The sequence below is a fragment of the Triticum aestivum genome, chromosome 7B (assembly GCF_018294505.1).
Source record: "Triticum aestivum cultivar Chinese Spring chromosome 7B, IWGSC CS RefSeq v2.1, whole genome shotgun sequence".
Classification (NCBI taxonomy): Eukaryota; Viridiplantae; Streptophyta; class Magnoliopsida; order Poales; family Poaceae; genus Triticum; species Triticum aestivum.
In genome coordinates this window covers 248,885,801-248,957,889 of record NC_057813.1, presented here as the reverse complement: position 1 = coordinate 248,957,889, position 72,089 = coordinate 248,885,801, and the positions used below count along the sequence as shown (strand labels likewise).

The window sequence follows — 72,089 nt, the reverse complement described above, 5'->3', positions numbered from 1 at the left end:
AGCAATCAACATGTGTTCAAAAAACAAAAAAAATCAAATATTACAAAACAAAGAACCTGATATTAACTAGATGGATGGGTCACTACAAAGGTTAAAAATAAACCTTTCCAGTTACCCATCCAACTAGTTAATATCGAGTCCACTACCCATCCGGTCACCCATCTCATGACTACTCCAGCTTCAACACAGTTAACTTGGGAGTTCTGTTAGATGGGCTATCGGTAGGGAAGCTGGTCCTTGCTGTTGTAGATCCCTCTTTGCAGCCTTTATTGCGCAACACAATGGAAATCGTTCAACTAAACAAGATGTGTGTCATACGTGGCAAACAGGTCCGTGATCAGAAATGTGTGCGAAGACCAATAATAATGCAGACGATTGCTGCTAATAAGCCGTGTGATTTGCTCTGTCTACAGAAGAATAACGTGTATATATATAACTAAAATAAACATCCAATTACATAAGTGACTATACAGATCATTCGCACACACCTCAATAAACAATTGCATGCATTCTAAAGTAGGAGAAATTCCATTGCAAAAAATAGTAGGAGAGATGATTGTCTAGTCATCTACTTATTGGGACGCTCCCGCCACTGCTCTATGGCTCGATCCCTCGTCTGGGGCATGAATAAGACACTTCCTCATGTCAACGATCTGCCTGTACTTCTCGTAGCTTGTGTACGCGTCCTTGGCTGCGTACTTGACGTGTTGTTCATCCAGTCTCTCATGTCAAACACTGTGTCAGGCTTTCTTGTCCTTCTTGCTCTCATCCTTCATCTTCATGCAGTAGGGGTCGATGATGGCCGAGGCGAGGTCAACCAGGGAGTTATGTTTGTTGTTGTTGCTACCCCAGACCGTGTAGTGGTCCTGGATGTTGACAAGATTCCGGGATTTCAAGCCCGAAACCTTGAGCGCTTTTAGATTGTTGGTGGTGTCCACTATAGCAAAATTGTAGTCAGAGCTATTGATAAACCTGGAGAAACGCTCGCAATGCCTTGTGGCTAGATGGTAGTGGTAGACAAGGACGTCATGTTGCATGCATAACTGGTCCATGGAAACCTTCTGATCGTGCCCGGCACGACCGATGGTGTACTCGAGGTCGAAGCAGACCACTTGGTACTTGTCATTGGCAAGGAACTGCTCCATAGTTTGGATGGAGCTCTCCACCGACACCAGATCATTCATGTACACCACCAAGAGAGCCTTCCGCCTCACCCGGGTGTCCACTACGTGATGCATGGTGACCTGCCCGCCGTTGTCGTCGTCGGCCGCAAGGAGCGCCATTGGAGCCACGGGGATCGCCATTGGAACCACTGGATGTCCTCTGTATATGTGTTGCCGTGGGTGTGCTTATTGTGTCGTGTGACACGAGAGATGAAGGTAAATGGTCGCAGGAATAAATGGAGGCTGAGTGGCCTGGATTCTTGGTGCGTCCGCATGGCAGTTTTTGCAACGGGTAACTACATTGTCGCATCATGCCCGGCGCAACCGCATGCACACGAACATGCATGATCATGCGCCACTGGCAGCACGCGTGGAGGGACGAGGGCAGAGCACTACGAGGGATGCGAGAGCAGAGCGCACCGCGGCCGCCTCAACCGCAAGCAACCACACGCATAGAGCAGTTAAACACGCGGGAAATGGTCGCCTACAAACCGGCCGACACTTGCGTCACTGTGTAGAGAGTGGTCGTGTGCTACTACCTCCATATTGTTCTATAGTCCCCTTTATATTTTGTGCCATACATTGCCCAAAAATTTAACCAACAAAATGTTAATGCATGTTATAAAAATTATATAATTGGAAACTATGTTCAAATACGAATCCAACTATATAATCTTTGGCGACATGTATTCGTATTTTATTTGTTAAATCTACTTATAAACCAGGATGGGGGTATAATAGGTAATTAAATCGCAAACATTTTTTTATTAACTCTATGTGTACGTGGCCTTTCGTCCTCCTCTCGTATGTCTTGTCAAACTGCTGCCGCAGTAGGCTTATAGTGCAAGCTTGCGCATCGCGTGGGGGCATTCTTTTGGCCAAACGGTGGTGCCAATGAATCATCGGTGAGCCCATTCCGGCTCAACCTCGCAGGTTCCCACGCAAGCTTCCTGCTCGACTCGATGAAATCCCCCAAAATACCGATGCTTACTGGCCTGCTATATAAACCCTCACGGTCGGCGAGTCCTGTGTCGCATTTTCCCCTCCCTCCCTGTAGCTTATCTCATATGCTTCTCCCACAATCGCCAATGGCACCGGTCCGTCATGGTCCCTCAGCCACTTCGCCATCATCAGACAACAGCTCCAGCTGGGAGGCTACACCGTGGCGGCGGCGCAGTCCCCCGCATAGTGTAGTGCGTGTGGCGTCCCTGTTGGGTGTGTGCGGAACACCCACCACATGCTCCATCGCCACTACCTGTCGGCAGCTGTTGCCGGCCGCTTTTGTCGCCACACCACCGTCGAAAGCCAGGGCCAATCGCCAATAGCATCGGCCCGAAGGCTTGATACGTGCTACGTCTTGAGCTTGTGTTGGTTTTCCTTGAAGAGGAAAGGGTGACGCAGCAATAGTAGCATAAGTATTTCCCTCGGTTTTTGAGAACCAAGGTATCAATCCAGTAGGGGGCTCCTCAAAAGTCCCACGCACCTACACAAACAAACAAGAACTCGCAACCAACGCAATAAAGGGGTTGTCGATCCCTTCAAGGCCACTTGCGAAAGTGAGATCTGATAGAGATAATATGATAAGATAAATATATTTTTGGTATTTTATGATATAGATTGGAAAAGTAAAGATGCAAATAAAAGTAGATTGCAAGCTTATATGATTAAAGATAGACCTGGGGCCATAGGTTTCACTAGTGGCTTCTCTCAAGATAGCATAAGAATTACGGTGGGTGAACAAATTACTGTCGAGCAATTGATAGAAAAGCGAATAATTATGAGATTATCTAGGCATGATCATGTATATAGGCATCACGTCCGTGACAAGTAGACCGACTCCTGACTACATCTACTACTATTACTCCACACATGACCGCTATCCAGCATGCATCTAGAGTATTAAGTTCACAAAGAACAGAGTAAGGCATTAAGAAAGATGACATGATGTTGAGGGATAAACTCATGCAATATGATATAAACCCCATCTTTTTATCCTCGATGGCAACAATAAAATACATGCCTTGCTGCCCCTGTTGACGCTAGGAAAGGACACCGCAAGATTGAACCCAAAGCTAAGCACTTCTCCCATTGCAAGAAAGATCAATCTAGTAGGCCAAACCCAACTGATAATTCGAAGCGACTTGCAAAGATAACTTAATCACACATAAAAGAATTCAGAGGAGATTCAAATATTTCTCATAGATAAACTTGATCATAAACCCACAATTCATCGGATCTCAACAAACACACCGCAAAAAGAGTTACATCGAATAGATCTCCAAGAAGATCATGGAGAACTTTGTATTGAGATTCAAAGAGAGAGAAGAAGCCATCTAGCTAATAACTATGGACCCAAAGGTCTGTGGTAAACTACTCACAACTCATCGGAGAGGCCTTGGAGATGATGTAGAGGCCCTCCGAGATCGATTCCCCCTCCGACGGAGCGCCGGCGAAGGCTCCAAGATGGGATCTCATGGATACAGGAGGTTACGGCAGTGGAATTAGGTTTTCGTGGTCGCCTCTGATGTTTTCGGGGTACATGGGTATATGTAGGAGGAAGAAGTAGGTCGGTGGACGCTTGAGGGGCCCACGAGGGTGGGGGGCGCGCCCACCTGTAGGGGGCGCACCAGGCACCCTCGTGGCCACCTCCCTTGTTTCTTGACTTCCACTCCAAGTCCTCTGGATCACGTTTGTTCTAAAAAGATCGCTCCGATGGTTTCATTCCGTTTGGACTCCGTTTGATATTCCTTTTCTTCGAAACACTGAAATAGGAAAAAAATAGCAATTCAGGTTGGGCCTCCGGTTAGTAGGTTAGTCCCAAAAATGATATAAAAGTGTAAAGTAAACCCCATAAACATCCAAAACGGGTAATATAATAGCATGGAACAATCAAAAATTATAGATACGTTGGAGACGTATCAAGCATCCCCAAGCTTAATTCCTGGTCGTCCCCGAGTAAGTAAATGATAAAAACAGAATTTTTGATGTGGAATGCTACCTAGCATAATTCTCAATGTAATTTTCTTTATTGTGGCATGAATGTTCAAATCCAAATGATTCAAAATAAAAGTTCATATTGACATAAGAAATAGTAATACTTCAAGCATACTAATCAAAGCAATCATGTCTTCTCAAAATAACATGGCTAAAGAAAGTTCATCCCTACAAAATCATATAGTTAGGTCATGCTTCATTTTCGTCACACAAAAATGCTCCCATCTTGCACACCCCGATGACAAGCCAAGCAATTGTTTTGTACTTAAATAATCTCAAACTTTTTCACCTTTCACGCAATACATGAGCGTGAGCCATGGATATAGCACTATGGGTGGAATAGAATATGATGATAGAGATTGTGTGGAGAAGACAAAAAAGGAGAAAGTATCACATTGATGAGGATAATCAACGGGCTATGGAGATGCCCATCAATTCACGTCAACATGAGGAGTAGGGATTGCCATGCAACGGATGCACTAGAGCTATAAATGTATGAAAGCTCAACAAAAGAAACTATTGGGTGTGCATCCAACTTGCTTGCTCACGAAGACCTAGGGCATTTGAGGAAGCCCGTCGTAGGAATATACAAGCCAAGTTCTATAACTAAAAATTCCCACTAGTATATGAAAGTGACAACATATGAGACTCTCTATATGAAGAACATGGTGCTACTTTGAAGCACAAGTGTGGAAAAGGATAGTAACATTGCCCCCTTTTTATTTTTTATTTTTTTGGGCCTTCCCTTTTTTTGGCCTTTTATTTGCCCTTTTTTTTATTTGGCCTTTCTCTTTTTTTTATTTGGGGACAATGCTCAAATAATGATGATCATCACACTTCTATTTATTTACAACTCATGAATTACAACTCAATACTAGAACAAGATATGACTCTACATGAATGCCTCCGGCGGTGTACCGGGATGCGCAATGAATCAAGAGTGACACGTATGAAAAATTATGCATGGTGGCTTTGCCACAAATACGATGTCAACTACATGATCATGCAAGGCAATATGACAATAATGATGTGTGTCATGATGATGAACGGAACGGTGGAAAGATGCATGGCAATATATCTCGGAATGGCTATGGAAATGACATAATAGGTAGGTATGGTGGCTGTTTTGAGGAAGATATAAGGAGGTTTATGTGTGATAGAGCATATCGTATCACGGGGTTTCGATGCACCGGTGAAGTTTGCACCAACTCTCAAGGTGAGAAAGGGCAATGCACGATACCGAAGAGGCTAGCAATGATTGAAGGGTGAGAGTGCGTATAATCCATGGACTCAACATTAGTCAAAAAGAACTCATATACTTATTGCAAAAATCTACAAGTCATCAAAAACCAAGCACTACGCGCATGCTCCTAGGGGGATAGATTGGTAGGAAAAGACCATCGCTCGTCCCCGACCGCCACTCATAAGGATGCACAATCTAAGAACACCTCATGTTTCAAATTTGTTACACAACTTTTACCATACGTGCATGCTATGGGACTTGCCAACTTCAACACAAGCATTATTTCAATTCATAATCACCCAACTAGCATGACTCTAATATCACTACCTCCATATCTCAAAACAATTATCAAGTATCAAATTGATCATAGCATCTAATTCACTTCCTATGATAGTTTTTATTATACCCAACTTGGATTCCCATCATTCTAGGACCAATTTTATAACCATAGCAAATACCATGCTGTTCTAAGAGACTCTCAAAATAATATAAGTGAATCATGAGAGATTAACAATTTCTACAAAATTAAGCCACCGCCGTGCTCTAAAAGATATAAGTGAAGCACTAGAGCAAAAACTATCTAGCTCAAAAGATATAAGTGAAGCACATAGAGTATTCTAATAAATTCCAATCAAGTGGGTTTCTCCCAAAAGGTGTGTACAGCAAGGATGATTGTGGTAAACTAAAAAGAAAAGACTAATATCATACAAGACGCTCCAAGAAAAACACATATCATGTGGCAAATAAAAATATAGCTCCAAGTAAAGTTATGGATAGACGAAGACGAAAGAGGGGATGCCTTCCGGGGCATCCCCAAGCTTAGGCTTTTGGCTATCCTTGAATATCTTGGGGTGCCATGGGCATACCCAAGCTTAGGCTCTTGCCACTCCTTATTCCATAGTCCATCAAATCTTTACACAAAACTTGAAAACTTCACAACACAAAACTCAACAGGAAATCTCATAAGCTTCGTTAGTGCAAGAAAGAAAAACCACCACATAAGGTACTGTAATGAACTCATTCTTTATTTATATTGGTGTTAAACCTACTGTATTTCAACTTCTCTATGTTTCATACCCTACATACTAGCCATAGATGCATCAAAATAAGCAAATAACACACGAAAAACAGAATTTGTTAAAAACAGAACAGTCTGTAGCAATCTGTAACTCTCGAATACTTCTGGAACTCTAAAAATTCTACCAAACTAGGAAGTCCTGGGCAATTTGTCTATTGATCTACAGCAAAAAGAATCAACGCAGAATCACGTTTCTGTGAATTAATAAAATTATTTTCGTGCATGCAAAGTTTCTGTTTTTCAGCAGAATCAAATTAACTATCACCATAGGTTATCCTATAGGTTCTACTTGGCACAAACACTAATTAAAACATCGAAAAACATCTAAACATAAGGCAGATGCAAAATTTATTACTAAACAGAAGCAAAAACAAAAAACAAAAGTAAAATTGGGTTGCCTCCCAACTAGCGCTATTGTTTAACGCCCCTAGCGAGGCATAAAAGCGAGGATAGATCTAAGTAGTGCCATCTTTGGCATTCGGAAAGGGAAGAGAGAATTTCCTTTCTATGGAATTCATTCTTCTATTTTGGGAAAGCACATTGCCATTAATGGATGAAGTAAGATTAAGCACGTTATGGAAATTTGCATCTAAGCTAGCCTTCATCTCTTTGGTAATTTCATTTTGATAAAAGCATAAGAGAGTGGTAGATTCAACCTTATAATTCATAGGGTGCCCAAATATAGTTTTCATTTTTTCATAGGTATCTATAGCATCCCCCTTAAGAAAACCTTCTTCAAAATAGAATCTAGAACTTGCTTGAAAGAAGCAGGTAAGCTAACATAGAAACTTTTTAGGTAAACTTCAATAACCTATCCCAAGCATCTTTTAAAGATTCATCAAGTAAATAGCGAAAAATTCCGGAGTCATCTTCATCAAAATTATTCAAGCTCTCATCATTCTTTATGAGCTTAGAGAGGATAGAGGGACTATCCAAGGTACTAAAACCCTGGAAAGGGCCTTACTTCTTTTTGATTCGGCCATGGCAACGGGAAGGCAAGCGGTAGAGAGAGAGGAGATTGGGAAAGAGAGGGCGAATAAAACGGCAAAGGTGAAGTGGGGGAGGAAAACGAGAGGCAAATGGCAAACAATGTAAGTGCGAGGGAGATGAGTTTGTGATGGGTACTTGGTATGTCTTGATGTGAGTGAAGACCTCCCCGGCAACGGCGCAAAAAATCCTTCTTGCTACGTCTTGAGCTTGCGTTGGTTTTCCTTGAAGAGGAAAGGGTGATGCAGCAATAGTAGCGTAAGTATTTCCCTCAGTTTTTGAGAACCAAGGTATCAATCCAGTAGGAGGCTCCTCAAAAGTCCCACGCACCTACACAAACAAACAAGAACTCAGAACCAACGCAATAAAGGGATTGTCAATCCCTTCAAGGCCACTTGCGAAAGTGAGATCTGATAGAGATAATATGATAAGATAAATATATTTTTGGTATTTTATGATATAGATTGGAAAAGTAAAGATGCAAATAAAAGTAGATTGAAAGATTATATGATAAAAGATAGACCCGGGGGCCATAGGTTTCAGTAGTGTCTTCTCTCAAGATAGCATAAGTATTACGGTGGGTGAACAAATTACTGTCGAGCAATTGATAGAAAAGCGAATAATTATGAGATTATCTAGGCATGATCATGTATATAGGCATCATGTCTGTGACAAGTAGACCGACTCCTGACTGCATCTACTACTATTACTCCACACATCGACCGCTATCCAGCATGCATCTAGAGTATTAAGCTCATAAAGAACAGAGTAACGCATTAAGAAAGATGACATGATGTAGAGGGATAAACTCATGCAATATGATATAAACCCCATCTTCTTATCCTCGATGGCAACAATACAGTATGTGCCTTGCTGCCCTGCTGTCACTGGGAAAGGACACCGCAATATTGAACCCAAAGCTAAGCACTTCTCTCATTGCAAGAAAGATCAATCTAGTAGGCCAAACCAAACTGATAATTCAAAGAGACTTGCAGAGATAACTTAATCACACATAAAAGAATTCAGAGGAGATTCAAATATTTCTCATAGATAAACTTGATCATAAATCGATCATGGAGGGCTTCTACATCAACACCATAGCCTCTCCGATGAGTTGTGAGTAGTTTACCAGAGACCTTCGGGTCCATAGTTATTAGCTAGATGGCTTCTTCTCTCTCTTTGAATCTCAATACAATGTTCTCCTCGATCTTCTTCGAGATCTATTCGATGTAACTCTTTTTGCGGTGTGTCTCTCGAGATCCGATGAATTGTGGGTTTATGATCAAGTTTATCTATGAGAAATATTTAAATCTCCTCTGAATTCTCTTATGTATGATTGGTTATCTTTGCAAGTCTCTTCGAATTTTCAGTTTGGTTTGGCCTACTAGATTGATCTTTCTTGCAATGGGAGAAGTGCTTAGCTTTGGGTTCAATCTTGTGGTGTCCTTTCCCAGTGACAGCAGGGGCAGCAAGGCACGTATTGTATTGTTGCCACCGAGGATAAAAAGATGGCGTTTATATCATATTGCTTGAGTTTATCCCTCTACATCATGTCATCTTGCCTAATGCGTTACTCTGTTCTTATGAACTTAATACTCTAGATGCATGCTGGATAGCGGTCGATGTGTGGAGTAATAGTAGTAGATGCAGAATCGTTTCGGTCTACTTATCGCGGACGTGATGCCTATATACATGATCATGCCTAGATATTCTCATAACTATGCACTTTTCTATCAATTGCTCGATAGTAATTTGTTCACCCACCGTAATACTTATGCTATCTTGAGAGAAGCCACTAGTGAAACCTATGGCCCCCGGGTCTATCTTTTATCATATAAGTTTCCGATCTACTTTATTTTGCAATCTTTACTTTCCATTCTATATCATAAAAATACCAAAAATATTTATCTTATCTTATTATCTCTATCAGATCTCACTTTCGCAAGTTACCGTGAAGGGATTGACAACCCCTTTATTGCGTTGGTTGTGAGGTTCTTGTTTGTTTGTGTAGGTACGAGGGACTTGTGTGGAGCCTCCTACTGGATTGATACCTTGGTTCTCAAAAACTGAGGAAAATACTTACGCTACTTTGCTGCATCACCCTTTCCTCTTCAAGGGAAAACCAACGGGGTGCTCAAGAGGTAGCAAGAAGGATTTCTGGCGCCGTTGCCGGGGAGGTCTTCGTTCAAGTCAAGACATACCAAGTACCCATCACAAACTCATATCCCTCACATTACATTATTTGCCATTTGCCTCTCGTTTTCCTCTCCCCCACTTCACCCTTGCCGTTTTATTCGCCCTCTCTTTCCTGTTTGCCTCTCTTTTTTGCTCGCCTCTTGTGTGCTTGTGTGTTGGATTGCTTGTCACGATGGCTCGAGATAATACTAAATTGTGTGACTTTTCCAATACCAACAATAATGATTTCCTTAGCACTCCGATTGCTCCTCTTAATGATGCTGAATCTTGTGAAATCAATGTTGCTTTGTTGAATCTTGTCATAAAAGATCAATTCTTCGGCCTTCCTAGTGAAGATGTCGCTATTCATCTAAACAACTTTGTTGATTTGTGTGATATGCAAAAGAAGAAAGACATGGATAATGATATTGTTAAATTGAAGTTATTTCCGTTTTCACTTAGAGATCGTGCTAAAACTTTTTTTGTCTTTGCCTAAAAATAGTATTGTTTCATGGAATAGGTGCAAAGATGCTTTTATCTCTAAGTATTTTCCTCCCGCTAAGATTATCTCTCTTAGAAACAATATTATGAATTTTAAGCAATTAGATCATGAGCAGGTTGCCCAATCTTGGGAGAGAATGAAATTAATGATTCGTAGTTGCCCTACACATGGTTTGAATTTATGGATGATCATACAAAAAATTTATGCCGGATTGAATTTTGCTTCTAGAAATCTTTTAGATTCGGCCGCGGGAGGCACTTTTATGCAGATCACTTTAGGAGAAGCTACTAAACTCCTAGATAATATTATGGTTAATTATTCTCAATGGCACACCGAAAGATCTACTAGTAAAAAAGTTCAATGGATAGAAGAGATTAATATTTTTAGTGGAAAGATGGATGAACTTATGAAATTGTTTGCTACTAAGAGTGCTCCCATTGGTCCTAATGATATGCCTTTGTCTACTTTTATTGAGAATAATAATGATTCTATGGATGTGAATTTTGTTGGTAGGAATAATTTTGGTAACAATGCTTATGGAGGTAACTTTAATCCTAGGTCGTTTCCTAGTAATTCCTCTAATAATTATGGTAATTCCTACAACAATTCTTATGGAAATTTTAATAAGATGTCCTCTGATTTTGAGAATAGTGTTAAAGAATTTATGATCTCTCAAAAGAATTTCAATGCTTTGCTTGAAGAAAAATTTCTTAAAGTTGATGAATTGGCTAGGAACGTGGATAGAATTTCTCTTGATGTTGATTCTTTGAAACTTAGATCTATTCCACCTAAGCATGATATCAATGAGTCTCTCAAAGCCATGATAATTTCCATTGATGAGTGCAAATAAAGAACCGCTAGGATGCGTGCTAAGAAAGATTGCTTTGTAAGAGCGTGTTCTTCTAGTTTCCATGATAATAATGACGAAGATCTAAAAGTGATTGATGTGTCTCCTATTAAATCTTTGTTTTGCAATAGGAATCTTGATAATGATGGGACTAGAGATGAGTCAACTTTTGTTAAAAGGCGTCCCAATGATTCGGAGTTTTTAGATCTTGATGCTAAAATTGGTAAAAGTGGGATTGGAGAGATCAAAACTTTGCATAGCAATGAACCCACTATTTTGGATTTCAAGGAATTTAATTATGATAATTGTTCTTTAATATATTGTATTTCCTTGTTGCAATCCGTGTTGAATTCTCCTCATGCTTATAGTCAAAATAAAGCTTTTATCAAACATATCGTTGATGCTTTGATGCAATCTTATGAAGAAAAACTTGAATTGGAAGTTTCTATCCCTAGAAAACTTTATGATGAGTGGGAACCTACTATTAAAATTAAAATTAAAGACCATGAATGCTATGCTTTGTGTGATTTGTGTGCTAGTGTTTCTACGATTCCAAAAACTTTATGGGATGTGCTAGGTTTCCGTGAATTTGATTATTGCTCTTTAAACTTGCACCTTGCGGATTCCACTATTAAGAAACCTATGGGAAGGATTAATGATGTTCTTATTGTTGAAAATAGTAATTATGTGCCTGTAGATTTTATTGTTCTTGATATAGATTGCAATTTTTCATGTCCTGTTATTCTTGGTAGACCTTTCCTTAGAACGATTGGTGCAATTATTGATATGAAGGAAGGGAATATTAGATTCCAATTTCAATTAAGGAAAGGCATGGAACACTTTCCTAGAAATAAATCAAATTACCTTATGAATCTATTATGCGAGCCACTTATGAATTGCATACCAAAGATGGCAATACTTACATCTATTCTCGCTTTTATGCCTAGCTAGGGGCGTTAAACGATAGCGCTTGTTGGGAGGCAACCCAATTTTATTTTTATTCCTTGATTTTTGCTCCTGCTTAGTAATAACTAATTAATATAGCCTCTGTTTAGATGTGGTTTTATGTTTTAATTAGTGTTTGTTCCAAGTAGAACCTATAGGATCATCTTGGGTGAAAGTTAATTTGATCTTGCTGAAAAACAGAAACTTTTGCACGCATGAGACTAATTTTAATAAATCACAGAAACGTGACTTTTAGTTTATTATTTTTGAACTAGATCAACAGACAAATTTCCTAGTACTTCCTATTTTGGTAGGATTTTTAGAGTTCCAGAAGTATTCTAAAGTTACAGATTGCTACAGATTGTTCTGTTTTTGACAGATTCTGTTTTTCGTGTGTTGTTTGCTTATTTTGATGAATCTATGGCTAGTATAGGGGGGTATGAACCATAGATAAGTTGGAATACAGTAGGTTTAACACTAATATAAATAAATAATGAGTTAATTACAGTATCTTGAAGTGGTGCTTTGCTTTCTTGCACTAACAGAGCTCATGAGATTTCCTATTGAGTTTTGTGTTGTGAAGTTTTCAAGTTTTGGGTAAAGATCTGATGGGCTATGGAATAAGGGCTGGCAAGAGCCTAAGCTTGGGTATACCCATGGCACCCCAAGATAATTCAAGGACAACCAAAATCCTAAGCTTGGGGATGCCCCGGAAGGCATCCCCTCTTTCGTCTTCGTCTATCGGTAACTTTACTTGGAGCTATATTTTTATTCGCTACATGATATGTGTTTTGCTTGGAGCGTCTTGTATGATATGAGTCCTTGCTTTTAAGTTTACCACAATCATCCTTTCTGTACACACCTCTTGGGAGAGACACACATGATTTGGAATTTATTAGAATACTCTATGTGCTTCACTTATATCTTTTGAGCTAGACAATTTTTGCTCTAGTGCTTCACTTTTATCTTTTTGGAGCACGGTGGTGGCTTAATTTTGTAGAAATTATTGATCCGTCATGCTTCACTTATATTATTTTGAGAGTCTTTTATAACAGCATGGTATTTTCTATGGTTATAAAATTGGTCCTAGAATGATGGGCATCCAAGTTGGGTATAATAAAAACTATCATAGAAAGTGCATTAAACACTATGATCAACTTGATGCTTGATAATTGTTTTGAGATATAAAGGTGGTAATGTTAGAGTCATGCTCGTTGGGTAATTATGAAATTGAGAAATACTTGTGTAAAAGTTGGCAAGTCCCGTAGCATGCACGTATGGTAAAAGTTGTGTAACAAATTTGTTGCATGGGGTGCTCTTTTGATTGCCTTCCTTATGTGTAGAGGTCGGGATCACGTGATGGTTAACTCCTACCAACCCTTCCCCTAGGAGCATGCATAGTAGTACTTTGCTTTGAGGGCTAGTAAACTTTTGCAATAAGTATATGAGTTCTTTATGACTAATGTGAGTCCATGGATTATACGCACTCTCACCCTTCCACCATTGCTAGCCTCTATTATGCCGTGCAACTTTCGCCAGTGTCATACACCCACCATTTACCTTCCTCAAAACAGCCACCATACCTACCTATTATGGCATTTCCATAGCCATTCTGAGATATATTACCATGCAACTTTCCACCGTTCCATTTAATATGACACGCTCCAAAATTGTCATATTGCTTTTGCATTATCATGTAGTTGACATCATATTTGTGGCAAAGACACCTTCATAATACTTTCATACAAGTCACTCTTGATTCATTGCATATCCCGGTACACCGCCGGAGGTATTCACATAGAGTCATATTTTGTTCTAAGTATTGAGTTGTAATTCTTGAGTTGTAAATCAATAAAAGTGTGATGATCTTCATTGGAGCATTGTCTCAAGTGAGGAAAGGATGATGAAGACTATGATTCCCCCACAAGACGGGATGAGACTTCAGACTTTATAAAAATAAAAGAGGCCAAAGAAGCCCAAATAAAAAAAGAGGCCAAAGAAGCCAACCAAAAAAATGAGAGAAAAGAGAGAAGGGACAATGTTACTATCCTTTTTCCACACTTGTGCCTCAAAGTAGCACCGTGATCTTCATGATAGAGAAGTCTCCTGTGTTGTCACTTTCATATACTAGTGGGAATTTTTCATTATAGAACTTGGCTTGTATATTCCAATGATGGGCTTCCTCAAAATGCCCTAGGTCTTCGTTAGCAAGCAAGTTGGATGCACACCCACTTATTTTCTTTTGTTGAGCTTTCATACATTTATAGCTCTAGTGCATCCATTGCATGGCAATCCCTACTCACTCACATTGATATCTATTAATGGGCATCTCCATAGCCCGTTGATACTCCTAGTTAATGTGAGACTATCTTCTCCCTTTTTGTCCTCTTCACAACCGCCACTCTATTCCACATATAATGTTATATCCGTGCCTTGCGCTCATGTATTGCATGAGAGTTGAAAAGGCTGAAGCGCGTTAAAAAGTATGAACCAATTGCTTGGCTGAAACTGGGGTTGTGCATGATGGGAGTATTTTGTGTGATGAAAATGAAGCATGGCCTAACTATATGATTTTGTAGGGATAAGCTTTCTTTGGCTATGCTATTTTGGTAAGACATGATTACTTGTTAGTATGATTGAAGTATTACTGTTTTTATGTCAATATGAAATTTTATTTTGAATCATTTGGATCTGAACATTCATACCACCATAAAGAAAACTATATTGAGAATTATGCTAGGTAGCATTCCACATCAAAAAAATTGTTTTTATCATTTACCTACTCGAGGATGAGCAGGAATTAAGCTTGGGGATGCTTGATACGTCTCCAACGTATCTATAATTTTTTATTGTTCCATGCTATTATATTACCCGTTTTGGATGTTTATGGGCTTTGCTTTACACTTTTATATCATTTTGGGACTAACCTACTAACCGGAAGCCCAGCCCGAATTGCTGTTTTTTGCCTATTTCAGTGTTTTGAAGAAAAGGAATATCAAACGGAGTCCAAACGGAATGAAACCTTCAGAAGCGATCTTTTTGGAACTAACGCAATCCAGGAGACTTGAAGTGGACGTCAAGAAGAAGCCGAGGTGGCCACGAGGGTGCCAGGCGCGCCCTAGGGGGTGGGCGCGCCCCCACCCTCATGGGCCCCTCGTGGCTCCCCTAACCTACTTTTTTCGCCTATATATATCACCATACCCCGAAAACATCTAGGAGCACCATGAAAACCTATTTCCACCGCCGCAACCTTCTGTATCCGTGAGATCCCATCTTGGAGCCTTCGCCAGCGCTCTGCCGGAGGGGGAATCAATCACGGAGGGCTCCTACATCAACACCATAGCCTCTCTGATAAGTTTTGAGTAGTTTACCACAGACCTTCGGGTCCATAGTTATTAGCTAGATGGCTTCTTCTCTCTCTTTGAATCTCAATACAATGTTCTCCTCGATCTTCTTGGAGATCTATTAAATGTAAATCTTTTTGCGGTGTGTTTGTCGAGATCCGATGAATTGTGGGTTTACGATCAAATTTATCTATGAAAAATATTTGAATCTCCTCTAAGTTCTTTTATGTATGATTGGTTATCTTTGCAAGTCTCTTCGAATTTCAGTTTTGTTTGGCCTATTAGATTTTCCTTTCTTGCAATGGGAGAAGTGCTTAGCTTTGGGTTCAATCATGCGGTGTCCTTTCCCAGTGACAGCAGGGGCAGCAAGGCACGTATTGTATTGTTGCCATCGAGGATAATAAGATGGAGTTTATATCATATTGCTTGAGTTTATCCCTCTACATCATGTCATCTTGCCTAATGTGTTACTCTGTTCTTATGAACTTAATACTCTAGATGCATGCTGGATAGCGGTCGATGTGTGGAGTAATAGTAGTAGATGCAGAATCGTTTCGGTCTACTTGTCACGGACGTGATGCCTATATACATGATCATGCCTAGATATTCTCATAAGTATGCACTTTTCTATAAATTGCTCGACAGTAATTTTTTCACCCATTGTAATACTTATGTTATCTTGAGAGAAGTCACTAGTGAAACCTATGGCCCCCGGGTCTATCTTTTATCATATAAGTTTCCGATCTACTTTATTTTGCAATCTTTACTTTCCAATCTATATCATAAAAATACCAAAAATATTTATCTTATCTTATTATCTCTATCAGATCTCACTTTTGCAAGTTACCGTGAAGGGATTGACAACCCCTTTATCGCGTTGGTTGTGAGGTTCTTATTTGTTTATGTAGGTACGAGGGACTTGTGTGGAGCCTCCTACTGGATTGATACCTTGGTTCTCAAAAACTGAGGGAAATACTTATGCTACTTTGTTGCATCACCCTTTCCTCTTCAAGGGAAAACCAACGCAGTGCTCAAGAGGTAGCATGGAACTGTACAAAGTACTAAAAATTAGCTAGTATATAAAGTAGAACTAGCTATTTCAGTACGTGGTTGGCAACAATTGGGGAAAAGTTTGGTCGGTTCAGCTGTCGAGTTGAATTGTTTGTATAAAGAACGACTGCTTAACCTATGAATGAAATCTATGCTTAATTATTGCATTTTAGTTGCAAAAATTAGATACTGCTGGTGATTTTTAGATTTTGACAAATCGCAGTGTTACAAGGTTGACAAATGGCAATGTTACTAGATCAACAAATGTCAATCTTTCCAGTTTGACAAATGGCAACATACCCAATATGAGAGATGCAAATCTTACCAAATTGTTTGTAAGTGGTTGCACACGGGTCATCCAAAACAACCATTTGCATTGAAGAGATGCACAAATCCTACTCTCACTTTGCATAAGGTTGTTCTATATAAAACATTTGCGATCAAGAGCTGCACAAATCCTGCTCGGCCCATTTTCCCTTGGCTCCCTGGGGAAGCTGTCGGTTTGCATACGGGCGTTCTAACTAAAATGTTTGCGATGAGTGTTTTATATTTAAAAACCATTGACGTTTTTTTCAAAAGAAAATCGTTTGATAAGTCTGTACATTAAGAGAGAAAAACACAAGTTCGCTCAAACCATATATTTCATTCAGTCACACCGCAAATTTATATTCATATGATCGAGATACAGTATTAAACCCAAGAAAAACTATTTCTAGCGGAGGCGGCATGCCGTGCCGTCCTCGCCATTGTCGTCCTCCTGGACGCCGTTGTTGAAGTCTTCAAAGCAGCATAGAATTTTCTTCACTTGTAAATAAAACATCATGTCGTCGCGCGATTGATGGGCGGGGCGCGGGAGGACGGCAGCTGGCGGCGTTGACAGGTAGCGGTCGATGACGACGTCCCATGCCACTGAGGGGGGCGCACGCACGGGCACGGGCGCGGCGGGTGCATCCAAACGCACGGGGACCGGCGCCGCGGTGGGTAGAGGGGCACGCACGGGCACGGGCACGGGCGCTGGTGCTGGCATGTACATGAGCTCGCGTGGGTCTGTGGAGACCTCGCTGACGCCCGTGGCTTCCAGCTCTACAATAGTGCCCGGCGACTAGCCCGTCAATGCTACGGGGATGGTCGCTGGCGTGGCACGGGCGGGAGGGTGGGAGCTGGGACGGGAGCGGCGGTAGCAACCGCCGCGGACAGCTCATTCTGGGCCATGTCCATGAGGCCCCATTCCTCCTTATTTTCTATCTCCCCCCGCTCAGAGTCGACTTCACCAAACTTGAAGACTAGTGGCAGATGATCCTTCTGCACCATGGCATTGGTGGAGGTCTTCGGGAGGGAGGGGAATGGGAGGCGAACAGTAAGGCCGCCCGTATTAAGCAGTAGCTCGGGCCCCATTAATGGAGAGGAAGGCGGGTGGCCATGGAAGTCAAAGGGCTCGTTTCCTAGTGAGCCCGTGCAACGTACAACTCGCACGCTTCCCGGTGATCCTGTGCATTGGAGGACAGCTTGCACGCCTCTCGGTCAGCCTGTGCATCGGACTGCGCTTGCACGCCTCCCGTTCAGTCAAGCAGCTGTCCGCACGACACCTCCTATGGCCATTAAAACCAAGAAACATGGCATCACATGAATGGTTAACATAAAGCACAAGATTTGAATTATACAAATGTTTGCAATGTTAGAGTGCAGCTATTTGTTTCAAAATGCCTTTGTTGGCAGTAATTCGAGTGCTTCTTCTCGCAAAATGGACACGAAAAATACCACAACATGTCGGGTGCCATTCCATGATAGCATGCCAAGTTTCATGAATTTTAGACGAGTTATGGATTTGCTTGAATTTAAAAACAAAGTATCTCAACATTTTGCCGGCAATCAACAGTGCCCTGGTGTTTGAAATTCATTCATATTTCTTGCATGGGACCTAAGCATGCACCTAAGGACAAATATCTGATTTTCAACCAATTTATATGCACTCAAGCATGTGCATGTAGTTCAAATTTGAATTATGCACATAAAGTGCCTAGAAAACCCAGTTAATGTATAAAAATGTCCAAACGAACCCTGAAAAATTCCAAAATTTAACACAACACTCATGTTCTTCTCTGTTGACACTAGAAATTTTTTGAAAGCAATAAGAGGCAGCGGATATCATTTCATCCCCAAAGGTGGGACGTTCCCTACCGAAACCATCAGGCTTGTTGTGAGAAGCTCTGGTTTGTGAGAAGCTTATACCCAAACCTGCCCCAAATGGGACAAAAAGTTTACCACGGCATGTTGATACCGCTCCATGATAGCATGCCAAGTTTCATGAATTTCAGACAAGTTTTGGATTTACTAGAATTTAAAAACCAGGAATCTCAATGTTTGGGGCCGAGTGACGGTGGCAGGGTGTTTGACATTCATTCACATTTCTTGCATGGGACCTAAGCATGCAATCAAGGACACATATTTGAATTTTCAACCAATTTATATTCATTAGAGCGTGTGCATGTAGTTCAAATTTGAATTATTCACATAAGTGCATCGAAAACTCAATTAATGCATAAAAATGTCCAAACGAACCCCTAAAAATCCCAAAATTTGACACAACACTCCTGTTGTTCTCTTTGACACACTAGAAATATTTTGAAAGCAATAAGAGGCAGCGGATATCATTTCGTCCCCAAAGGTGGGACGTTCCCTACTGAAACCATCACGCTTGTTGTGAGAAGCTCTGGTTTGTGAGAAGCTTATACCCAAACCTGCCCCCAATGGGACAAAGTTTTTACCACGGCATGTTGATGCCACTCCATGATAGCATGCCAAGTTTCATAAATTTTAGACGAGTTTTGGATTTACTAGAATTTGAAAACCAGGAATCTCAATGTCCGCGCCCGAGTGATGGTGGGAGGGTGTTTGACATTCATTCCCATTTTCCTGCATGGGACCTAAGCATGCAACCAAGGACACATATTTGAATTTTCAACCAATTTATATGCATTAGAGCATGTGCATGTAGTTCAAATTTGAATTATGCACATAAATGCATCAAAAACTCAATTAATGCATAAAAATGTCCAAACAAACCCTGAAAAGTCTCAAAAAATGACACAACACTCGTGTTGTTCTCTGTTGACACACTAAAAAAAATTGAAAACAATAAGAGGCAGCGGATATCTTTGTCCCCAAAGGAGGGACGTTCCCTACCGAAACCATCAGGCTTGTTGTGAGAAGCTCTGGTTTGTGAGAAGCTTATACCCAAACCTACCCCCAATGGGACAAAAAATTTACTCAGCATGTTGATGCCGCTCCATGATAGCAGGCCAAGTTTCATGAATTTCAGGCGAGTTTTGGATTTACTAAAATTTGAAAACCAGGAATCTCAATGTCTGCGATCGAGTGACAGTGGCAGGGTGTTTGACATTCATTCCCATTTCCTGCATGGGACCTAAGCATGCAACCAAGGACACAGATTTGAATTTTCAACCAATTTATATGCATTAGAGAATGTGCATGTAGTTCAAATTTGAATTATGCACATGAATGCATTGAAAACTCAATTAATGCATAAAAATGTCCAAACGAACCCTGAAAAATCCTAAAAATTGACACAACACTCCTATTGTACTATGTTGACACTAGAATTTTTTTGAAAGCAATAAGAGGCAGCGGATATCATTTCGTCCCCAAAGGTGGGACGTTCCCTACCAAAACCATAAGGCTTGTTGTGAGAAGCTCTGGTTTGTGAGAAGCATATCCCCAAACCTACCCCAAATTGGACAATTTTTTTACCACAGCATGTTGATTCCGCTCCATGATAGCATGCCAAGTTTCATGAATTTCAGACGAGTTTTGGATTTACTAGAATTTATAACCAGGAATCTCAATGTTTGTGGCCGAGTGACGGTGGCAGGGTGTTTGACATTCATTCCCATTTCTTGCATGGGACATAAGCATGCAACCAAGGACACAGATTTGAATTTCAACTAATTTATATGCATTAGAGCATGTGCCTGTAGTTCAAATTTTAAGTATGCACATGGATGCATAGAAAACTCAGTTAATGTATAAAAATGTCCAAGCGAACCCCAAAAATCCCAAAAATTGACACAACACTCATGTTGTTCTACGTTAACACGAGAAAGATTTTGAAAGTAAGAAGAGGCAACATATATCATTTCGTCCCCCAAGGTGGCACGTACCCTACCGAAACCATCATGCTTGTCATGAGAGAAGCTCTGGTTTGCGAGAATCTTATACACACACCTGCCCCAAATGGGACAATATTTTTACCACGGCATGTCGTTGACGTTCCATGATATCATGTCAAGTTTTAGGAATTTCAGATGAGTTTCCGATTTACTAGAATTTTAAAAGCATGTATCTCAATGTTAGCGGGTGAGCGAGTGTCAAGGTATTTGACATTCATTCTCATTTCTTGCATGTGACCTAAGCTTGCAACCAAGGACAAACATTTGATTTTGCAAACCGTTTTTATGGATTGGAGCATGTGCTTTAATTTTGAATTCTGCACCTGAAATGGCTAGAAAACCAATTTAATGTATAAAATCTCCAAACGAACCCTGAATAATTCCAAAAAATTTACGACACACATACAGTTGCATGTTCACTGTAGATAAAAGGTCTAGCAATTAAAACACCATCCATTGCCGCTATGACCCCATTATGTAATTCCAATCAGGATGAAAAATCAAGTAGATTCCACACAGTTTATTATCACCAACCGTGTGAGATGCAGTACAAAATATCCTGGAGCACCGCCGGTGTATAATACGCCTATGGCTTACGTGAGAAGGTGTGTCAGCTATAGTCCACAGCCGGCATGTCAAGCACACTAGCTCTCTCCCCAAATATCATTTCATTGTTCAATCATCACCGGTGAAAGATGGGGACGTGGACCCACGTCGTGAGGGAAACTTTGGCGTCCCACTCCGGCGAGAGCGTGGCCGCAGCCGCCATGTGCGTGCTAACAAGGTGCATGAGCGCGGCCGCAATCTGCGACCGGGCGGCCAAGGAAGTCCAAACGGTCGTTGTTGCTTCTTAGGTGGCGGCAGCAACATTTGCCTCGGGGATAGCAACCGGCGAGAGCAGCAAAGCAGTTGTCCGTTCCACAGCGGCGGCCTTAGCCCTGATGGAGGCCACCCACGACCATGTCGAGGCCGCCCACGCCCAGTTCATGGAGGTCACCGCACAAATCGAACGAAGCTTCACCGACAAAGGTCGGCAACCCACGGCCGAAGAGTTGGCAATCGCCGAGAACGTTCGAGCAGTTGTCCCTTCCTCCGCCGCATACCTTGCGATGATGGAGCCCGTCCAAGCCCAGATTGCGGACGCCCACGCCCAACTCATGGTGGCCTTTTTCAAAGAGATGGCGGACGCGGATGGAGAGATGCTTGCCGAGTATGGTGCGATGGATGCCATGGAGCCCCTTCCCCAGGAGACTGTCGGGCGTGAGCTGGACATGGAGGAGGCGCTAGAGATCGACGAGCACCAGCCGTAGTAGTACTCTTTGTTTTGTTTAATTATGAGCGCTGGTCTTTAATTTGTTATAGTAATGTTTAGGCCAGCTAGCTTTGTTTAATTACTGAACTTGCTCGATTAAGAAGTGTGGGTGTGATGTAGTCTACTACTGTAGTCTCCTTTGTGTACCCAAATTATGCAATGACGTGGATGACCACTGTAACCAGGGAAATTGGAACCAAAAATTTTTGACGTTCAAACTCATCACACACGGGTTAAGCTATCTGAATCGTTTGTGATGTTCACATATCGTACACAGTTCTGAATAAGGGACCATGTATGATGACACCGCACGCCAGTTTTTTTGCTGAACTGATTCAAAAAATTTGGCTTCCGCCGAAATATCTACCCTCGCTCCCTCCCCCTTACCAAAAGCCACATTTCCCCTGTTTTCGCCTTCCTTTCCAAGTTGAAACCTTCACTCCTTGCTTGCGGCGCCGCCCCCCTCGCTCGCGGCCCTCCTTCACGCTGCTCGACCTCATCTATCCAGGCAGGTAATCCACACCAGACCCCATCCTCCTCCTCCTTCCACATCCCACATGCCCCGACCTTCGGCGTGACACCTTCCACCCAAATCACCGACCCCTCCACCAAATAAGTGCCGCCCTAAGCCATGGTGCACGCATTATAGCCAGGAGCTCAAGGAGCATTTGGCAGCGGAGAAGCAAATCATGGTCACACACGTAGATGAGGTCGCGATGGCTACATTCGTGCGGACCCCTAGATCTTGGACGAGCACCTTGCCATTTTCTAGCTACGCCAGTTAAGCATGTTCGGTTTACCCGTTGCGTGTGCTGCTCCTACCTTTCCTTAACAAGTTCTAGTGAATTGTGCTATATAATTTTACCATGCAATCTGTTGCTCTTGTGTATATGTTCTATATGTCGTGCAGTGTGGTGCTCACTTATTAACTGTTTGGTTAATTACTTGTCATCTTCAGTTAACTGTTTGGTTCAATTCTACAAATGTGATGTTCAATTCTTCAGGCTGCAATTTTGTATTGTCTTCCATGTGAGAACTAAATCGAATTTATCTTTACAAAATACATGAGAAACAAATAGAATTGCTATATTTCCAAGTTGTCAAGCATGCTTGGTTTTGTTATACGTTGTGCAATGTGGTGCTCAGTTAATGTTTGGTTCATTTGTGTTGTGGTGTTTAGTTAACTGTTTGGTTCAATTCTGCAATGCGATGTTCAATAGTTATGGGTGCATTCTACTATTGTATACCATGTGAGAAGTAAATCGAATTTGGTTGTACTAAATACATGAGAAACAAATATAATTGCTATATTTCCAAGTTGTTAAGAATTCCTTGGAGCGACTGTGTGGGATGTATATACGAACGGAAAGCCAGGTACCAGGCGGCCTGTGAAGGCCGTGATGTAGCCTGGAAAAAGGAGGCGGCGGAGCTTTGGGGACGGGCATGTTGTCGTGCGGAGGAGGTGTACGAAAACGGGTACTTCGCGAGGAAGGTCAAAGGCACTAGGCACCTCATCGTTGTATGGAGGTGGGCCGATAAGCTCCAGCGTGCCACCGACGAGGAGCTCCGGTGGGCGCCCAACAAAATGGCAAGATCATTCGCGCTCGCCCGCCAGCAAGAGGCAGATCGGTACGTCAAGCGTTGTGAGGCGGAGGAGGCGGAGTACTGCCTCTGCGCAAGGAAGATGCTGCGCACCAGGGAGCTACTAGCGAGGGGCTGCCGGAATACTGCCCCCAGGAGGGATTATTAGTTTTAGTATTGTTTGTTTTCAATTTCATGCATTGTACCTAGTAGTTAAGTATCATCACGTATATGTGATGATATTATATATATCATGTGATGAACTAATGAACAATTAATATATATATATATTATGAATTCCATTTTCTATCTATTTTTATATACTAATTTGAATCTAGTTGTTATCATCCACATATACAGAATGGAAAGCGTATATAACACATTGAAACAGAACATATAAGAACGAAAAAAAGAGTGCACACATTGAAACAAAGCAATAAACAGAGCAATACTAAGATTGTTGTGAATACATAGCTATCCACGTTGAAACGACTCAACAAAATAAACGCGTCCATGATACCATGACAAGCAGCCCTTGCCTACGGTAGCTCTTGGCTCTGCATGAACTCATGCAGGCGTTCATCCAAACGGTCGACATGCTCGCGGTACATCTGGAGCGTGATCTAAGCTCCAAGTTGGCTATTTCATCGGAGATCACCAGCTCGAGGATGCGACGGCCATGTTCCTCTACTGCACCCAGGTGGACACCTAGGCCAAGGGGGCGGTCGAGCTTACCGACTAGTGCGTTGGCATCAAGCGGGGCGTGACCCATGCGAACGGCGTGCAAGCGTCCGGTGCAAGTACGGCGCGGCCGACCTTTGGTGCAAGTATGGCACAAAGGGCCTCTACCCACTCTTGGCGAGGAATGGGGGTACTGACGGGACATGTACCCAGCTGCGATGCCCTGTCGACAGCAGGCAAGCACCGATGGATCCTCTCTGGCTGTGCGGCGCATTGCGCCTTTCGCTCTGCGATGCTCCAATAGTATCACCGTGTGGCGAGCTGCAGCCTATCGGCGCGGATGTGCCTAGCTTGCTTTGCGGCGCGCCATCGAGCATGTTGTGCGACGAACTGCAGCCTCTTGGCACTGACATGCGTATCTTGATCCGTGGCGTTGAAGCGCCATGCGCCAAGGGTCTGCTCAACCCTGGCGTTGACGCGCATCACAGCGTCGTCCATCACATTGCCGGGGAGCGCCTCGGCCTCGACGGGCCGTGGCGCCTTCTCGTTTTCCTCATCGACGAGGTTGATGGCAGAGGCGGCGCTTTGGTGGGTTGGCATGCTTGGAAAAGGTGATGTGCCACAGCTGCGCTTGTTGCCTCCATGCGTCACGCGCCGCCTAGGTTTATGCACAATATCGCTGGGCAGGAAATGGCGGGAAACAGTGGCGTGTTGATAAAACGCCATCAATTAATGGAAACTTAGCATATAAGGAACATCAAGCTAGCACAAGAAGTAGATGATGATCAGATGAACACGGACCATAATAGGGAACCCGTCGGTGATGAATTCATCAATCGCAGATTATTGTATACTAGCAAGCGTTTGCCCATAATACACACAGCCTATTCCATCACAAACAGGTCGGATGGATCAGATGTATGCCATGTATCGCACATTGTCAAAAGGTAATGCGGTAGACCTTTTTTCACATGTGTTAAAAGAAAAAAAACAAGGACCTTGAGGTTAATTTAACTGATGGGATGGATCATAGAGGTCATTTAATTTGACCTCTATGACCCATCCCATCAGTTAATTTAACATCAAGACAACTTCCCAGCTAGTCATCCATCTGATGGCTGCAGCTTGAGCACAGTTAACTTGAGGGTTCTCTTAGATGAGCTATTTGTGGAACAGCTAGTCCCTGCTGATATAGGATGCCTCTTCGCATCCTTATGGCGTACCCGGATGACCGCCCATCGCCCAATGGCCAATAAATGTTGTGTAGACACAGCATATCACATACGTCTTATTAGAAGCAACCATCTGTGTTATTATCGATCTTCGCACACATTTATGATTAAAAACTTGTTTGTCGCGAATCACACACATCTTGTTATATTGAACTGTTTCTGTTATCTTGGCTCAACACAAACAGTTCGTTTGAGTAAACTGTTTGCCCTCTATCGCACACACCTTGATCTGACTGACCATTTCTTTTGTTCCACCTAATCACAAACAGTTCATCCGAGTGAACCGTATGCTGTATATCGCACACACCTTCATCTGGCTGCCCATTTCTGTTCTTCTGCCTCATTGCAAACAGTTCATTGGACTGAACTGTATGCCCTGCATCGCACACGCAACTAAAATCTGAACCTTGTTTGATGCATCAGTCATCGCAAATGTTTTGCACCTTTTTTGATGGGTTTTTTTACATCACCGTTTGTGTTATTGCATCGCACACAGTTTCGTCGAAGGATCTCTGATCATAGTGTCGCGTTAGCAGCATCCCGCAGTAGTGATATCAAGGCTTGGGGGCTACTGGGATCCGCATTCATTCTATGTTTTCTTGAGACATTTTTGAATCCACTCATTGGGTGTACCATCCGACAAGTGTCTTAGGGGCTACTGCCATATACGTAAACCTAGTTCGCCCTTAACAAACGACCAAGGATGAGCACAATTCATTTTTAAGAAAAGTGAGCTCAAACAACACCTTACCTACAAACCTTTGTATAAAACATCCACTGCCTTTTCAAAGACAGAACGGGTCATCCCGAGGTAAGCATCCACCAAACTAAGGGCATTGAACTCTTGGATGGAGAAAGCGGGGTTCCTTAAAGAAGCCTTCTGTCGCTGGTGGTTCATGGTGCTTTTAACCTTGGAGGTGGTAGCCGAACACATCCCTGAGTCCTCCGGTTGAGGCACTTCGGGAACATTCCCCAAAATAGGATCTGGTTCGGTGCTGGTCCTCGGAGCCGAGGTCCCCATAGCATTCACCTCCTCGGATGAGGGAGCATGGCTAGACCACCCACGAAGGAGATTAGGTAATTAAGCTCACAAATAAATTACTCTTAGGGAAATTCACGAATGAGATGTTGTTGGTAAAGCTAACTTGTCCGGGGGAGGGGCATCACGCTCCGCCTCTGTGGTCGCCATTTGCATACGGGCACCCTGTGCTTCTATAGAGGCCCCCTTGATGGGACCGTACTACCGCGCGGGCGCTTCAAGCGTCAGCTCTTAGAAAGAGGAGTCAGGATGCTCAGGGCCTCATGAGTTGAAGTTCTCTTTCAAGAAGATGCGGGAAGAGGTTTTGCCGATGAGGATGGCCACATCCCGAGCATATCGGGAGTGATAGCCACTTTTGAGCTGTCGAGGCACTCTTACTAAAATTTCCCCTCCACATATATGGTGGATATTTCCTCGTCTTCGTGGAAGGAAGGATTGTCGTCTCGACAATACGCCCCAGCTCGGGCACGAGGTAGCTCAGTGTTTCAACCCAGCACCTCCACCTCTGTTCAGGTACATCAAACAACCGTTCAGAAGGAATAAAATGAACTGCTTGGAAGGAAGAGGAAGCTTGGAAGGACAAGGAAGCTCAGGAAGACTTACTATTTTGGCAGGATTGTAGTAAGACATGCCGTCTATGAACTTTTGCGTTGCGAAAATCCAGTGGTTCTCCCTTGTAGATGCCGGCCAGGGCTGCGCCAAAGGCCGCTTGGTCCTTGAATCCCTTCCGGATTGACCTGTTGGCGTCGTTGGTTCCATTATACATACACAGCAGATGCTGGCGTTGTCGAAGGGGTTTGACTCTTTGGTCGATGGTTGTCGTCATCACGTCTATGATAGTGAGGCTAGTGTTTCTCAAACATCTCATCTGATCTGCCAGGTGAGCCACATATCTGTCATCCTTTTGAATAGTGCTCCGTGGTCTCCAGGTAAAGCGCTTCTTTGGAGGATCCGAGGAGAATGTCAAGAGCCGAGGTCGAACTGGGTCATTGATGCCTCAAGAATTTGTGATGTTTTTCATAGTGATTTCCATTTGGTTTCATTAGATTTTTGTTATTCTAGGATATTTCTAATGCTAATCTAACAAAAGAGAGAGAAATCTACTTTGATCTTTGATGGCAAGAAATATCACATTTGGAAGGAAACCAAAGGAGATTGCAGCAAATCAAGCCAATTGGAGCAACTTTCCTGAAGAAAGCATTGTCAACAGGCGCACCAGAGTGAAAGACGGTGTTCTATGTGACCACACACAATCTTTCGAGCAGTTGTTTGGAGTGCCAACAACCCCTCCTCATCTATACAAGCAACTTTCATGAAGGGACCATAAAGAGAGAGAAACCCTAGCCGCCACACCATCCAGAACAGGAGAAGAGATGATCGGGAGAACTCAAGAAGATCACTATAGTTTTTGGTCCTTTCATCTCCATCATCATCATCATCATCATCATCATCACCTCCTTCACTATTATAATAGGGATCAGAAATTGTAATCTCTACTCCATCTCATCTGAGATCAAGACTATTTGAGCACCATTCCATTTCATTGTGGATCCCCTCAATATTATTGATATGGTTTTCCCGGTTATTCTCTCTATTGTGATTGATTCCCCTCTTATGATGTGTGAGTAATTCCCCCAGGTGTGGGATATGTAGGTAAGTGGTAAGATTGGTGTGTGCCTATCCTATATGTCTCCATTTGAATTCGTAGTAGTATAATCTATTTAGTATGTTGTTATACTGTGGTGAACTCTATGCGTGTTGTCCAATTTAAGGGCCCGGGCAACATGATCTCAAGACCTACACAGGTAACACATATTGTCTAGGAACTCTGTGACCTCCAACGTGACATGTGGAGATATCTATGAGAATCGAAGACAATATGAGATAATGGTTATCCATTGAACTTAATGCTTGGTTCCGGTCTTATGACCTTAATGTGGAAATGACCACTTTGTGGCAACAGAGAAGCAGGACCATAGAATGAAATATAACCCCTAATCGAGGGGTTTCATGACTCTAGGGAGAACCGCCTACAGAAAGTTTATATCAAATACTATGAGTACGATACAAGGTAACTGGTATTACCGTCGTACTGGCACAATTCATATATTCTTACCATGAACTGAAATCTCTTTGCACTGAATCACTTCATTACAGGAAACACCATTTGCATTTTAAGCTCTTGTTATTTACTTTTATTAGTTATTTAGTAGTCACCTTTAAATCCTCTTTTTACTAGCATATTTTAGTTTATCGTTTACCTAGGTTAGTAATAGTATTTTCATAAGCTCAAGCAGTACTTCACACAAGAACTGTGACACCTTGTGTGTGACAGAAACGCCTCCATAAGTACTCTCCTCCACTCTTTGTTGGGGTGATTGCTCATTGGGGTACTGATAACCCACAAGTATAGGGGATCAATTGTAGCCTTTCTCAATAAGTAAGAGTGTCAAACCCAACGAGGATCTAAAGGTAGAACAAATATTCCCTCAAGTTCTATCGACCACCGATACAACTCTACGCACACTTTACATTTGCTTTACCTAGAGCAAGTATGAAACTAGAAGTACTTTGTAGGTGTGAAGGGATAGGTTTGCAAGATAATAAAGAACACGTAAATAAAAGATAGGGTCTGTTTAGATAAAGAAACAATTAGGTTAGTTTAGTAGAGAGCTTTTTGTCACAAGAAAGTTATTTGTCCCTAGGCAATCGATAACTAGACCGGTAATCATTATTGCAATTTTATATGAGGGAGAGGCATAAGCTAACATACTTTCTCTACCTAGATCATATGCACTTATGATTAGAACTCTAGCAAGCATCCACAACTACTAAAGATCATTAAGGTAAAACCCAACCATAGCATTATAAGGTATCAAGTCCCCTTTACTCCCATGCGCAACAACCACCTTACTCGTGTTTAAGATTATGTCACTCTAGCAACCACCATAAGCGAATCATAAACATATTGCAACACCCTACAGCGGTGATCCCTCACGCTTGCATGACACAAAGAGCACCATAGGGCAGCACTAATAATAAAACATACAACTCAAACCAATCATAATCATCAATCAACCCATAGGACAAAGCGGATACTCAAACATCATAGGATAGCCATACATCATTGGGAAAATGATATATAGCATTGTGCACCATGTTTAAGTAGAGATTATAGCAGGTAAAAGAGAGGTTACACCGTTGCATAGAGGGGGAGAGAGAGTTGGTTATGTCGGCGATGAAGTTGTTGGTGTAGATCACTGTCACAATGATGGTCGCAATGGTGTTCCGGCGCCACTAGGAGAGAGGGGGAGAGCCCCCCTACTTCTTCGAAGGGTTTCCCCTCGAGTCCATGGCCTCTAGGGTGGCGGAGGGGCAGGATCCCCTCCGAGATTGGATCTATCTCTCTGTTTCACATTCTTGTTTTCTGGTCTTTCACCGTTTCTTAAACATCCGGAGATCCGTAACTCCAATTGGGCTGAAATTTTAACATGATTTTTATCCGGATATAAGCTTCCTTGCGATCGAAAGGACACCTCCAACTAACCTACGGGGTAGCCACAAGCCTGCCAGGTGCGCCCTGGGTAGGGGGCGCACCCCTAGGGCTTGTGGGCCCCTCGGGCATCATCTCGCGTTGATTCCACTTCCCAAAAATCACATATATTCCAAAATAATTCTTCGTAATTTTTTACCGCGTTTGGACTTGGTTTGATATGGGTATTTTGCGAAACAAAAACATGCAACAAACAGGAACTGACACTGGGGACTGTATCAATATTTTAGTCCCAATAATATAAAATGTTGCCAAAAGTATATGAAAGTTGTAGAATATTGGCATGAAACAATCAAAAATCATAGATATGACGGAAACGCATTAGATACTTCCGCAAAAGTGCTACACTACCCTGTTTGGTTTGCAGGTACCAGTCATGCAGTAGGACATTGACCATATAAAACCAGTCGGACGCCCACGTATCGGCATACTCTCGAGGGGTGCCTGTGGGGTAGCCAGTCCCGGCTATTCGGCAGACCTCGGACGCTCCCACTTCATGTAGTTTCTCGCCTCGGGAGCAGGGCATCATGCAAAAGTAGTTCTTCCACAGCCCAAATGTGCTGAACATCCAATGTGCATTTCACAAAGGGTGACAAACCCCGCGATGTGTAGGATCAAATTGGGGTCGGGTGGTGGAGTTGGATCCCATAAAATTCAAGCAAGCCCTGGAGGAAGGGATGGATAGGAAATCCCAGGCCCCGGAGGAGAAAGGGAACAAAGCATACCCGCTCATCCCGTGAGGGATGGGTTGTCTTTGGCATGCATCTCCCCATCCACGGATATTAATCTCGAGCGAGTGGGGGCTGCTGGAACATGATAAATTCTTGATTTTTTACATGAGATTTATAAATGAATTGCCTCTGTTGTCCTAATTTTTCTGAATTTTTGAAGTTACAGAAGTATACTAAGTTTACATATTACTACGACTGTTTTGTTTTTGACACATTCTATTTTCTATGTGTTGTTTGCTTATTGTGATGACTCTATGGGTAGTATCAGGGGGTATGAACCATGGAGAAGTTGTAATACAATAGATATTACACCAATATAAATAAAGAATGAGTTCACAACAGTACCAAAAGTGGTGATTTTTTTTATACTAACGGAACTCATGAGTTTTCTCTTGAGTTTTGTGTTGTGAAGTTTTCAAGTTTTGGGTAAAGATTAGATGGACGATGGAATAAGGAGTGGCAAGAGACTAAGCTTGGGGATGCCCAAGGCACCCCAAGGTAATATTCAAGGACAACCAAGCATCTAAGCTTGGGGATGCCCCAGATGGCATCCCCTCTTTCGTCTTCAATCCATCGGTAATTTACTTGAGGCTACCTTTTTATTTACCACATGATATGTATTTTGCTTGGAGTGTCTTGTATAATATGAGTCTTTGCTTTTTAGTTTGCCACAATCATCCTTGTTGTACACATATTTTGAGAGGGACACGCATGAATCGTAATTTATTAGAATACTCTATGTGCTTCACTTATATCTTTTGAGCTAGGCAGTTTGCTCTAGTGCTTCACTTATATCTTTTTAGAGCACGGCAATGGCTTTATTTTATAGAAATTATTGAACTCTCATGATTCAATTATATTATTTTGAGAGTCTCTAAACATAATGGTAATTTTCTTAGGTTATGATTTTAGTCCTAATATGATAGGCATCCAAGAGGGATATAATAAAAACTTTCGTAAAGAGCATTTAATAGATGAGAAGTTTGATTCCTTGCATTTGTTTTGAGATATAAAGATGGTGATATTAGAGTCATGCTAGTGAGTAATTGTGGATTGGTAGAAATACTTGTGTTAAAGTTTGTGATTCCCGTAGCATGCACGTATGGTGAACCGTTATGTGATGAAGTCGGAGCATGATTTATTTATTGATTGTCTTCCTTATGAGTGGCGGTCGGGGACGAGCGATGGTCTTTTCCTACCAATCTATCCCCCTAGGGAGCATGCGTGTAGTACTTTGTTTTGATAGCTAATAATTTTTTTCAATAAGTATGTGAGTTCTTTATGACTAATGTTGAGTCCATGGATTATACGCACTCTCACCCTTCCACCATTGCTAGCCTCTCTAGTACCACGCAATTCTCGTCGGTGCATTAAACCCACCATATACCTTGCTCAAAATAGCCACCATACCTACCTATTATGGCATTTCCATAGCCATTCTGAGATATATTGCCATGCAACTTCCACCGTTTTGTTTATTATGACACGCTTCATCATTGTCATATTGCTTTGCATGATCATGTAGTTGGTGTAGTATTTGTGGCAAGGCCACCATTCATATTATTTTTATACGTGTCACTCTTGATCATTGCACATTCCGGTACACCGCCGGAGGCATTCATATAGAGTCATATTTTGTTCTAGAATCAAGTTGTAATTCTTGAGTTGTAAGTCAATAAAATTGTGATGATAATCATTATTAGAGCATTGTGCCATGTGAGTAAAGGATGATGGAAGATATGATTCCCTCACAAGTTGGGACGAGTCTCCGGTATTTACAAAAAAAATAAAAGAGGCCAAAAGAAGCCCAAACAAAAAAACAAAAAAGAGAAAAAAATGAGAGAAAAGAGAGAAGGGACAATGTTACTATCCTTTTTCCACACTTGTGCTTCAAAGTAGCACCATGATCTTCATGATAGAGAGTCTCCTATTTTATCACTTTCATATACTAGTGGGAATTTTTATTATAGAACTTGGCTTATATATTTCAATGATGGGCTTCCTCAAATTGCCCAAGGTCTTCGTGAGCAAGCAAGTTGGATGCATACAAACTTGGTTTCTTTTTGAGCTTTCATACACTTATAGCTCTAGTGCATCTGTTGCATGTCAATCCCTACTCAGTCACATTGATATCTATTGCTCAGCATATCCATAGCCCGCTAATACGCCTAGTTGATGTGAGACCTTTTCTCCTTTTTGTCTTCTCCACAAGCACCACATTCTATTCCACCTATAGTGCTATATTCATGGCTCACGCTCATGTATTGCGTGAAAGTTAAAAAAGTTTGAGAATATCAAAAGTATGAAACAATTTCTTGGCTTGTCATTGGGGTTGTGCATGATTTAATACTTTGTGTGATAAAGATGGAGCATAGCGAGACTATATGATTTTGTAGGGATAACTTTCTTTGGCCATGTTATTTTGAGAAGACATGATTGCTTTATTAGTATGCTTGAAGTATTATTGTTTTTATGTCAATATTAAACTTTTGTTTTGAATCTTATGGATGTAGATATTCATGTCACGATAAAGAAGATTACATGGATAATATGTTAGGTAGCATTCCACATTAAAAATTATGTTTTTATCATTTACCTACTCGAGAACGATTAGGAATTAAGCTTGGGGATGCTTGATACGTCTCCAACGTATCTATAATTTTTGATCTTTCCATGCTATTATATTGTTTGTTTTGGATCTTTTATATACATTAATATGCTATTTTATATTATTTTTGGGACTAGCCTATTAACCTATAGCCCAGTGCTTGTTTCTATTTTTTTCCTTGTTTTTGAGTTTTACAGAAAAGGAATATCAAACGGAGTCCAAACGGAATAAAACTTTCACGATGATTTTTCTTGGACCAGAAGACAACCATAAGACTTGGGGAGAGGGCCAGAGGAGTCCCGAGGGAACCACAAGCCCTATTTTTCTTGGACCAGAAGACAACCATAAGACTTGGGGAGAGGGCCAGAGGAGTCCCGAGGGAACCACTAGGGGGTGCCCCTGGCTTGTGGGCCCCTCGGGAGTCCACCAACCTCATTCTCACTCTATAAATCCTAAAATATTCCCAAACCACCAGAAGCGTCCACCAAAATACTTTTCCATCGCCGCAAGCCTCTGTTCCCGCGAGATCCCATCTTGGGGCTTTTCCGACACCCTGCCGGAGGGGGATTCAATCACGGAAGGATTCTACATCAACCCTATTGCCCTTCCGATGAAGCGTGAGTGGTTTACCATAGACCTACGGGTCCATAGCTAGTAGCTAGATGGCTTCTTCTCTCTCTTTGATCTTCAATACAATGTTCTCCTTGGTATTCTTGGAGTTCTATCCGATGTAGTATTCTTTTGTGGTGTGTTTGTCGAGATCCGAGGAATTGTGGATTTATGATCAGATTATATATGAATATTATTTGAGTCTCTTCTGAATTCTTAAATGCATGATTTGATATCTTTGTATTTCTCTTCGAATTATCAGTTTGGTTTGGCCAACTAGATTGGTTCTTCTTGCAATGGGAGAGGTGCTTAGTTTTGGGTTCAATTTTGCGGTGTCCTCACCCAGTGACAAAGTAGGGGTAGCGAGGCACGTATTGTATTGTTGCCATCAAGGATAAAAAGATGGGGTCTTCATCATATTGCTTGAGTTTATCCCTCTACATTATTTCATCTTACTTAAGGCGTTACTCCGTTCTTATGAACTTAATACTCTAGATGCATGCTAGATAGTGGTCGATGTGTGGAGTAATAGTAGTAGATGCAGGCAGGAGTCGGTCTACTTGACACGGACTTGATGCCTATATTCATAATCATTGCCTTGGATATCGTCGTAACCTTGGCTTTCTTATCAATTACTCGACAGTAATTTGTTCACCCACCATATGTTTTCTTTCAAGAGAGAGGACTCTAGTGAAACCTATGGTCCCCAGGTCTTCCATCATATATTTTCAGATCTATAAAACCAAAAACCCAAAAATACCTTGCTGCAATTTATTCACTTTCATTTTGTTTTACGTTTTAGTAATCTTTTATATCCATCTCTATCAGATCTCATCCTTGCAAGTGACCATGAAGATACCCCTTTATCGCGTTGGGTGCAAGTGTTTGATTGTTTGTGCAGGTGCATAGATTGGAGAGTTGCTTGTACCTCCTACTGGATTGATACCTTGGTTCTCAAACTGAGGGAAATACTTATCTCTATTTTTCTGCATCACCCTTTCTCTTCAAGGAAAAAACCAACGCAAGCTCAAGAAGTAGCAGTACACAATCAACAATACAATCAAAGCAGGATGTAGGGTATTACCTCTTCGAGAGGGCCCAAACCTGGGTAAATATTGTCTCCTTCATCCCCTATTACTCATGGATCGGAGATTCACAGCTCGAGACCCCTACCCGAGGTCTGGCGGTTTTAGTACCGGCAGTCATGTATTGCTGGTTGAAGTTGAATGGGCAACCGAAGTGGAACCTTTTCATAGCCAAGACAGCCACCCGAGTCAACGAGGAAGAAACTGGTGACCCTACCGACCCAACCCAAGAACCGCCGAAGAAGGTTAGAAGATTTTTACGGGGAAAGAAGAGGGAGGAGGACAGCGCAAAGCGAGAAGGTGCGGTGGCCAAGCTGAAAGAGAGGTTCGAGGACATCTTGTCGAAGGAGGCATGCGTGAATCTCGGACCTCAAGGAGGAGAAAAAGGTGAAGAGGTTCAAATTGTTGATGGAGGCGACGGACAAGAAACTCGAACTCGAAGAGAGGAGGACCATGATCGAAAAGTGGAAGGTCATGCTCGAGCAAAACAAGGTGAAGATCACCACCAATGCGGAGGATGCCAAAATGTTGACCTTGAATGTGGACTCTTTGGATGCCGACGCAAAAATAATTGTGCAATCCGTCCGCTACCAGATGATACAACGGTAGAAAGATCAGTTGGCGGCGGTGGACAATGAGGACGCAACAGAGGCAGACACAGAGGCTGCCTACGCGGCGGCGGCGACACCTTGATTGGGCAGCAGATGTCAGGGATTGTAGTTCTGATAGGGCAGAAAATTGCACGGACTAACGAACTGATGTTCCTTTGAATTCGGTCATGTAAAAACTAAGCATACTTACCTCTTTTTGGTTGTGATCAGGCATGCAATCTGGCACTGGTGTGATCTGGCGTGCTGTGTGGATCGCACTAGATTTAAATTTGAAATTGGCCTTTACTGACGGACATGTATAGGATAATATTGGATGGCCGTCTTTCGCATCCGTATGGATAGGTCCCTCCTCTCCACGGGCGGATGCGAGAAAAAATTTATGGGTAGATTGCCGTCCCCTATTCTCTTGGTGTGAATCCTTGGAGTGGTAAAATCTCCTTCCTTTTTTTACTCCAAAAAACGGTTGTTGATCGGACTTCTATAATACCTCCGTGCTTTTTTTTTAGTCCAATGAAAATTGCTTAGGCGGGAAATCACTTTGCATTCATTTTCTAACAAAACGTTTTTATGAGGTCGTGCCAGCGGCTTCTTTCGCACGAGTGTTGCTGCTTATAGCTTCAGATACAAAAAAATGGTGTAGTGAACTTGTGATGGCGATGCTGGCCATTGGACATAGACTTGTTTCATGTTATCTCCGTGACGAGTGATATCTAGTCGCGTGTTTAAGTAAGGGTAGATCCTCGACCTCTGCATCGATAATCCATATTCGGTCGTATGATACATCTTGGATTCTTGAGATGGCTCAAGCTAATATACACCCTGCCCGCTTTTGTTGAACACACGGGAAATGAAGCAGCGTACAGCTAGACCACTGCATCTCAGAAGGTACACATTCAATGAGATTGTTCGATCTCCTGCTTGCTTGTCTCGTTAATTCCTTACACATCTTCTCTTGTGTAGCCCCCGGCCCCTGCGCCGGCCCATCTGGGCGTCTCGGGGGCGAAACCCTAGATCACTGCAGAGCTCCCCCTTTCTGTCTCCTTCCCCCTCGCCGCCGCTTGAGGCCGCCACCGGGCAAGCCCGGGGCGCCGCTGAGGAAGGTGGCGGCGGGGCATCTGTTGCTATGCTTTCTCGCAGGGGCGCGGTAGGATCTGGGCGGCCGCCTCGGTCGGAGTGGCGCCACCGGCTCTGTGGTGAGTGGTGGTGCGAGCATGGTGGTGGCGTCCTTGGTCGTGAGGACGGCGGGGATCCGGTGGACATGGACCTTGTGCGGTCCCCGCGGCTGGTGGCACCAGATCTGGCGGCCCCTTCCATCTCCGACGCGATGCGATCCCACCCCTTCAGGCCTAGGTCGCGGTCTTCTTCTTCGGTCGTCGGTCTCGTGTTGTGGGTGGGGTGGTGGTGTGGAGCTGGACCAGGAGAAATCCATGGCCGACCATGGCTGACCGCAACGGGTGGCGGCACCTGAGGGCACCGTTCTTCCTCCTTGGAGGCGTTTGTCAGGTCTGCCTTCCTCCACCCACCATCATCTAGCCTCCCGGGTGAAACCTCTAACCCCGGTGGGCGGCGGCGGCACTCTCGGCGTCGTTCTCCTTCTTGAAGGTGTCGCCTTTGAGAGCTGTTTGGTTGGTGTGCGCTGTTGGGGTGCATCCGGTAGCGGCAATGGTGTATCCTCTTTGTCTAAGCTTGGTGTTATCCCCTCCTTTGCGATTGGGCCATGGGTAATTCTGCTTGAGGGAAGCTTTGGTGGCTCGTCGGGAGTGCGTTGATCCTCTCTATGTGGCCATCCTCTGGCGGCAACCATTCTTGTTCTAGGTGGAACATTCTATCTTCCGACGGTGTGGTGCCTATCGAGCCAGGCGAGGAGGTTGTGGCCTTCTTCGGAGATGGAATTGGATGGTTGTGCCGTGCCGGGGTCCGTAGTTGTTTGGTGACCACACTCCCTGTTGATGCCGGTCATCCCCTTCTCCTCTATCCCAGCATGGTCCTAGTTCCCTGGTGCTTCGTTCTCGGAGGAGGGCCTCGATGTCTTCAGTTGCATGCTTCTTTGATTTATCCTCTAGCTTGTAGCATTTGAGGCTAGTTAGCTGCTTTCCAACGCCTATGTATCTTACCGTGTTGTATGTCCTTTTTTCGGTCTGTATTCTTGGCCTGTTGATGGCTTTGTTAATGCAAAGTCGGGCTAGGCTCGAGCCCCATCTCTGGCTCAGCTGATGTCTTTTCTCTAAAAATGTTCTTTTGTGTATGGGGCTACGGGCCAACAAGGGTTCCTCACTTCCATCTTAATGAAATTTTGCCCTAGTTCCTCCTAGGACCAACTGGTTTTTTAGCCTCCTGGCCCAATGGGCAATGGCAAATGCGTCCTATTTCCAGTTAGGCCATGAGTTGGAAACTCCCCTCCTACCTAACAACGAAAGTTAAGGGAGGGAACTTCCCCCTTTAACCTCGTTTATTTTTCTTGCCTAAACATTTGTTAAAGGGGATTGAATACTCGGTGCCTTCTTTAGCCACTAAGCATTTTGCAGAAGAAACGAATAGATTTATGTTGGAGAGGAGTTACAAGTAGCACCAAATAATAATAAAAGCGCTCAATCGCGCTCATCTTTCATTTTGGAGGAGGTTACGTTTATATTTGCACGAAGTCTTCAATTTTTGGAACAGCGACGCTGATGTATGTAACGGTGTCCATATAAGATAGTACGAAGATCCGTTCTGACATTACGCGGTTCTCAAGTCTGAACTTCCAGTTCTGACAGCCATGGCTACAGTCCTCAAGGTCCCCTTAATCCTGTACCTGCTTGCAGTGCTTGCCGGCCGCCATGTTCACTGCAAGAGCAATGGGGCCGCCGCCGGCCTTTATGACGTTACAGAGTATGGAGCGGCGCCGAGCAGCGAAGACAACAAAGACGTGAGTGCGTTGCTGCAGATTGGACTCGCTGCTTCCTGTGTTTTCCGTTCGTTTCTGAACCCATGTGTCGTGTTCCCGTGTCACCACTCACCACCACTGACTTTCCAGGCATTCTTGGCGGCATGGCGCGCCGCGTGCAGCTCCACGACCCGCAACGCGACGCTGCTGATCCCCGAGGGCACCTTCGCCGTCGGCGCCGTGGAGTTCTCGGGCCCGTGCAAGAGCGGTGACGCGCCCGTCGTGGTGATCGACGGCGTGCTCCGGCCGTGCACGGGTGGATGCCACCTAACGGATGATGACTGGATCCGTTCAGCGCCCTGAGCAACCTCCTCATCACCGGCGCCGGTACCCTAGACGGCCAGGGCGGCGCTCGGACTAACAAGGCCAGAACGACGGTGATCACGCCGGCCGCCAATACTGAATCGATCAAATTCGTGTCATTTCCTTTTTACTGAACGAGACGGCGAGGTGATTTTGCCCGCCATTGCGCAGACTCTGGAGTTGGACGGCGTGACGAACTCGACCGTGAGGGGCCTGCGGTTCGTGGACAGCCGGGGCTTCCACGTGAGCTTCCACCGCAGCAGCCGCGTGGCGGCGGAGGGCCTCCGCATCCACGCCCCCGCGTCCAGCCGGAACACGGACGGCATCCACGTCGGCTGCTCGAGCCACGTCCGCATCACCGACTCGGTCATCGGCACGGGCGACGACTGCGTGTCCGTCGGCCCCGGCTCCTCGGACGTGGTCGTCACCGGCATCGTCTGTGGCCCGGGCCACGGCATCAGCGTGGGCAGCCTGGGGAGGGAGGAGGGGGAGGAGGACGTGCGCGGGCTGGTGATCCGGAACTGCACCGTGCGCGGCACCACCAACGGGGTGCGCATCAAGACGTGGCCCGGCTCGCCGCCGGGTCGGGCCTCCAACATCACCTTCGAGGACATCATCATGGCCGACGTGTCCAACCCCATCCTCATCGACCAGCGGTACTGCCCCCACGGCCGTTGCTCCGACGTCGACAAGCCTTCGCGGGTGCAGATCAGCGACGTGACCTTCAGGAGGATCGAGGGGACGTCGAGCAGCAAGGTGGCGGTGCAGCTGCGGTGCAGCGAGGAGCAGCCGTGCAGCGGGGTGCGCCTGGACGGCATCAAGGGACGCCCGCCTTGGAGGCGCAGGCGCCCAGCCTGTGGGTTCAAGAAGCTCACGTGCTGCCATCAGACGCTGAATAACCAACCATTCTCAAAAATGAGACCAACCCAAGGGCTAACCCTCGTTGACTTTTCTTTATAGAAGAAACTCCGTGAGCACCACGCATCCGTGCCGGGACTCGAACTTGGGTGGGCTGGCAGCAACCTCAGCTGCCCAGCCAACAGGTCGACGCCCTGTCCTCAATAACCAACCATTCTCTACCGACAAGAGAAGAGTTCACACGGTTTTACGCTTGCAGGCGTCGAGCACTGTAGGGGCGCTTTTTTTTCTGGACTACACGTTAGTACGGAGGACCTATCGGGTTTGCTTGAGTATTGCTTGATTTTGGTTTAAAGTTTGACGATGAATTTTTGCAGGTTAATTTCGAGTTGAAATTTTGCATACAAGCAGTATAATTTCATTTTTTGGGGGGAATTTCAGAAATCAAGCAGTACCAACTGGCTGAAAAGATCACGGCCATGAATTCCTTGTGGTACAGCACGACAAATAAGCTTCGGCGTGTTAAAAAAGACAAATAAGCTTGGGGACCAACAGGAGGAGATTGCGATAGAGAACCGGCTGCATGCCAGGGCAACCTGTAGCTGTAGCGACACTGCACCAGTCATGTGCATGGTTCCGCGGTTCCGGTCGATCGGCCATCGACGGCGCTCGCTGGAAGCACAAAGACGCGCGAACCGCCGAATCCGTCGGTGCACATATGCCACCACCCGGATGCGATTCGACTCAACGGCCACCGGAGGACACAAGCTCACTTTCATCAATAGCTAAGAGCATCTTCAACAGGTGGACAAAAATTTCACGTCCTAAAATAGTTTTAGCGCGTCATTGTAGCATTTTTAGTGCGCCGGACTCAACATTGCTTTAGCAAAAGCCCAAAAATGAGTGCAAAAAAAAATTACAGTGTAAATTGTGAAGCGCGTCCAATCCGGAGCCCAAAATATACTGCACACGATAGCGTTTTTCAGCGCGCGCTCAAAAACTTTTAGCGCTACAGCTTCTGCTGGAGCTGTTCGGCGCCTCAAAAAACGATTTTTTAGTGCGCGGAGCTCTTTTTGAACACCTGTTGGAGATGCTCTAACAACATTCGCGTCGACCATGCCATGAACGCTGTAAATAAAGCTACAGAATCCAAGGGGCAAGGAGCAACTTTTTCTCGATCAAGTAGCGGGAGCTCAGCATCCTCGTCAAATCTCTGCTGTTTATTGCTTATTAAAGAAAATAGCCAACCTAGTTAGATCTCAAGACTTGATTATTAGTTAGGAGTACACGGCAGAGTTCTCATTTCAGGACGACGAACCATGAAACTGAATCACAATGCCAGATCGGCGAAAAGAGGTTGGTGTAAGTACGGTTGGCTGCAGCTGACGCCGAAGAGAGCTGCTAGCGGACGTGTGTATGTGCGTGTGTAGATAGTGGCATTAATGCTGACTTATTCTTACGCATGTTCTGTTCTCTATGTGAGTTAGTTGAGCTCTGTACCTACAGATACGTGTAAGCATTGTAATCAATGAAAGCAAGTGTTGCACAAAACCTCCCTCTCCTATCCTCGCTCTGGTTCTGACAAGAGCAAATGTGCAAAACGTGAGCTGAGGATGCGTGCCGTTTTGCGCATCCTGTATTACGAACGTCACACATGTTGATGCGTATTCGATTAGAAAGATTGCGTACCGTCCAGTTCAAATCAGCTCTCTGCTGTTGCCCCCCAAGGATAAGCATTAGCTGGTTAACCGTCCAGTTTACAGTAGCTTGCTAGCTAACCAATCCTTAACCCGAGACTGTCGCCGGCACGCCCGCGCCACGGCCCACGGTCCCGACGCGCCACACTGACTGTCGGCGCGGCGGCCACCTCACCTCACCTCACTCTCCATCATTTATCCCCCCTCCTCGCTTCCAAGCCAAGCCGCGCGCGACGCCAACCACCTTCCACTACTCCTACACTCCCACACACTACAGCTCGTACGTCGCCGCTTCCCCTCCCCCGCCCGCGGCCGCTGCTATAACTACAGGCCACGGAGCGCCAGCGAGGGGGCCAAGGCCAACCCTAGCTAGCTAGACTTCGCGCGCGTTAGGGGCCATGGCGAGCGGCAGCGGCAGCGGCGAGGGGAAGGCGGGCCGCGCCGGCGCGGGGTACCAGCAGTACGCCTCGTACGGCACCGGCACCGGCTACGACGAGCGCCAGTGGTGGCCGTGGCTCGTGCCCACCGTGCTCGGCGCCTGCGTCTCGGTCTTCGCCGTCGAGATGTACCTCAACGACTGCCCCCGCCACGGGATGTACCTCGGTGGCGACGCGTCCTGCGTCGCCGGATTCCTCCGCCAGTTCTCCTTCCAGCCGCTGCGCGAGAACCCGCTCCTCGGCCCCTCTTCGGCCACGTACGTCTCACACTCATGCTTCATAGCATTCAGGCTCTTACAGTTCAATTTTGAAATCAAAAGTGGGGAATTTTGTGAGTGGAGTGGTTGCAGCACAAGTTGGGGGTTTCTGCTGGGTTTACTGTGGGATTCCAGTTTGGCGAGATTTCTGTGTCACCGCTAGTCAAAGTTAGAGGTGCACTCATCGCAATTTTTAGCTGCTAGTCTGGAAATGGGGGAGATCGGGCAATGTTGACTAATTAGATCTGCATTACTACTGCTAAACTGGCGATTAAACACCATCATCTTTTGTAAGTTTTTTTTAAACGTAATCTTTTGCAAACTATTTCCAGTGAAGCAATTTGATTTAGTTGTGGTGCAATGCAAAATACCTGGAACAATTCGATTTTACAAAGGTATCTTTTATTTATTTGTTTGACGGAAAACAGTAATCCCTCTGTTCACTTTTATAAGACCTTGTAGACAATTCAGACATCACCCAAAACAGGGCAATGTTGGCTGTCTGAAATGTCTTATAAAAGTGAACGGAGGGAGTAGCTGATTTAACTAGTACTTCAAATTATGTTAAACAAAAAAGAATATGGTACACAGAGTTAGCAAGGTATCTTTATCAGCATTCGTTTTCTCGTGGATACGCCACTTACTGGCAAACTAAATTATAGTTATGATATCCCTCAAAATAATCATATCTATGGTAGGTACACTGCCATATGTATGTTGACCACATTGACTTTCATATTTATATTGCCTCCTGCAATCTAAGATAGTGTTTGGTGGGGACTTCTTTTCTTCTCTCATTGAACTGGAATAAAAAATGTTGTTTTATCTGTTGCATTTATTAATTCCATCACATGTGGCCTGCTCAAATGCGCGGGAAATGACTATACCCAATTTATTTGTTGCATTCGTATACACATATGTTATGTTACTTACATGAACGTCAGATCAACTGGCATATCTCTCTTTTTCTGTTGTACTGTGCTTCCATTATATATACAAATATCATGGTGTCCTGCGCAAACTAGTAAATGTCTTTAATCATCTTTAATGTTTGGAACTCGCATAAGTATGCACTAATATGCTACTTATAACAAATTAGACCGTGATCAGAAGTATTGTTTATGTGTGAGTTTAATTGATCGTTTATACATACTTATATGGCTAGTTATTATTTGCACATGCACATAATATTATATCAGTATGTGGAATAATTTTTTTATTGCAATCCATTCGATCGTTAATTTATAGTATGTGATATTACCTGGAGTTGAGATTTTTATCATCAATAGTTGAAATTATATTATCATATAAACCTATTTTTTAGATTGACAAAATTTACACTGTTAGCATACTATTTACTGCCCAGGTTACCAATTTGTAATTTTTGGTACACAAAGCATATGGTCATATTTTGCACCAAAATTTGCAATTTGACATGTCATACTAAGATGAAGTTTCATGTGTTTTCTCAAAAGATTCACAACTTCTTTTGAGTAGATGCTCTCATGACCTTTCATCTCAAGTCCATTGCTGCCCAAAAGTTTGCACTTATTTCCTTCAAGTCGGTTCAGTAACATGTTTAAGATTTCAATGACACTCAATCAATCGCAATGCATTTTGTATTCTTGCTGTCTAAAAAGAAGTGGAATGCATCTTACTCCAAAATCCAACTCAAGTGTTATCTCTAGTTTCTTTTCTTCCTTGCTTTGTCTAACCCGACATCCTATCAAATTCCAACAAGTGCACGCTTTTTTAATTCCGTTTAGGATATGCACACTGCTTTTAGTTTTGTTTAGGGTATGCACACCGTTTTCATTTTTTCTGTGAGTACATGATCTCGGGCACACACAAATTGCTTGCACACCTAATTCTTCACGTCCTGGACAATGATAAAAGGCCCACGGTCCATCAAGCGGTAATTTTGTATGTGCCACCATGTTTAAAAAGTGCAAGTCCACATAATCTAAGTGCAATTATGAAGATCTAGTGGTTATGTTACAATATTCTATTGGATAAATGGATGGATGATTTTCTTATTGGTGAGAATTTCAGAAATATTTTTTTTCTGTTGTATTGTACTTTTAATATATTATACTAATTGATAGATAGCCTGGCATTCGGAATCAGGGATACATTGGTTAGGATTGGCATGGTATAGTTTTGTTCGTCTTGAAAATGTTGGAAATAAAGGGACATGTCCTAAAGAAGTGCATACCCCATTTTGCAGTTTAGAGAAGATGGGAGCTCTTGACTGGGCCAAAGTTGTTCATCAACACCAATGGTGGCGCCTATTCAGCTGTATCTGGCTCCATGCTGGCCTAATTCACTTGATTGTCAACATGATGAGCTTGCTATTCATAGGAATTCGCCTTGAACAGCAATTTGGCTTTGGTAAGCTTCACTGAAGTACTGAATTGGTTCATTTTTCCATTTTCTCCGCATGTCAATCTTTCTTAATTGAGATACCTTGGTTGACTGTTATCTGCTTCTAACACTAGTCTTATATTTCTCTCTCTGGATGTACTTCATGGTTTAAGCATTATAATTCTTTGAGCTGGTTCTGCGTTGGTACAAGTAGTACTTGTGGAAACTGATGTCAATCTGAACTAAGTAGTTCGGTATGTTTGATTTCGTGCCTCACCTTTGTGTTGGAGTCACATAGCTATGTACTATAGTTGCTAAATTATTTTTATAGAAGGGGTTTCCTTCTATTTGTATTAATACGAAACAAGGTACAGGGGTTTAACTGCCAGAACACATCAAACCGCCCAAAAGTGACCAGCAACATCACATTAGCCTTGCAGACTGCTACACAACATGCTGTTCTGAAACTAAGCTAAGCAAAACGCCTCTAAACATATTTTTTTTAGGAGGATCACCCCCGGCCTCTGCATCCGACAGATGCATACAGCCATATTATTAAAACGTTCCAACGGAGTACAAAGTCTGAAAATAGTCCAGCTCGCAAACGGAGTGAAATAAAACAAAGGTCTGAATTAAAAAAGCCACAACCGGCATAAAAACAGGATAAGATGACTAGATACCTATCCTATTAATGGGCCGTCATCCAAACCGGTTGAAGATACCCCGCGCTACCATCTCCCAACGGTTGCACCTAGTAACCAAAGGCTCCCTGGAGGCCGTACGAGTGAGTAATGACCACGTACGGATCCATGCCGTAGCTCTGAAGATGATCTGCAAGAAATTTAAAATATTTTGTCTGTTAAAGATCATATCATTCCTGCAGTTCCATATAGCCCACAATAAAGCATATATTCCTATCCGAATTTGTGCCGCAATAGCTGAGTCTACTCCAGTTAACCACGTCCTAAATAACGTTTCAATGCTGTCTGGAGGAGTAATATTGAAGGCTATATGAATGGTAACGCCTCTAAACATATATGCCCTGCCACCTCATCCTGCCGTCAATCTTGGTATAAGTTGGTGACCAGCTGCTCCAAGTGTTGAAGACGTTGGTTGCAATTTGCTCCAGTAGTCTTGGCCAGCGCCTGGGAGTTCCCTTGATAAATATCTTTAGGGAGGAGCAGTTATACCGCATTTGCATATCAAAAGGAAAAGAGTTGTGGAGATATTTACAGAGATCTGGTTCTAAGGCTTGGGGACCAAATTTCCTTATATATATATATATATATATATATATATATATATATATATATATATATTTCCCAGCATTCCTGCACAAAGGCCATTGGTTTCACAAATCTGATAGAGATTTGGTTTCCTGGTCTTTATTTGAAAACAATGAAACGGTTATCATGTCTACAAGGGTCAATGATCTTTCTAGAATTGTTTCTTTTCCTTATGTCGGCGTGTTTCATTAATGTGAATTTGCGCATAGGCTGTATTTACCTTTGTGTTACGGCTGAGTAAATTCCCGTGTACTGACTTCAGTTTTTGCACTTGCAAGTCCGCATTGGGATCATCTACCTGCTATCTGGCTTTGGTGGAAGTGTTCTGTCTGCACTGTTCTTACGTAATCACTACATCTCTGTCGGTGCCTCTGGAGCTTTGTTTGGCCTGCTTGGCTCTATGCTCTCTGAGCTTATTATGAACTGGACCATTTATTCCAACAAGGTCAGCAGAATACAGATACTAGTATAATACTTCCTCCGTATCAAAATATAAGACGTTTCTTGACGCTGTCATAGTGTCAAAAAAAAAACGTCTTATATTTTGGTATGGAGGGAGTATTTTGTTGCACTCCTGTTCAGTTGTTTCGATGCAAGTTTGAGCTGGTTTGCTCTTGCAGGCAGCAGCCATCACAACTCTTCTGTTCATAATTGCAATCAATCTGGCAATCGGGATACTACCGCATGCCGATAATTTTGCGCATATTGGTGGGTTCGTATCCGGGTTCCTTTTTGGGTTTGTGCTGCTGGCAAGGCCTCAATTTGGTTGGATGGAGCGGCATGAGTTGCCCCAGACCGATCAACCCCCAAAGTACAAGACGTACCAGTATGCTCTGTGGGGCGCGGCGCTGCTCTTGCTGCTGGTTGGGTAAGTCTCTCCACTCTATCCCAATACATGACAAACTGCTACTAGGAAGGTGTAGTCCAGATGTTCACTTTGTCGTAGCAACACTTTACTACTGGTTGAAACCTGACGAAGGTGGCTTGTGGTGCAGGTATGTGGTCGGCCTGGCGATGCTCTTCAAGGGAAAGAACGGCAACGACGGCTGCCACTGGTGCCGGTACCTGAACTGCGTGCCCTCGTCCAGGTGGAAGTGCAGCACTTAGAAGACATGGTTCGGTTCCCCCCGTTCGGCGTTTCTCCGAAATACATCCCCTCTCCGGAGAACCATTTTTATGCTTGTGTGTTTACAAATACCAACGTCAGAGGCTTGTGCCTAGGAGAGCTGAATCCCTCCTGTATCTTGATTGACGATGTAATTTGAGTTTGTACCTATTGGCCTCAGCATGATTCTGCACCGACCATACCTCTAGATTTTGCCATGGTATGCTGACCTCGCAGGCAATTCATCAAGGGAAAGGACACGTCACACGTGTGATGTGTCTGCAGTTCATCATGTGAGCAAAGGATCTATCGTGGTTTCCTTTTTTTTGAAGGAACAACCTTGTATTCCATTACAAATTTAGACTGGCCGAATCACCAGCTACAGAGTTTACAACAAACTCAGGGAAATAGCCTAGCCAAGTTTCATATTCCCCATCTCCTAATCTTACACCATGTGCTGCTAGGCTGTGAGCTGCTATATTACAAGATCTTGGACAAACACTAACATTTACATCATCAAAAAGCCACATTCAACTGAAATTTTATTTCCTGAAACACGGCACCTAAAGTCGACAAGTCATACTCCTCGCTTGAGATCGCCTGCTTCAACACCACGGAGTCTGTTTCAAATATCACACGATTACATCCCATTTGTGTAGCAGTGTTGATTGCATATAACATGGCAAGGGCTTCGGCGTGGAGAGCATTGGATACATGTTCCAGATTTCCTGCTCCTGCTGCCATAAGCTCACCACTATCATTTCTGACCGTAAAACCCCATCCACCAGACAAAGATGCTTCATGAAAAGCGCCATCAGTATTTATTTTGAGGGTCCCACTTGGGGGAGGAGACCAACATATGATAGAATCTTGTTTCTGGGTGCTGCTCTGCTTCTTAAGGTTCCTGCATTCAAACACATGGTAGTTAATAGAAGCAATTATATCATCTAGAGATTTCATCTGATCTCCGGCATTGGCCTCATTTCTCTCATGCCACCACACCCAGAACGGAATACACACCTTCATGCGATCTTCCTCGGTCAGGCGAAATATCTCATCGAACATACTTATTGGGTCATTGCTTTTCAAAAGTTTCTCTCTAATTTCTTCCATTTGGGCTAGCCACCAAAGCCTCCTCACTTTCTTGCATTTCAGAAAGCAGTGCCCCCCATCCTCATCGTATCTGTTACATACTGGACATCTAGTATCCACTTCCATACCTTTATTCCTCAGTTTCATTCTTAAAGGTGAGCTGTATGTTGCCATACGCAATAGGAAGTGCAAAATTTTGTTAGGGAGAGGTAAGGCCCATATTTTCTTCCATTCAAAATTAGTTGTTTCTCCTCTGTTTGCAGAGCTAGATGGCTGGCCATATCTTGATTCCCTTTCTGCACAATCTACTGCTACTTTGTATGCCGACTTCACGGAAAAAATCCCTTTCTTGTCGAAGTGCCAAGCCACACAGTCCTTTGTATGCTCATAAATGGGGATTTGTAGGATTATCTTAGCATCTTCTGCATTGAAAGTTTGGCACACTAGGTCTTTGTCCCAACCATTAGTTATTGGATCAATAAGTTCCGCCATCCTTGTGACTAAATTTCTTCCTTGCAGTGTGGTAACTCTTCTGGTGATGCCTCTTGGAAGCCAGGGGTCTTTCCAAATATTAATATTTCTTCCATCTCCGACTTGCCAAATTATGCCTTTCTTTAAGAGTTGTACGCCTTTTAAAATACTGCGCCATGCATAAGACATCCCATTCTTTGGCGTTGATCTATCGTGGTTTCACCCATGTGCAATAAGGTATATGCCACCGAACCGCACTAGTGCTGGGTGCTTTCAGCCTCTGCTTGACCAAGTTCGCCAGGCCCAATATGCTTTTCTTCCCTAGGTGGCACGGAATACTTCTGCAAGAAATTGGGAAGCGGTGAGTATCCTAGGTGACGCGGAGTTGTGGTTAGCTCGTCAAAGAGAAGGGGAGCTAATTTTCTTCTTCCACATGCTCTTCCTGCCGCCCCCTCACCACGCACCACGTCACCATCTTAAAATGCATCCGTCCACGAACGGTGATAGGGTAGCCGATGATCGCCCGCGTACATTTCAAGCCAGATGATTTTTATCTAAACCCAACGAAAATCTTTACATTTATGACACATTTTAACTAAACTAAGTTTTATCGGGCTCCGCCGAGGGAGGGGTGTCTGTGTGTCTTTGACTTGCTTCAATGCTTGTAAGCATTGCTAGGTGGTCTATGAATCTGGATGTAATTTTTATTATTTCTGGTGTTCGTTGTACTGCCATGATTGAAGATGAACAAACGGAAGTTTTTCCAAAAAAAAAACTATAGCTGACTAGTTTTCTTTTAACCTAGCCATCATCATGGTCGCAGCGGCGACCGTTTCCCATAACATATCTTCCCGATAACCGGCCAGCTCAGTGGCCGCCGTGAGCCCCTGGAAGTGAGTCTGCAGTGCGTAGTGGCCTTTCTACCATGTGCTACTTTTTCTCGTCGGAGTCTTGGTGGCCGCAAGACACACAAGGTAGTGTACCACCTTCGTGTAAGTATCTCAATAGTTATTGTTCCACCAAAAAACGGAGGAGAGTATTATGAGTGATGTTTCGGTCACACACAAGTTGTCACCGGTCTTGTGTGAAATAATTGTTTAAAAATCTGTAAATGGTAGTATTATCCTATGGAACAAATATACGAGAGTGGTGGAGAAGTTTTATTGTGGCAGCGAGAACAATAATGACTTGAGTAAACGGAAAAATAAACAATTATTTTCTACAATGGGGAGATTAAACGCGGAGAAACTTCGGACCATAGTTTACATCTAGTGTGCCATTGCGGCGGTAATACCAGTTATTTTGTATCGTGGTTCTAATACGTAGATTGTTTGTTCGGTAGGTGGATCACCCTTGAATGGTCGAACTCCTCCACATCAGATCCGTTCTTTCCTATAGTCCTCCTTCGATGTTGCCATACATGATCACCTCCACAATTAAGGTTGTGAGATCGGATCAATACAATAAGTTATGTGGATCACTGTTATCTCATATTGTTTTCGCTTCTCATAGATAGCTCCATCTGTCACCTAAAGGTCACGGATTCGCTATATGTGTTAGCTGCGTAGGTCTTTAGATAATGTTGCTTAGACCCTTAAATGGGACAACACACATTACACCCACCATAGATAGACAATTTACTAAACAATCATAAGCTATAACCACGAATGACGACATATAGAATAGGCACAAATGAATTTATGCGGTGAGCGACTGTGACGCCCCCACCTCGATCATGAACTAATCATACACACAAATGTGCACGATCAAGATCAGAGACACGCAAGAAGATATCACAACACAACTCTAGACACAAATTCAAATATAAAGCTTTATATTACAAGCCACGGCCACGAAGGCTCGAATACAAAAGTCAGCGGAAGCAACAACATCTGAGTACACACATAAGTAAACAAGTTTGCCTTAAAGAAGGCTGAGCAAAACAACGATATCTAGAATGAAAAGGCGCACGCCTCCTGCCTGGGAGTCTCCTAACTACTTCTGGTCGTCGGTCTCCACGTAGTATTGGCTTCGTCAGGGTAGTAGAAGTCATCGGCAGGATCAGCTGGCTCCTGGGCTCCGTCATCTGACCGCAGCAATCAGGTAAAGGGGAAAAAGGTAGCAAAGCAACCGTGAGTACTCATCCAAAGAACTCGCAAGACTTACATCAAATCTATCTAAATATGCATAAGTATCAAAGGGAAGGGGTTGTATCTATGGACTATACTACAAAATTGCCAACATAGAGGGAAAGGCCTAGCCTATCGAAAACTAGCATCTTGCAGCGTCTTGCAGCAACAAAAGAGAGTAGAGTAACATATAATATATACTAACAAGTATATAATAGCAATGCCCAGAGATCCTTCCTCGTCTATCCCGCCAGGAAGCGATCCTGGAGCCATCATATCTGTAACAAGTATCTAGTTCCAATTGTAGTAGATCGGGATACAACTCCGAACGTCTGTTACAATGGACATGGCTATTCGAATAGATTACTTCCCTGCAGGGGTGCACCAACTTACCCAACATGCTCGATTAACTCCGGTCGCACACACTATTCCGGGTCATGCCCGGCCTAGGCTGATCGACACATCGTAGTCCTACCTAGGCTCAATAGAGAGGTCAGCATGCCGGTCTACATCCTAAGCGCGGAGGGGTCTTGGGCCCATCGCCCTTTGCACTCTTGCACGTTGCTTACACGGCCTGGAGCGGACCCACCTTCTTATACAAGTGTAGGCGGTTACCGTCCAACCGGGCGCGCGCTGCTCAACTGCTGATACCTAAAGAGCTTTCAGGAGAATCGTACAACACCGATAACCCATACGTATTCCCACGTGGTGGTTAGTGCAAAAAGGCCAGAGGCCTACTCAGATCATATATCCAAACTCATTAGTGTGTTGGGAGCTCGCGATGACGATCAGTGATCTTGTCGCCCCGTCTCGCAGACTTACGATAAGGGCCAGGCCCATCCTTCTCTAGGGCGGTCTCTGCCTGCCCGGTCGTGCCACATCATTATCTCGCAGGTACCCTTATGGTCAACCCGACATCAATAACTCTCGCGGGTAACCCATGGAGTTGACCCGACTTCAACAAAGGACTGAGCTGAAGGTAAGGTATCCGTGTGTCCATACCATCAAGGAGAATATGAGGAATCACTCTCGATGGATTCCTACTTGATGTAACCGTTAAGGAGACCTTGGAGGAATCACCCTCGAATGGTTCACACTTGGCTTGGCAAAGGCCGGCCATGGTGTTGGCCAGCGAGGGGCAGCATGGGAGCGCGTGAGCTTCACGGACAAGGCGCGCGGGTGCGCGGCCAGGTCACGACCTGAGTCAAGGCAGGGCGCATGGCGAGGGCACACGCGGAGCGAGTTCTGGCCACGGGGGCCGAAGTGCGAGGGCGGTGATACGACGGTGTTCCGAGACGGTGAGAAGGAAAGAAAGGGAGAGGAGCTCAAAGCGTCCACGAGTAGGTCAGAGGGCTCTGGGGAGGCTCGGTGTCGACGAAATCGGCGACGGCGTCTGGCGGTGCCGAGGTTGAAAAGGATGGCTATTGGTGTAATGGAGAGGTCCTGGGCTTGTGTTCTTCTGCTTGGAGACGTGTGACATCGCGGAGAAGTCGATGGACACGTCGAAAGGGACTGGGATGGCTGGTGGCTACGCGGGCGAGCTGCGGCAGAGACGGCGCATCCTCGGACAGTTGTGGGGGCGCAAGCCGAGGAGGGGAGAGAGAGCTGCGAGAGGGGAAAGATTTGTAGGGGGCTAGGGTTTCCAGGGGCAGTTGGGGGCATTCTTATCCACACCCGCGGCTGTGCAGTGCGAGGAGCGCACGGTGGCCATGGTGCTAGGGAGGCCTTTGCCAGGGCGCGATGGGAGGAAGGCCGGCTTCACGGGCTGGGCTGCACTGTAGTTGCTTAGGACCCAATTGTGCACGGTGGCCATGGTAAGGGGGGAAGGCCGGCTTCACGGGCTGGGCTGCACTGTAGTTGCTTAGGACCCAATTGTGCAGTAGGTTTCCTCATTTTTCCTTTTTCTTTTCCGATTCCTATTTTTCTTTCACTGTTTTGTATTTATTTTTGCTATTAAATGAATTTTGTAAAATGTGATATTTTGCACATAAATAAAGCACATCATTACTAAGTTGCACAAAAAGTTTGGGGCCAATTGGAAGAGTTCAACTTTATTGAATTTAAAGGGTCTTACCTAATGATGCTGGTCTAGTTTTAAAATAGTTTAACACTCCGTTTGGATGTTGATATTGAGGGATGTGGAATTGAATTGGCCCCAATATCAATTCTCCTTGACTTTGATATTGATATTGAACATGAATTCTGTTGTTTGGATGTGCATAGAAGTGCCACTTGGAATTTGCAAGTGAGGATCAATTCTGAAGCTTGTTTGGATGGTCATTCTCTACATTGGAATTCGTCATTTGTCATATGATGAAAATTGAACTTTCATGTAATGTTTGGAACTAAATTATATGCAATATCTATATTTTCTTAAATGATTATATATGAAAAATACAATCACAACAATTATAAAGTACTCCCTCCGTTCCTAAATATAAGTCTTTTAGAAATTTCAAATGGACTATAACATACGGATGTATGTAGATATATTTTAGAGTGTAGATTCACTCATTTTACTCTGTATGTAGTCACTTGTTGGAATCTCTAAAAAGACTTATATTTGCAAACGGAGGGAGTAGATGCATTTACTCAAAACAACATTTGTATAGTAACATGACTTATACAACAACAGTTATTCAATAACAACAGCACATATACTACATCAGCAACATCACTTATTCAGCAACAACAACACTTCTATAGCGGCACTTATTCAACAACTTGCTTCCTATTCCTATACCTCCCTTGGGCAGCCACAAGAATACAAACATCTACATGACAACCATCTAATGCTCCAAGTGCATCACCAAACCACTTCTATTTGTAATCATCAGGAGGTTGTACATTAGCTTTAGGAAGCTTAATGAACTCCCCATGCAAAGATAGAATGGCTCTTAACACCTCAGAAAAGTGAGTACTAATAGTTCCCAAACATCACTTATATGTGCCTCGAAGCAACCTCATTTTCAGTCCATGGCCCACTACTAGCAAGAACATGGCAACCTTTTCTTCCACAACAACATACACGATGTCCCGTACACCACACTTCTCACGCAACATGATGCACAAATCATGAAAATTCCTTTTTGTTAAATGAAGTTGATCATAGCATGCAGCTTCAGACCCATCATATGTATCTTTCAGCAAGTACTTTCTAAGGTAGTGTTTGTGCTCATCATCACTAAAACTCCCTAATCCATGAGGTGCTCTCAATGAACTAAGGTATGCCATCCCAAGAAGAATTGATTCAAAGTATAATTTTGTCAATATAATTCTTTTCCTCTTCCTTCTTTTATTCTCTTCGGTTATGTAAGAAACCAAATCAACTTGATCTTATATTATGGAACTACACAAGAATCACACCATTTAGTTTTTAGAATCATTTGTTGTACAACATATGAATATGAAATCAATAAGTACTTCATTTGAACTACACATCTCAAGCAATAGCAAGATCAAACATCAACATCACATATGTAATTATCTCAAATAGAAACACAACATCACATGTCTTCGAACGTCACACACAAACATCATAGCAATATGTAATTACTTTACAGCATTTGCAAGTAGTTTATTTGAACAACATATGAAGCAATTTTCATAGCAACAACACACAACTATTTGAGAAGAACATCAGATGCAAATCAGCCAACTAGGGATCCATACATCACATACCTCGGATCGGCTGCTCGGGATCCATACCAAAAAAACCACAACCTGCATAGTGGAGCAAATTTATATCATCAGCACATAGGGATAGAAATTGGAAGGGGACGAGAAGATTCTAGGGTTTCTGTGAATGGGTGGGGTGGGGGCTAGGGGGAGGTGGGTGCTAGCCATGGAGATCAAAAGCAGCAGCCACGGGCAGAGGGGAGTGCAGCCATCCCCATGGGAGGCAAGGCGGCGGCGAGTTCTGTAGATCGGAGTGGGAGCGGCGCAGGGCATCCCGGCCAGGACCAATAAGAAGAGGGAAGGAGGGGGCTGGAGAGGCAGACCTTGATACGTCTCCAACGTATCTATAATTTTTTGGTTGTTCCATGCTATTATATTATCTGTTTTGGATGTTTTATATGCATTAATATTCTATTTTATATTATTTTTGGAACTAACCTATTAACCTAGAGCCCAGTGCCAGTTTTTGTTTTTCCTTGTTTTTGAGTTTTACAGAAAAGGAATATCAAACGGAGTCCAAACGGGATAAAACTTTCGTGATGATTTTTCTTGGACTAGAAGACATCCAGAGGACTTGAAGAGGGGGCACTGGTACGCATCGGTGCTATACAAACGGTTTTTAACCCCTTTCCGCGACGGCATTTGGAACCGCCACCTAGTGAGTGTGGGTGATAGGGGGGTCCTTCCCACACGACCCAGAAACCGTCGGGGATATGCCCTCCTGGCACACACACTCGGCAAATGAGGTCGTGTGCAAACGACGAGCAAGCAAATACATTTATACATACAATATTGCTAAAAAAATACAATTATACAGGCGAAATCATTTCCGGTCGTAAGTACATCCCACACAGTCAGTCCCCGCTAAACGTTTTCGTTCGTATATACATCCCACACAGTCGCTGCAAGCAAAATGTTTTCGTTCATAGGTACATCACACATAATTTTTCCCGTTAAATCGTTTGTGATGGCCTTCCCATCGCACACAATATTAATAATTTTATCGTTTGCGTTATTGAATGCATCACACACAATGCGTAGAAGAAACTGTGTGGCAAAGGCTATCCATCACACACAACTTTTATGCGGTAAACGTTTGCGCAAGGTGGCCTGACACAAACAGTTTTAAAGAGAATGTTGTGTGTGATTGCTCATTGATCCAACACGGTTTATTCCTAGAAACTGTGTGCATTGCCTTAGGTCATCACCCACGGTATTTTCTCAATAACCATTTGCAATAGCAAAAACCAATTAGCATGCTAATTGCCCTATTATTAATAATCCATTTATTAATCTAATTGACATTCATATTAAACACATAATATATTTCATTCCCATTATACAACTGCACCATTATACAACTGCTACCCCATTAAACATGATATAGCTTTAGCACTCAGCTACCCCATATTAAACCAATTAAGCAGGATTTCATAATTGAAATATATCAGAGTACAACATGATATAACTTTAGCACTCAGCTACCCCATTATACAACTGCACCAGCACCAAGTTTCACATGACCTTTCGAAATTAGCATCATAGACGGTACATAGACAGATGCATCTCATCGGGAAAACTGCTGAAGTGGAAGGTGAATATTGAGCCTTCATTGATGTTGAAGGTCTTTGCAACTTTAGGCCAGTGCCTGTGGATGATTGACCATCCATCCTTCGTCCTCTTAAGGAACACTTCAATATTGAAATGTGGGTGTTGTATGAAAACCTTCCTCGCCTCCTGACCATAGAGGTGGTTTGAGAGGTAATCATCAGTGAACTGCTTTGGAAAGGCCTGAAAACAAGGATGTGCATAAACATTAGTGGTTTGAGAGGTAATCATCAATGAACTATATAGTGGTATAGAAAAATGTTGATGAAAGATAAGCACATTGCAGATTCATCAGATTAATTCAAGCCACATGGAATCCAAACAAAGCACGATTAAGAATTAGGAAATATAGCACTTGTATATGTTCCTCATGTATAAAGTGCAGCCAAATTCGATTTGTTCCCCACATGGTATACAATAACAGAATGCAGCCACAACAATTGAACATCGCATTGCAGAATTGAACCAAGCAGTTAACTAAACACCACAACAAATGAACCAAACCTTAACTGAGCAACACATTGCACAATATAACATACTCCTAATAGAAGATCATATAGTTAACGAAAGCAAGCATGCTTAACAACTTGGAAATATAGCAATTGTATTTGTTTCTCATGTATTTAGTATAGCCAAATTCGATTTATTTCTCACATGGTATACAATAACAGAATGCACACACAACAATTGAACATCGCATTGCAGAATTGAACCAAACAGTTAACTAAACACCACAACAAATGAACCAAACGTCAACTAAGCACCACATTGCATAATATAACATACTCCTAATAGAAGATCGGGCAGTTAACCAAACCAAGCATGCTTAACAACTTGGAAAATTGCACCCTAAAGAATTGAACATCACATTCGAAGAATTGAACCAAATAGTTAACTGAACACCACATTGCACGACATATAGAACATATACACTAGAGCAGAAGATTGCATGGTAAAAGTAGATATCACAATTCACTAGAATTTGTTAAGGAAAGGCAGTAGCTAGCAAACTGAACATGGGTCCTTATAGTGAGCTAATAAGACAAGCTACTCATTGTCGGAGATCGATGACGATTGGCTCCTTGGACATGGAAGAGGGTGAGGCCTCCGCATCGTGGGTGCCCTCGTCATAGTGGTGAGTTGCTTGAGCCACTCCGGGCACCAACCTGCTGGCTCTCGAGATGAGGTAAGCACGTGCACGCCGAGAAAACACCCCATAGTCTTCGTCGAAGGTACTGACGGTGGCCTCGAGAAAACGCCACGAACTATCATTTAAAGCAGCCAACTGCGCCACGGCATTGGCGCGCGAGGCGTCGACGGTGGCCTCAACGGCGAGGTGCTCCTCCAAGATCTGGGGTCGGCACGAATGGCAGCCATCGCGACCTCATCCGTGCGTGCGGCCGCGATTTGCTTTTCCGCTGCCAAATGCTTCTTGAGATCCTGACTATACTACATGCACCATGGCTTAGGACGAAGCTTATTCGGTGGAGGGGTCAGTGATTTGGGTGGAAGGTGTCGCGCTCGCGCCGGCGGTCGGGGCATGTGGGATGTGGAAGGAGGAGGAGGATGGGGTTCGGGTGTGGATTACCAGCCTGGATAGGCGAGGCCGAGCAGCATGAAGGAGGGTCGCCGGCGAGGAGGCGACACTGCAAGCAAGGAGTGAAGATTTTACCTTGGAAAGGAAGGCGAAAACAGGGGAAATGTGGCTTTTGGTAAGGGGAAGGGGGCGGGGAGGTAGATATTTCCGCGGAAGCCGAAAATTTGGAATCGCTTCAGCGAAAAAACCGGCGCACAAAGTGTCATCAGACACGGTCCATTATTCAGAGCGGGCTATGGACTGTAGCCGACGAACCTTCTCGAGTAAGCCATAGGTGTACTATACACAGACGATGCTCCAGGATATTTTGTACTGCATCTCACACGGTTTGTGATAATAAACTGCGTGGGATCTACTTGATTTTTCATCTTGATTTGAATTACATAATGGGGTCACAGCTGCAAAGGATGGTGTTTGAATTGCTAGAACTTCTATCTGTAGTGAACATGAAACTATAAGTGTGTCTTAAAAAATTGGAATTATTCAGGGTTCGTTTGGACATTTTTATATGGTAACTTGGTTTTCTAGGCATTTGAGGTGCACAATCAAAATTAAACCACATGCACATGCTCCGGTGCACCAAAATGGGTTGTAAAATGATATATGTGTCCATGGGTTGATGCTTACATCCCATTCAAGAAACGGGTATGAATTTCAAACACCATGGCACCGTGGCTCTCCGGCAAACGTTGATGTGCTTGCTTTTGTAATTCTAGTAAATCCAAAAGTCGTCCGAAATTCATGAAACTTGCATGCTATCATGGAGCGGCATCAACATGCCGTGGTAAATTTTTTGTTCCATTTGAGGCATGTTTGGGTATAAGCTTCTCATAAACCAGAGCTTCTCACAACAAGTGTGATGGTTTCGGTAGGGAACGTTTCACCTTTCGGGATGAAACGATATCCGTTGCATCTTCTCGATTTTAATTTTTTCCTAGTGTCAACATAGAACAACAGGAGTGTTGTGTCATTTTGGGATTTTTCGGGGTTCGCTTGGACATTTTTATACATTAACTGAGTTTTCTATGCATTGATGTGCATAATTCAAATTTGAACTACATGCACATGCTCTAATGCATATAAATTAGTTGAAAATTAAAATTTGTGTCCTTGGTTGCATGCTTAATTAGGTCCCATGCAAGAAATGAGAATGAATGTCAAACACCCTGCCACCGTCACTCGGCCGCACACATTGAGATATATACCTGGTTTTAAATTCTAGTAAATCCAAAGCTCGTCTGAAATTCATGAAACTTGGCATGCTCTCATGGAGCGGCATCAACATGCCGTGGTAAATTTTTTGTCCCATTTGGGGCAGGTTTGGGGATATGCTTCTCACAAACCAGAGCTTCTCACACAAGCCCGATATAGGGAACATTTCACCTTTCTGGACGAAATGATATGCATTGCCTCTTCTCGATTTCAATTTTTTCCTAGTGTCAACATAGAACAACAGGGGTGTTGTGTCAATTTGTGGGATTTTTTGGGGTTCCGCTTAGACATTTTTATACATTAACTGAGTTTTCTATGCATTCATGCGCATAATTCAAATGTGAACTACAGACTGTAGGACCTTGAGAAGAGGTGTCTAGAGGGGGGGGGGTGATTAGACACTAAGTATCAAAGTTGCAGTTTTTAACTTCTTTAAGTTTAAGTGGAGTTTAGGCACAAGTTTAACATTCACAATACATAACAAGCAAGCATGCAAAGAGTATATGAGCAGCGGAAAGTAAAGCATGCAACTTGCAAGAATGTAAAGGGAAGGGTTTTGGAGGATTCAAACGCAATTGGAGACACGGATGTTTTTGTCGTGGTTCCGATAGGTGGTGCTATCATACATCCACGTTGATGGAGACTTCAACCCATGAAGGGTAACAGTTGCGCGAGTCCACAGAGGGCTCCACCCACGAAGGGTCCACGAAGAAGCAACCTTGTCTATCCCACCATGGCCGTCGCCCACGAAGGACTTGCCTCACTAGCGGTAGATCTTCACGAAGTAGGCGATCTCCTTGCCCTTACAAACTCCTTGGTTCAACTCCACAATCTTGTCGGAGGCTCCCAAGTGACACCAAGCCAATCTAGGAGACACCACTCTCCAAGAAGTAACAAATGGTGCGTTAATGATGAACTCCTTGCTCTTGTCCTTCAAATGATAGTCTCCCCAACACTCAACTCTCTCTCATAGGATTTGAATCTGGTGGAAAGAAGATTTGAGTGGAAAGCAACTTGGGGAAGGCTAGAGATCAAGATTCATATGGTAGGAATGGAATATCTTGGCCTCAACACATGAATAGGTGGTTCTCTCTCAGAACTGGTAAGTTGGAAGTGTAGGTTTGTTCTGATGGCTCTCTCTACGAATGAAGAGGAGGTGGAGGGGTATATATAGCCTCCACACAAAATCTAACCGTTACACACAATTTACCAAACTCGGTGGGACCGAATCAACAAACTCGGTCGGACCGATTTAGTAAATCTAGTGACCGTTAGGATTTTCGGTGGGACCGACATGCAACTCGGTGAGACCGATATGGTTAGGGTTAGGGCATAACGTAATCTCTGTGAGACCAATTACACAAACTCGGTGAGACCGATTTTGGTAATTAGCTAACCAGAGAGTTGGTCAGGCAAACTCGACGGGACTGATTACTCAAACTCGGTGGGATCGATTTTGGTAATAAGTTAACTAGAGAGTTTGCATTGTAATCTCGGTAGTACCGATTGCTCAAACTCAGTGAGACCGATTTTGGTAATGAACATACACAGAGAGATTACAATCCCATCTCGGTGAGACCGAGATCCCTATCGGTGAGACCGATTTGTCTAGGGTTTGTGGCAGTGGCTAAGACATCTGAACTCGGTGGCGCCGGATAGAAAGAATCAGCGGGGCCGAGTTTGACTTTAGGTTTAGGTCATATGTGTGGAAGTGGGAAAGTAGTTGAGGGTTTTGGAGCATATCACTAAGCACTGTGGAGCAAGAAACTCATTAAGCAACACCTCATCCCTTCTTGATAGTATTGGCTTTTCCTATAGACTCAATGTGATCTTGGATCCCTAAAATGTAAAATGAAGATTCTTGAGCTTGAAGCTTGAGCCAATCCTTTGTCCTTAGCATCTAGAAGGAGTTACCACATCTTTTAGTCCATGCCACTCCATTGTTGAACTTATCTGAAACATACTAGATAAAAGTGTTAGTCCATCAAGAGATATGTTGACATTAATTACCAAAACCACCTAGGGAGCACTTGTGCTTTCAATCTCCCCCTTTTTGGTAATTGATGACAACATACATCAAAGCTTTAGATAAAGATATAAAGAATAGCAAGTAAAGCTTTGGAAAGACATGTAACAGGCATAGGATCCCCCTACATGTATGCAATCATGTGAATATGGAATATAGAAGCATGTGACAGCATAACCATGATAGAGCAGGCAATGTGTTACATGTATCTTGGCCATATGCATCAGAGCAAAGAATATTTAAGAAAATACCTTCATGCTCATGAGTCCTTCTTGCAAACAGTATGTACATCAGCAAGAATTCCTCATACACATGATTGTGATGCATATACTTACCTTGTAGTCTTGAGTTGGCTTAGGATGGAATGAACCTGCATAAACAAGATTAGATAACACAGGTACATCTACTAGCCAGAGCAAACATAAGAAACCACAAGAATACCAAGACTGGGATGACATGTAGAGAGTGAGTACTAAGTACCACATTGGATTAGACATGTCCCCAAGAGTAAAGATATGCAATGAATTTAAATGATTTCTTTCCCTTAGATGTCTTGCTCCCCCTGAATCTAGCATGGGATACTGGGAGAAGATAGGGAACAGAAAATCAGAGCTGAAGGATGTAATTGAACAGAGCTAATGCAAATAAGCACATATGAACATGTCCTTCCCCTCAAGAAGACATGTGGCATCTCTCCTCTTGAACACCAAGCATCTGGGATCCTTGAGAAATACTTTCTACTTGAGTATTCTCTCCCCCTGCAGATCTCTTTCTCCCCCTGTTGAAGTAATGCTCTCTCCCTTTTGGAAGTGATAAGCTTTGATGTGATCTCTCTCTCCCCCTTTGACATCAATTTCCAAGAAGGGTTTGATCCTTGAGTCATAGCACAAAGCATTTATAATAAATGTGATGCTTGTAGAGGACAAGATTCATTGAGTGGAGCTGGATCAGAAGAAACATAGAATAAGTGGCAAACTGTTTTTCCTTTTGTGAAATCGGTGGCACCGAGTGGTATGCGTCAGTTGTACCGAAAGGATTCGGTTGGACCGAAAACAACAAATCGGTGTAATCGAGTTCATCGTAGAGAAAACACTTGTCACCTCAGCTCACTAGACTAGTAAGATCTCACAAAGATTTGCAAGGAATTTACTGAATGATATACAATGAATTGGATGCAGAAAAATGCAGAGCAAACAGAAAGAAATCTAGAAGAAGTTTTTTTGAAAGGGGAAACAAATAATGAATTGGATGCAGAAAAATGCAGGCAAACAGAAAGAAATCTAGAAGAAGTTTTTTTTTGAAAGGGGAAACAAATATGCATGAGACAAATGCAAAAACACAGAAAAGAACACAAGAGAACTTCATCTAGAGATGGTCGGCAACAAAGTCACCTATGTTAGAGTATATTGACTTAGGAGTCAAGTGAGATCACTTGATCATAGGTCATACTCATCGTTTAAGCTCAAAATGGGGTTGCCATTTTTCATTTAAGCATCTTGATGTATTCACATCTTGTCGAGTTGCTTTAGCTCATGACTTGGAGTAAAGCTTCTCTAAGATGGAATAACATACCTTGGTTGGTGGTGTTTAACATGTAGTTGAACTTGTGTGGGTTGCTCAAGGTTGATGTAGCTCATCAAGAATTGGGAGCACCACTTGGAATTTGATTCCATCTACCTACATGGGTTAGTTCTTGCAAGGAAGAGCACTTGTGTATCCAAAATGACAATCATGAAGCTCAACATAGAATTAGTCAAAGGATATGTTTGAATGGTTCCATGCTTCCTTGTCTTCAACCACCATAGTGTAGAAGCTTGGTGATGTAGAGATTGCTCAAGATGTGAGTAGATTACAATCTCATGGAATTTGATTCAACCAAGTACCTACATGGGTTATATAACATCCAAGATGCAAATATATCCAAGACATAAGATCTTCATCATAAGAGAAATATCAAGGATTAGTCATAAGCTCATGTATTGCATGTGTCCAATGGAGTTTCTACTCCAAGTTTGAAGCATCTATGATGTTCAATTATCCTCTCAACCTGCAAAACACTTTCTCATCAAGAGGTTTAGTGAATATATCCGCTAATTGCTTTTCGGTGCGAACATGCTTAAGATTAATGTCACCCTTAGCAACATGATCTCGAATTAAATGATGACGAACTTCAATATGCTTAGTTCGAGAATACGGGATTATGACCAATTTTGATAGCACTTTCATTGTCACAAAGCAATGGAACATGTTTCACATATATCCCATAATCTTTAAGAGTTTGGGTCATCCAAAGTAATTGAGCACAACATGAACCAGCGGTAATGTATTCCGCTTCGGCGGTGGATAAGGATACCGAGTTTTGTTTCTTGGAGGACCAAGACACAAGAGATCTACCAAGAAATTGACAAGTACCCGAAGTGGACTTTCTATCAACCTTGTCTCCGGCATAGTCCGAGTCGGAGTAGCCAACAAGATCGAAAGAGGCCCTCTTAGGATACCAAATGCCAAAATTTGGTGTATGGATTAAGTATATCACTATCCTTTTCACGGCCTTAAGATGACATTCTTTAGGAGCAGCTTGATATCGTGCACACATGCACACACTTAGCATGATATCGGGACGTGAAGCACATAGATATAACAATGAACCAATCATAGAGCGATAAACCTTTTGATCAACCGGTTCACCATCTTTGGCCAAGTCAAGATGTCCACTAATAGGCATGGGTGTAGTCATACCTTTGCATTCTTGCATATTGAACTTCTTGAATAGGTCCTTGGTGTACTTCGTTCGAGAGACAAAGGTACCTTCCTTAGTTTGCTTGATTTGCAAACCAAGAAAGAATTTGAGTTCACTCATCATAGACATCTCAAACTTCTCCGACATTAGCTTCCCAAACTTTTCACTAAAATGAGGGTTAGTTGAACCAAATATAATATCATCAACATAGATTTGGCACACAAATAGTTCTCCATTAACCCTTTTAGTAAAAAGTGTGGAATCAATTTTCCCAATTTCAAAGCCTTTTTCAATGAGGAACTTGGTCAAGCATTTATACCATGCTCTAGGAGCTTGTTTAAGACCATAAAGGGCTTTGTGAAGTTTGTAAACATGGTTTGGTTTCTTAGGATTGACAAAGCTGGGAGGTTGCTTAACATAAACTTCCTCTTCTATTTCACCATTTAGAAAAGCACTTTTAATGTCCATTTGGTACAAGGTGATATCATGGTGATTAGCATAGGCAAGTAAGATGCGAATGGACTCAAGTCTAGCAACAGGAGCGTAAGTCTCACCATAGTCCATACCTTCGACTTGTGTGTAGCCTTGGGCGACGAGACGTACTTTGTTGCGAACTACTTGTCCATCTTCATCTTGCTTGTTGTGAAATACCCATTTGGTACCGATGATGTTGTGGTTGTTGTCGGGCTTCTCAACCAATGTCCAAACTTGGTTCCTCTCAAAGTTGTGTAGCTCTTCATGCATACGATTTATCCAATCCGGATCTTCCAATGCTTCTTCGACCTTCATAGGTTCAATGCTAGAGATGAAAGAATAGTTTTCACAAAAGTTAGCTAAACGAGTTTTAGAGCGAGTGATTCTCCCGGTTTGAATATCATTGTAGATTTGCTCGACGGGATGGTCTTTAGCAATTCTTGCTCGAACTCGTGAAAGCTTTTGCTTGGTTCTTGGTTGAACTTCTTCTTCATCTTGTTCTTCTTCTTGGCCTTCTTCATTGTTGGCGTTGTCGTTCTCTTGTCGTGGTGGAGAAGGAGGTTGTTGACGTTCATCTTGATGCACTTCCTCGTTTTCTTCATCTTGGTGTGTCCCACTTGTGGATGCTTCCGTATCAACTCTTGGTTCACCTTGTCATGAAGTAGAAGCTTCCACTTGGACGGACGAGGTACTCTCCTTCACCTCCATTGGACGGACCTTGCCAATAGACAAGTCTTGGATTGCTTCCGAAGGATCTTTGTCTCCTACATCAATTGGCAATTGCTCTACTTGCGAGCTGTTAGATTCATCAAACTTCACATCTACCAGCTCTTCAACCTTTCGGGTGAAATTTTTGTAGACACGGTAAGTGTGAGAGTTTGAGCCATAACCTAGTAGGAAACCTTCATGAGACTTAGGAGCAAATTTAGAACGACGATGCTTATCAAGAATGTAGCACTTTGAGCCGAATACTCGAAAGTATCCAACCTGGGGTTTGTTACCGGTGAGGAGCTCATATGCCTTCTTGCCAAGTAGCTTGTGAAGATACAAGCGATTTGTTGCATGACAAGCTGTCTCAACCGCTTCTGCCCCAAAGTTCTTCGGTGTCTTGTACTCATCAAGCATCGTTCTCGCCATTTTGATGAGCGTCCGATTCTTCCTCTCAACAACTCCATTTTGTTGAGGTGTGTACGTAGCCGAGAACTCATGTGAAATCCCTTCTTCATCAAGAAAGGTGTCCACGTTTGCATTCTTGAACTCCGTTCTGTTGTCGCTGCGAACCTTCTTGATCTTCACTTCAAACTGATTTTGAGCTTTCCTGGCGAAGTTTTTGAAGATCTTTTGGACCTGCGATTTATCATCGAGAAAGAACACCCACGTAAATCTTGAAAAATCATCAACTATAACTAGACCAAAAGAATTTCCACTGAGACTCTTGTAAGCGTTGGGACCAAAAAGATCCATGTGAAGTAGCTCAAGTGGCCTCCGTGTGGTCATGATGTTTTTCACGGGATGCCTTCCTCCAACCTGTTTACCTGCTTGACAAGCACTGCAAAGTCTATCCTTATCAAATATGACATTGTTAACACCAAGGATATGATTCCCTTTAATAAGCTTGTCAAGGTTTCTCATGCCAACGTGACCTAGTCGTCTATGCCATAACCAACCTTTTGAGGATTTAGCAATGAAGCAAGTTTTAGGTTGAGCCTTTTTAGAGAAATCAACAATGTAAAGATCTCCTCTACGTATACCGGCAAAGACCATTTTATGATTGTCTCGACGAAACACTTGGCAATCTACTTTAGTAAATAGGACATTGAAACCGAAATCATCAAGTCTAGATACTGAAAGTAAGTTGTAGCCAAGAGATTCAATGAGCATAACATTCTGAATGGAGCTATCATGTGAGATGGCCACCTTACCGAGGCCAACCACCTTACCCTTTGAGTTGTCACCGAAAGTGACATACTTTCGAGGACTATCATTTTCAGCAAGCTCATGAAGCATGTCTTTATCTCCGGTCATGTGATCGGTACATCCATTGTCAAGAACCCATTCCTTTCCTCCTGACATATATCCCCGAAGATTTGCCATAAGACCAAAATGTCTCATTGCATCGTCAAGATCGAAGTCACTATGATCATCCTCATCATAGTATCCATGTTCAACATCGTCATGTGGTGGATCAAGTCCTAGAGAGGGTAATTCGTTAGAGTGAGTTTGACAATGATCTTGCTTATGAATTCTTATAGCTTCGGAAACAATATCACCAATAATTCCAACATCTCCTTTGGCACGCATAAGGTTTGTAAGTTCAAATAGACGATCACCAAACATAGGATCACTAGTATTCATCTTACTCAAGGCAATAGACTTATGGAGAATTTCATCTAGATTTTTCAAGGAATAATTTGGAAAGTGTTCCTCAAGAAATTTCCATATAGTGTAGGCACACTCAAGAGTAGGCAAGTTTCTAATTAAATTTCTAGGCAAGCCTCTAGTGATAAGATTAACAGTTCTAAGATTCCTAATCATGTCAATTGACTCATCAAGAGTAGGATGCATAGGATCAACATGAGGTGCACAAGGGCTAGCAATGTACTTGTTCAAATGATATTGACTGAAAATTACAAGCATCTCATTTTTCCACTCATGAAAATACTCTCCATCAAGTATAGGCACTCTATGTCTAAGACTCCCCAAAGTAGACTCATCCATCTTCCTCCAATGGTGATTAAACCAAGGCAATGGAGACCAATGCTTTGATACCACTTGTAGGACCTTGAGAAGAGGTGTCTAGAGGGAGGGTGATTAGACACTAAGTATCAAAGTTGCTGTTTTTAACTTCTTTAAGTTTAAGTGGAGTTTAGGCACAAGTTTAACATTCACAATACATAACAAGCAAGCATGCAAAGAGTATATGAGTAGTGGAGAGTAAAGCATGCAACTTGCAAGAATGTAAAGGGAAGGGTTTTGGAGGATTCAAACGCAATTGGAGACACGGATGTTTTTGTCGTGGTTCCGATAGGTGGTGCTATCGTACATCCACGTTGATGGAGACTTCAACCCACGAAGGGTAACGGTTGCGCGAGTCCACGGAGGGCTCCACCCACAAAGGGTCCACGAAGAAGCAACCTTGTCTATCCCACCACGGCCGTCGCCCACGAAGGACTTGCCTCACTAGCGGTAGATCTTCACGAATTAGGCGATCTCCTTGCCCTTACAAACTCCTTGGTTCAACTCCACAATCTTGTCGGAGGCTCCCAAGTGACACCTAGCCAATCTAGGAGACACCACTCTCCAAGAAGTAACAAATGGTGCGTTGATGATGAACTCCTTGCTCTTGTGCTTCAAATGATAGTCTCCCCAACACTCAACTCTCTCTCGTAGGATTTGAATCTGGTGGAAAGAAGATTTGAGTGGAAAGCAACTTGGGGAAGGCTAGAGATCAAGATTCATATGGTAGGAATGGAATATCTTAGCCTCAACACATGAGTAGGTGGTTCTCTCTCAGAACTGGTAAGTTGGAAGTGTAGGTTTGTTCTGATGGCTCTCTCTACGAATGAAGAGGAGGTGGAGGGGTATATATAGCCTCCACACAAAATCTAACCGTTACACACAATTTACCAAACTCGGTGGGACCGAATCAACAAACTCGGCCGGACCGATTTAGTAAATCTAGTGACGGTTAGGATTTTCGGTGGGACCGACATGCAACTCGGTGAGACCGATATGGTTAGCGTTAGGGCATAACGTAATCTCGGTGATACCGATTACACAAACTCGGTGAGACCGATTTTGGTAATTAGCTAACCAGAGAGTTGGCCAGGCAAACTCGGTGGGACCGATTACTCAAACTTGGTGGGACCAATTTTGGTAATAAGTTAACCAGAGAGTTTGCATTGTAATCTCAGTAGTACCGATTGCTCAAACTCGGCGAGACCGATTTTGGTAATGGACATACACAGAGAGATTACTATCCCATCTCGATGAGACCGAGATCCCTATCGGTGAGACAGATTTGTCTAGGGTTTGTGGCAGTGGCTAAGACACCTGAACTCGGTGGCACCGGATAGAAAGAATCAGTGGGGCCGAATTTGACTTTAGGTTTAGGTCATATGTGTGGAAGTGGGAAAGTAGTTGAGGGTTTTGGAGCATATCACTAAGCACTGTGGAGCAAGAAACTCATTAAGCAACACCTCATCCCTTCTTGATAGTATTGGCTTTTCCTATAGACTCAATGTGATCTTGGATCACTAATATAGAAAATGAAGAGTCTTGAGCTTGAAGCTTGAGCCAATCCTTTGTCCTTAGCATCTAGAAGGAGTTCCCACATCTTTTAGTCCATGCCACTCCATTGTTGAACTTATCTGAAACATACTAGATAAAAGTGTTAGTCCAACAAGAGATATGTTGACATTAATTACCAAAACCACCTAGGGAGCACTTGTGCTTTCACAGACACATGCTCTAATGCATACAAATTGGTTGAAAATTCAAATATATGTCCTTGGTTGGATGCTTAGGTCCCATGCAAGAAATGGGAATGAATGTCAAATACCTTGCCACCATCACTCGACCGCAAACATTGAGATACCTGGTTTTTAAATTCTAGTAAATGAAAAACTCGTCTGAAATTCATGAAACTCGGCATGCCATCATGGAGCGGCATCAATATGCCGTGGTAAAAAAATTGTCCTATTTGGGGCAGGTTTGGGAATATGCTTCTCACAAACCAGAGCTTCTCACAACAAGCCTGATGGTTTCGGTAGGGAACGTCCCACCTTTGAGGACGAAACGATATCCATTGCCTCCTATTGCTTTGAAATTTTTTCTCGTGTCAACATAGAACAACAGGAGTGTTGTGTCAATTTTTAGGATTTTTCGGGGTTCATTTGGACAGTTTTAATGCATTAATTGAGTTTTTCAATGCATTCATGTGCATAATTCAAATGTGAACTACAGGCACATTCTCTAATGCATATAAATTGGTTGAAAATTCAAATATGTGTCCTTGTTTGTATACTTAGGTCCCATGCAAGAAATGGGAATGAATGTCAAACACCCTGCCACCATCACTAGGCCGCAAACATTGAGATACCTATTTTTTAAAATTCTAGTAAATGTAAAAGTAGCATGAAATTCATGAAACTTGGCATGCTATCCTGGAGCAGCATCAACATGCTGTGGTAAAATTTTGTCCCATTTGGGGCAGGTTTGGGGATATGCTTCTCACAAACTAGAGCTTCTCACAACAAGCCTGATGGTTTCGGTAGGGAACGTCAAACCTTTGGGGACAAAACGATATCCATTGCCTCTTATTGCTTTGAAAAATGTTCTAGTGTCAACATAGAACAACAGGAGTGTTGTGTCAATTTTTGGGATTTTTCGGGGTTCGTTTGGACATTTTTATGCATTAATTGAGTTTTTAATGCATTTATGTGCATAATTCAAATTTGAACTACATGCGCACATGATCTAATGCATATAAATTGGTTGAAAATTCAAATATGTGTCCTTGGTTGCATGCTTAGGTCCCATGCAAGAAATGGAATGAATGTCAAACACCCTGCCACCGTCACTCGACCGCAAACATTGAGATACCTAGTTTTTAAATTCTAGTAAATCCAAAACTCATCTGAAACTCATGAAACTTGACATGTCATCATGGAGCGGCATCAACATGCTGTGGTAAATTTTTGGTCCCATTTGGGGCAGGTTTGGGTATATGCTTATCACAAACCAGAGCTTCTCACAACAAGCACGATGGTTTCGGTAGGGAACGTCCCACCTTTGGGGACGAAATGATATCCATTGCCTCTTATTGCTTTCAAAAATTTTCTCGTGTCAACATAGAACAATAGGAGTGTTGTGTCAATTTTTGGGATTTTCGGGGTTCGTTTGGACATTTTTATGCATTAATTGAGATTTTCAATGCATTAATGTGCATAATCCAAATTTTAACCATTCACGTGACGCCATGTGTCTTGGTTTTTAATGGCTATAGGTTTTAATGGCTCTTGATCGCAAATGTTTTAGAAAGAACACCCGTATGCAAAGAGAGCAGGATTTGTGCATCTCTTCAACACAAATGATTGTTTTGGATGACCCGTGTGCAACCACTTACAAACAATTTGGTAAGATTTGCATCTGTCATATTGGGTATGTTGCCATTTGTCAAACCGGAAAGATTGACATTTGTTGATTAGTAACATTGCCATTTGTCGACCTTGTAACACTGCAATTTGTCAAAATATGAAGCTAAAAATCACTAGCGGTATCTAGTTTTTGCAACTAAAATTCAGTAATTAAGCATAGATGGAGGCAAGGAGGCGTGTTCAGCCGGGCGTGCAGCGGGCGGCGCAGTTCCCGATACAGCTTTAATGCAGACGAGGGAGAGGGTAGCGGGTCTCGAAATGTTGAACGACCAATGATGCATCCTCCTTCAATTAGCATCATGAATGCATGAGGGAAGTAATGGGAGGAGGACCGGGAAAAGAGGCAGCACGATGTGAGTGCAATGCAGTTTGCACTCATATAAAGGTGCCCCTCCATTCCAATGCATCTACCACATCATATCACCTAAGAACTTGCCTAAGCACCTACACTAAGCGCAAAAGTGCTCACTCCAGACCCATGGCGGCGATGCGCGTGAGCGGCCAGTGGCTATGCTATACGGTCCACGACGCCGGCCTACGGCATGGCTCCGAGGATCGTCTCCAGACGGTGTTGGTGACCGGCTGGTGGATGGCCGCCGTCGATGCTAGCTATGACTCTTAGTTGGACCAGATGATCGTTGCCACCACCAATAAGTTCACCGTCATCAAGAAGCTCGCGGACGACATCGCCGTACTCCTACACCCCGCGCGCTCGGGCTCCTCATTGCCTGCCACCCTAATCAGCCTCTAGGTCGGAACCTCTTTCAAGCACTGGTGGCCCTGTGACTGCCCGCCGACGCCACGAAGAATGTCCACCTGGAGGCCGCGCTCACCGTGAGGCGCCTCGCCCTACAAGAATTTGTTGACCCACACATCCACGTGTATGAGCAAATCATGTACATAGGTATCTACAAGGCTAGTGAGGACGCTACGACATTGGCCTTCTTCAACCGACTGGAAGCCTTGGATGCCTTTGCTGAGAAGCACCTTGACCTCGCCACAAAAGCCGCCGCTCCTTAGCCGCCGGTCGGTGGCCCGGTGCACTGAGTTGAGGAGGAGGAGGTCGTATGTTGATGGATGCATCTTTCTTCTTGCCTCCTTAATTCTTATTGTGCTATTTCATTCTTGTTCCAGTCAATACAGACATGTGTGATCCCTTTGCTTAATTATATGCATCACTGTAACTAGTACTCCATCCGTCAATTTATAAGTTGTGCTTCCAGTGTTTGGGGCCGGCGCACGACACAATAAGCACACCCACGATGACACATACAGAGAGGACATCCAGCGGTTCCAATGGCGATTTGTCAAAATATGCAGCTAAAAATCACTAGCACTATCTAATTTTTGCAACTAAAATTCAGTAATTAAGCACATATTTCATTCATAGATTAAGAAGTCGTGCTTAATTTATACAAATAGTTCAACCGCTAGGTGCCACGACACGCTCTGCTTGCGTCCATTGGCGCGCTCGGGTTGTGGATAGCTTTTCCTTGCGTGTTCAACTACTATATGCATATATATGGTTGCTCGCCGTTGAGGCGACCGCGGAGCGCTCTACTCGCGTCCCTCCGCGCGCGCTCTGCCAGCGGTTGGGCCTGCGCACGATCACGTCGGGGGTCCCATATGCATGTGGTTGCGCCACGCGCGTTGCCACACGATGCAGTTATGTGCGGCACGATAGAGTTACGCGCTGCGAATTAGAACTGCCATCAGGACGTGCCGTCTAGCCTCCCCTTTAATTCCCACAGCCATTATAACCTTAGTCTCTTCAACCTTTCGATCGCGCCCCACAGCATAACAAGCACACCCACGATGACACATAGAGAGGGGATGTCTAGCGACGCTCCAATGGAGTTTGGCGAGCATAAAGTGGAGACCCACATGAGGGATATGGATCTCTTGGTGGTGTACACCATTGACTTGGCCGTGGTGGACGACTACCTCAACACCATTGAGCAGTTGCTTGCTCGAGACAAGTACAAGGTGGTCGACATCGACCTCCAATACACCGACGGTAGTCTCGGCATAGATCGGAAGGTTGTCGTCGCCCAGTTGGGCATGTGCCATCATGTCCTCATCTACCACTACTACATGGCCAGAGAGCCTTGCGA

The 72,089-nt window shown here is 43.4% G+C and overlaps 1 protein-coding gene and 1 pseudogene across 1 annotated transcript; both read left to right on the top strand.

Moving 5' to 3' along the window:
* Positions 1–38,293: 38,293 nt before the first annotated feature.
* LOC123156424 (exopolygalacturonase-like) lies at positions 38,294–39,808 on the top strand (annotated as a pseudogene).
* Positions 39,809–41,552: 1,744 nt separating this feature from the next.
* On the top strand, positions 41,553–46,990 carry LOC123156425 (RHOMBOID-like protein 3). Its single transcript, XM_044574559.1, has 5 exons — positions 41,553–42,035; positions 44,263–44,426; positions 45,964–46,130; positions 46,306–46,553; positions 46,681–46,990. Exons 1-5 carry the CDS (start codon positions 41,740–41,742, stop codon positions 46,790–46,792), a joined length of 987 nt encoding a protein of 328 aa, XP_044430494.1. The 5' UTR covers positions 41,553–41,739; the 3' UTR covers positions 46,793–46,990.
* Positions 46,991–72,089: the final 25,099 nt, after the last annotated feature.

What these genes read in the sequence shown, in the direction of transcription:
- LOC123156425 (XM_044574559.1), top strand. Translation starts at nt 41,740, where the DNA reads ATGGCGAGCGGCAGCGGCAGCGGCGAGGGGAAGGCGGGCCGCGCCGGC. An exon ending in GGACCATTTATTCCAACAAG is followed by an intron (nt 46,131 to 46,305) that starts GTCAGCAGAATA and finishes TTGCTCTTGCAG; the next exon opens with GCAGCAGCCATCACAACTCT. An exon ending in CTGCTCTTGCTGCTGGTTGG is followed by an intron (nt 46,554 to 46,680) that starts GTAAGTCTCTCC and finishes CTTGTGGTGCAG; the next exon opens with GTATGTGGTCGGCCTGGCGA.